The 72,089-nt window shown below is 39.9% G+C and overlaps 4 protein-coding genes across 5 annotated transcripts in view; 1 reads left to right on the top strand and 3 right to left on the bottom strand.

The window, feature by feature from the left end:
- The window catches only part of LOC121854996, a 19,017-nt gene extending 13,312 nt beyond the window's left edge, over positions 1-5,705 (top strand). The window contains exons 2-4 of the mRNA XM_042349817.1: positions 3,449-3,558; positions 4,012-4,163; positions 4,361-5,705. Coding sequence (XP_042205751.1) covers positions 3,481-3,558; positions 4,012-4,163; positions 4,361-5,474 — 1,344 coding nt within the window. The 5' untranslated portion in view covers positions 3,449-3,480 and the 3' untranslated portion in view covers positions 5,475-5,705. The remainder of the gene's footprint in view (positions 1-3,448; positions 3,559-4,011; positions 4,164-4,360) is intronic.
- An 8,585-nt stretch (positions 5,706-14,290) lies between these two features.
- On the bottom strand, positions 14,291-18,943 carry LOC121854997 (chlorophyllase-2-like). Its single transcript, XM_042349820.1, has 6 exons — positions 18,851-18,943; positions 18,182-18,418; positions 17,308-17,497; positions 16,176-16,361; positions 15,263-15,508; positions 14,291-14,557 (listed from the first exon to the last, which is right to left on the bottom strand). Exons 1-6 carry the CDS (start codon positions 18,929-18,931, stop codon positions 14,364-14,366), a joined length of 1,134 nt encoding a protein of 377 aa, XP_042205754.1. The 5' UTR covers positions 18,932-18,943; the 3' UTR covers positions 14,291-14,363.
- Positions 18,944-26,031: 7,088 nt separating this feature from the next.
- On the bottom strand, positions 26,032-44,441 carry LOC121854993 (SAP domain-containing ribonucleoprotein-like). 2 transcript variants are annotated; one of them, XM_042349811.1, is made up of 8 exons: positions 44,337-44,441; positions 41,442-41,538; positions 40,072-40,226; positions 36,757-36,954; positions 33,924-34,064; positions 32,103-32,174; positions 30,224-30,315; positions 26,032-29,301 (listed from the first exon to the last, which is right to left on the bottom strand). In XM_042349811.1, the coding sequence occupies exons 1-8, from the start codon at positions 44,367-44,369 to the stop codon at positions 29,190-29,192; spliced, it is 900 nt and encodes a 299-aa protein (XP_042205745.1). In that variant the 5' UTR covers positions 44,370-44,441; the 3' UTR covers positions 26,032-29,189. The 2 variants fall into 2 exon arrangements, with proteins under 2 accessions (XP_042205745.1, XP_042205746.1); XM_042349812.1 differs by having other exon boundaries at positions 40,081-40,226.
- Positions 44,442-51,094: 6,653 nt separating this feature from the next.
- LOC121854994 (ETS homologous factor-like) lies at positions 51,095-64,899 on the bottom strand. Its single transcript, XM_042349813.1, has 6 exons — positions 64,677-64,899; positions 55,534-55,767; positions 54,081-54,317; positions 53,651-53,731; positions 52,973-53,183; positions 51,095-52,464 (listed from the first exon to the last, which is right to left on the bottom strand). Exons 2-6 carry the CDS (start codon positions 55,658-55,660, stop codon positions 52,356-52,358), a joined length of 765 nt encoding a protein of 254 aa, XP_042205747.1. The 5' UTR covers positions 55,661-55,767; positions 64,677-64,899; the 3' UTR covers positions 51,095-52,355.
- Between the last annotated feature and the right edge of the window lie 7,190 nt (positions 64,900-72,089).

Raw genomic sequence — 72,089 nt, 5'->3', positions numbered from 1 at the left:
TCAAACACAAGACGCTCCTTGGTGCTGGCGATACACACCTCTCCTCCTTCCCTCCTTCCATCCTTCTTCCTATCTCAAAAACAATTTTCTCCTTGCTTCCTTCACTCCCACTTATTTCCCCTTCCTCCAGTCTCCACAACATCCCCTCTCCCGGCTTCCTTCACATCCCCACCCCCTCTTTACTTCCCCTTCCCCCTGCTCCACCCGCCTTGTCTTCCACCCCATCCTCACCCCCTACTTCCCTTCCTCCTCCTCACCCCGTCCTCTTCCCTCCTCACCCCGTCCTCTTCCCTCCTCACCCCGTATTCTTCCCTCCTCATCCCGTCCTCTTCCCTCCCACCCCGTCCTCTTCCCTCCCACTCCCTCACCACTCGTTACCAGTGTCACGGACCACAGGAGTTTCCCAGACCAATTGCTACATTTCCTCGTCGCAGCTCAGGGCTGGCGGGTCCTGGGTGTGTGATACATGGCCGCCTGTACCACTTACGCACCATTCAACATCCAGACAACAAAATCACCGCCACACTTAAAAAAAAAAATCTTAATACTTTTCTTTTGTGTTTTTGTTAAGCCAAGATTGTTAGTACCGCCCCAAGCCAGTTACATCTTCAATAATTCAGTACGTAAATGAGAGAAAATTATCAGTTATTGTGTTGTGTCTGGTGAGGTGAGGTTTTGGGTGATGGATGTTACTGGAGGGAGAGGCGTTCACCGTATCCAAATGTACGTAAACCTGGTTGAGATAATCAAGAAAATGTCCAACAATTTGTGTGAACATTGACGTGTGAATGTCCGTCCTGTTGGTGATGGTGTTTGCTTGTTAGTGGTGGAGATGGTGATGATGATGATGGTGGTAGAGGTAGTAGTAGTGGAGATGGTGATAATGTGAATATTTTAATACCTTATCTATATTGTTTTGCTATGATTTAAATTCACTCGGACAGTATACATGTATGTATAGTACGTGTATTGTACCGCTAACCCTGCACACACACACACACACACACACACACACACACACACACACACACACACACACACACACACAAACCCATCCCTTTACTTTCCTTTCTCTTCCCATTACTCTAATACACTCTCCTGCTAAGCCCCTCCTACCATGCCCCTCCCACTATGCCTCTCCCACTCCGCCCCTCCTAAGTCCCTACCACCGCGCCCCTCCCACTATGCCTCTCCCACTCCGCCCCTCCTAAGTCCCTTCCACCACGCCCCTCCCACAACACCCTCAACTCCACAGCCCAGCAGAAGGGCACTAGCGAGATGGTGTACTGTACGTGATATTTTCAGGGGTGTTGGGCGTCAAGTAGGCGTAACTTACTGCTCGCGTCGCCGCCCATGTGAAAGGGGGTCGTGGGAACCTATCCTCCTTCACTCCTTCCTTCCTTCCTTCCTTCCCTCCCTCCTTCCCTCTCTCCCTAACCTTTATACTAAATCTCGCCCCTTTCCATTACGCCCATAGATCCACCCTACACCCACCCACCCACCCTCCCTCATCCCCATTACCCATCCGCACTCAACCCACCCCTGACTCACACACACACACACACACACACACACACACACACACACACACACACACACCATTGAAGTACTTTGCCACGCCCACCAGGACAGTTTGCACGCCCACCGGAGCATGTCGATGACCGCCCCCTTTATCTTCCACGCTCATCCAGGCTTATTCCCCGCCCAACAGACCCTTAGCATACTCCACTTCCACCGACATACACATAGAAGTACATAACACACAGACATAAGACCTCAGTAGATAAAACAACACTCACCCGACAGACCTATAAGACATATTAAAATGACAAAGACATCAGACACAGATAAACAGTAGATACAGAATTATACAAAGCGTCACAGTCCCACGTTACAGGTGTTATGGTGTAGTACTCTGTAATTTGCGTCCAGGTGACTACAGGTATAGACGGTACAGGTGATGAAGACCCTCCCCAAATTTCGGTATCAACAACCTTATGGGAGTGTTTGTGTATGTTTGGTGTGTATGAATACTCGTATATGTGTATGGATTTTAGTGTGTGTTGTGTGTATTTCCCACCAAAGAATAGATTAGTTTACACGATGGAAGGACACTCATGGCCGTGTCATTGACAGCTGTTTCATTTTATTTTTTTCGTTCTCATTTTTTTTAGGGATCGTTCGTGCATGACTGGAAGATACACTCAGATAATTAATTAATTACCTGTGATATTAGGCAGGTATACCTGTGAGAAAGACAGCCAGGTGCACCCACACGACCTGCTGTATAATGCTCCAGGTAATTAACTTTCGTGTGTCAAGGCCTCCCTACCTGTAATATTTTGGATAATAACCTAATTGAGCTTTTGGGGGGGTAAATCTTCTGCACCTGTAAGATGCTCTCTGATTTCTCATAATATCTTGACAACACTTTATCCGTTTTCCTTTAGCTGTGAAACTGTTCCTACCCATAGAAGAAAAGTACGAAAGGACACTTAAACACACACACACGACAATACCAGTTCTCTTCTTCTTCTACCTCCTCCTCCTCCTCCTCTACCACACTCCTCCTCTCCTACACCTCCTCATAACGACACAATAGGTTCCTCTATATAAAAACAACATACTCACGACAATAGACTTACATACGTCAATAATTACGACTCGTTAGGCAGATATTAAGGTCGTCGACATTGAAAGGGATGAAATATGTTTGTTTACTTAAATATCACTTATGCAACTCCTTCTTTTCCTTCTCCTCCTCCCCCCCCCCCCTAGACGCGGAAAGAGACATTTATACACTGAACATCGACAGTCACGCGCCTCAGAGATACATCAACAGACTTGTGGGAACTGAAATATTTACCGCAGACGATCTTTCACGTCGTCAAACTGGGGGGATGATTTAAACCCACCTAAATTATCCTTGTTGCGCGGAAGTAATTTTTACCTCATGGTGTGGTCTGATGCTGTGAGTGTGGGAAGACTGATGTTATGTTGAGTGTGGGAAGCCTGATGGTATGTTAAGAGTGTAGGAAGACTGGTAGTGTAGCCTGATGTTGTGTTGAGTGTGGGAAGACTGATGCTGTGTTGAGAGTGTGGGAAGACTGGTAGTGTAGCCTGATATTGTGTTGAGTGTGGGAAGACTGATGCTGTGTTGAGAGTGTGGGAATCACTATGGTTTCATTATTGCCAGATAAATTTATTTCTTACTTATCAACCATGTCATAATGAGATTCAAGACACAAGACACTTCAAAAATCCAAACACCAGATTAAATGTTACTAATTAATATGGGAACGTGATCTTCAATAGTGAGACAGAGGCATCGGGTGTTATTATTGAAGCGGCATCACTTTCTTATCCAATGTTTATTTTACGTCCAGTGTGTGTGTGTGTGTGTGTGTGTGTGTACGCAAAGTAATTTAAAATACGTAATCTCCCACAGGTGGTATAGGCTGTGGGCGTGGTGTGGGCACGATGAACCAGCTGTGTCGAGTGTGCGGGGAACCTGCCGCAGGTTTTCACTTCGGCGCCTTCACCTGTGAGGGTTGTAAGGTGAGTCTTAACCCTCTCTTCTGAGCCTCCTTCAGATAGCTACCTCTGTTAATTATCACCTCCGTTCCTCTCCCTCTTCTCCCCCAGTAGCTCTTCTCCCTCAATAACCTAACGTCTCTCCCCAGTAACTATTCTCCCCAGTAACTATCTTCCCCCAGTTACTCTTCTCCCCAAGTAACTATTCTCCCCAAGTAACTCTTCTCCCCCAGTAACTATTCTCCCCCAGTAACTATCCTCCCCAGTAACTATCCTCCCCAGTAACTATCCTCCCCCAGTAACTATCCTCCCCAGTAACTATATTTCCCCGGTAACTATCCTCTCCCAGTAACTATCTCCCCAGTAACTATCCTCCCCAGCAACTATCCTCCCCAGTAACTATCCTCCCGGGTAACTATCAACCATCCTCCCCAGTAACTATCCTCCCCCAGTAACTATTCTCCCCTTCTCCCCCAGTCGTTCTTCGGGCGGACGTACAACAACGTGTCGTCGCTGGGAGACTGTAAGAACGGCGGCCGCTGCGTCATCAACAAGAAGAACCGAACTTCCTGTAAAGCTTGTCGCCTCCGGAAGTGTCTGGTGGTGGGCATGTCCAAGTCCGGCTCCAGGTGGGTCTTGTAGTGTTAAATTTGTCCCTCTTGTGGTCCTGTTGTTGTAGTGTTAAATATGTCCCTTTTAAACAGTACCTGAGAAGGGATTAGAATAAATATGTTGCTTCAATATTGTAAACTGTTGTATATCAAACTTTCTGTGTTAAGTCATTTGTTACGTGAGGCTAACAACTAACACCACACTCCTACAACAGGTATGGTCGACGTTCCAACTGGTTCAAGATTCACTGTCTACTGGACGACCCTGGGTCTTCCCCGCCCGGAACCCCAACTGACCTGGGTAGTGAGGTGGGGTACTGGGGCCGCGGCGCCAGTGAGGACGAGAGTGATACCGTTGACGTGTGTGGCACCGACACACCTCACCACTCACCCCGTCGCACCTCACCGGCGCTCAGCAGTCCAGACTCTCACGCCTCCGACAACTCCGTGGAAGCTGCTCCTAGACCCCCTCCAGGCCTCGAGTATTTATCCCTGTATCAGAAATTTTCAGTACTTCCTTCTTCTGGTTTATATTCAGGGCCAGCTCTTAACCCTCTTCTGCTGACTCACCTCCCACTGTCAGTCTCACCCTATTCCAATCACCCCTTTGACCCGTACCTGCAACAAGCATTCCATGGTACACGGCCACACGTGTCAGCATACTACAGTCGTGGCTACAACACCAACAACACTCCCGCCTTCAGAAGCTTGCAAGTGACCCCTCCACAAAGCATCAACACAAACAAACCTTCCACAGCGACGCGACACTTCACCCTCCCAACCAAGCGCCTTGCAGAAGACCCTCTGGTACTCCCATCTATCAAAAGGATGCGACAATTGGCAGAAAATGAATCACAAATATTTTCCAAACCCACACTGTCTTCAACTACTGAACTGTCAACAGAATTCACTTCCCTAAGTAAAAGGATAACGTGTCGGGGCTCTGATGAGTACAAGACTTCTGGGGGCGAGACGCGACCCTCATCCAGTTGTGAAGAAGACAGAGAAGAAGACTCACCCATTGACCTGTCAGTGAAGGCAACTGTGTCTCGATCTCATCATACACGCTGGCTGGAGGAGGAGAGATCAGAGCCTGATAATTCAATCATCCTTGACCTGTCAATCAAGTCCAGAAGCGTAGATCATGTAGAGACAGTCAGGCGCCAGTCATTTATGCATGAGAAACCCCAAAATTTTCGAACGCAAAGTGACAGTAAATGTAGGATGACCATGTCTCCCCCAGGAGAATTTAGCTCCTCGGTGGACAGTCAGAACCCCAGCGGGAACACCACCATCACCAGCTCGCCACCTCCGCTCAGCTCCATCTAGTGACAACTTACAGAACTTCGCGTCCTGTGAGACACGCTGAGATCTCTCTTAGTTATAAGTCTTATTTATTGTTTGTTGACGATATTGATTACGAATATTTTGTAAATGATTATTTATGATTCTGTATATATATTTATGAACGTTTTCCGAATGTCCTCGATGGTTGAACGAGGACGGTTGTGTTGTTCCTCCAGTTTTATGCACAGTCCCCGGGGGTGTCAAATAAATATACGAACAAAACTTTTCAGCATTTTTTTCCTGTTTCTCATTATTTAAATTCTGACATCGAAAATCAGTAAAAAATTCAGACAAATAAAGCAAATATACAGCCATGAACATAATATCTCAACCTGCCATTAACTGACTATTTAATGTAAAAGTCTTAAATATACGTAATGTTAACCAGGTGTCCATATATCACAGGAAAACAGCGAACAATTTCATGTTATCTATTTTACTGTAATGTACTGAAATCTATAACTTCATAAAGACAAAATTTCTGACATTAATGTTGTTGTAATAAGTAACTAGAGGTTTTAAAGACATATTTACTCATGATCTTCAATTTCAGATCTAATTCACCTTCACTTGTTTACTGTAATTATGACTTGAGAGAAAGTTTGGGGCTTAAGTATAGTATCGACTTTGATTATTTACTTTCTTTACTTTCTGACTTAGTTTAATTTGTGAACCTGTAATGCATTGTTTTATCTTGCTAACCTAACCTAACCAAACCTGTAATGCAATATTTTGTCAAGCTCATCCTTAGTATTAGCATATATTTTTTGTCTAGCTACTGAGGTTGGTTAGGTTAGATTAAGTCAGGTTAGCAAGATAAAACAATGAATTACAGGTTAGGTTTGGTTAGGTTAGGTTAGCAAGGTAAAACAATGCATTACAGGTTCACAAATTAAACCAAGTCAAAGTGGAGAAGGTCGGGAAGTAAGTATAGACAAGCAACCGAAGCTGAATTTAATATTGTAAAGCAATTAACCTGCAGCCTGTATACGCCCCGGGAATATACAGAAGACTGAACACCTCTTACAGGGTGAACTTACTCTAAGAATTGCAAGTAAATATTAGAATACAACGTATATAAAGTTTTAAAAGGCGAAACGATTACAAATGACATAAACAAGATTAAAGGAATAGTCACAAGTCAACTATAACGTAAAAGTTAACGACCGCCTGTGTGAGAGTTAACCAGCTAGTTAACTTCTCATTAGAATAAAGTATAGTTATATCTTTAGAAATTCAGTTTTACTCCAAAGCCTGCGTTTACTTGGCCCCATCGCTTAAAAATTCGTGACGCTGATCATATCGTAATTGTAGCTCTCTCTCTCTCTCTCTCTCTCTCTCTCTCTCTGAACAACGGTGATAGTTGTCATGCTCGGGGCTGTAAGTGATACATATGAACCATACTTGATAACGAGAGGCGGCGGACGTCATCTGCAGTGGTGGAAGACATCAATGGAACGGTTGGTGGGACAGTGGTGGTATTGGGTAGAGGGCTCCAGGTACAAGCTGCCACAGGACACCCACCGACGGGGTTCTGGTGTCGCTCCTCAGTGTCCATAATCATACGGCTGGTGTCCTCCAGGTAGGGCAGGTACTGTCCACAGTCACCCTCCTCCGTGAACAGCGCTGAGGGACACAACACTGGTCCCATTAAAGTTATCCATGCATAATTTGACTAGATTCATAATGACTCAACATTATGGTATTCTTACAAAACTCTGGTAATATATTTTCTGAGATCCACGAGAGGTTCAGGATAGCAGTGACATGGAAGCTGAACTGTATAACTACCAGTAAGAGTGATCATACCTAGACCCAAAGAGCTGAGTTACAGTATGTAGAGTGTATAAAATATGCAAAATAGAATTAATACCATAAGCAATAAAGGAATGAATAAAAGAATAGCCAGAGAGAATAAACAAATAAAGTGTTGGTCTAACGAGGATGTTTGCCTCACTTGCTCTACCTTCAAGTACTTTTTAGCTCATATATTATTTTCTGTTACCTCTTCTTGGGAGATATTATAAAAAAATCACTGTGGATAATGATATCTAATCAATAATTATCCACAAGCAGTGAAGTCATTACCCCATATCTATTATTTTTATTGAAGATGAAAAAGAAACTCGAAGTATCAGATAAGCTGGACACAATATTTAGATTTATTTTATTGAGAAGTGGAAGCCTTAAATTTTGATATTACTAGAGTGTGAGAAAAGGATTTAAGAGGCGTAACTAAAACAAAGGAATGAATCGTCTTTCTCCCTGGCTCAGACCGTAAACGAAGGTGTTGTTTCTCGAGTCTCACTGTGAACTGGCTCAGTAATGTCAGTATGGAGTGATCAACTGTGTTTGGGTCTTTAACCTCTGTAGTAGGTAGTGAGCTATCAATTCCTCAATATACAGGTATATATTGTTTGGTCTAATGGGTATATCACCAAACTTTTTAGACATGAGTAACAACTAACTACTAGATATTATAGCTATTGTGTTCATAATTTCAAGTGACAAAGTATCGTTTAATGCGAGTTAACGTCTGAGTAGTTATATATATTCCTAGTTACTGTGCTGAAAAAGGACCTAGCCATTCTTTAAACAAATTTCGTGTTTTATTTTTTTTTTTTTTTTACATTTGCCATATCTTTTGTCAATTATCTATTTACATTTTGGTACTTGTACACTCAACTTATCTCACCTTTAACGAGGGTCACAATCTGGCCAGTCATGTATCGTCTTTAAGTTTCGAACTCAGCAGCTGTCGCGTTCGCATTGTAGCCAAAGAAGTCCAGGTTTTCCAGATCTTCCTGATAACAAGGATCGAGGAAGTCTCTGTGGCCAAACTTGGTAGCGTTGATGGACCAGCGCTGGGAGGTCGGGTCCAGGGCGTCGTAAAAGTGATTATTGCTGAGAAAGTCTGGTGAACAGGCGTACCCACTAAATCCTGGATAATGAAAATAAAACAGGCCGTAAGGTAAGCGTGGAACAGCAGGAAAAACTCGAAAGGTTCTGGACTATGGCTCTCAAAGGTTTATGTTTAATTTCCCTCCAAATTGGGGATGTGAAAGAGCATTTATCTGGCTCACTGTTATAGGTCGGACTTGCGGGGCTCATCCCTGTTGATTTAATAAACATAAGCAAGCTGTAGAAGACTGAGCTCTGTAAGTTCTAAAGTTCAATACATCAACATTCATTCAGAAAGGACGGAGCTACAGAAGGTGAGTGTGATGAACTACTGTATAACAAGAAACATCTGAATCTATTTTGTGTGATGTAATAGCATAAAATAAAGGCAATCTGACATCGGAGGGGAATTGGCAGATCTTCATAGAGTCATCCAAATATCATCCAGAAGACAATCTCTCATCATGGGAGATTTTAATCACTAGACGATAGACTGGGTGAATCTTACACACGAGCTGAGGGAAAAGAATTTCTTGTACTTCATTCAAGACTCAACTCTCACACATGACGGAACCCACAAGGGAAAACAACATTCTGGGTTTAGTTTTGACGAGTGAGGAAGCTACGAGGTCAATGTCTGGGAGGTACTAACTCCGCCCAGCGACCACTACATACAAAGATGGAATACAACCTTTATAAGCCAGGAGAGAATGGTTGAGGAGTGATGTTATTACTTCATCTAAGGGCCTTATCAGCTCATGAGTAACAAACTACAGAGCATTAACTAGGTGGAAGGGGGGGGGGGTATTGTTAGAGAGAAATCAGACACAAACGAATCATGGCAAGAATCGATGAAAATCCTTGAGAGAACAGTAGAGGTATGTATTCCCTTGAAATCAAAAGAGAGATGGGATGAGATAAGCTGAATGAAACAAACATAAATCCATTAAAGCCATCAAAAGAAAATACCATAAGTGGAAGAAATACCGAAGCACAACATCTCATGTAGACTATGTAGTAAATTGGATCAGTTAAGCGAAACTTCGAGATGAAATTCCCCCCAAAACATAAAGAAAGATTCCAAGGTTTTTTTTATGCATATACCAGAAGCAAAGTGAGAATGCATACCCCAGGAGATGAAAATTAATTAAGAGAGATAACAATTACTGACATCATCAAAAAGAAAACAGTTAACTTCAAAGAATTCAAAGCCTCTGAGTGGACGGAGCACAGACCAAGATGATAAAGGAGGTGGAAAACGAAATTTTCACTCCACTAAGATTCATATTCACGAAATCTCTAGATAAAGGAAATCACCAAGGGAATGGAAATGAGTGGGTGTCCATTAGGTTACTTATCGTCGGGTGTATGTACAGATCCCCAAACTGTGGCCCACTAAATCAAAGGAACTTAAGAGCCTTAATAGACAAAGCGGCGATGCTCAACCCTAGCCACCTCCTTATCATGGGGGACTTTAACTATGGCGTCATCGACTGGAGAAACGAATTCACCCCAAATGACTTCAATAACCCTGCTACTCTTTTTGTAGAAACTCTGAGAATTAATTTTCTGTTCCAACATGTTAGAGACTCGACACATTACAGAGGGGAGCAAATACCCAAACCACTTGACCTCATCATAACAAACGAGGAGGGTATGGTAGCCAAACTGGAACACCTTGCCCCAGTTGGCACCAGTCACCATATAGTGTTGTCATTCAGATTTAACTGTTACCTAGTTCAGGGTAAGGCCAGGCCAAGGTGCAAATATTACAAGGGAAATTACAACGGGATGAGGGAAGAGATGAGAGGTATCATCTGGCCTGACTCATTAAGGCACAAGAACGCAGACACTACCCTGAATATCATAACTAGTATAATGACCCATTTGATCGATAAATATATACCCAAGACCAAACCCAATGCCTCTAGGAAGACGTGGGTTGGGTCAAACGATGAGCAGGACAGGAGGATGTATGCAAGAGCCAAAAACTAAGCAAAGATAGAGTGTAGATGGGCTGAGAAGGAGTTCCAGAGGCTGGTTGCAAGCGAGGTCAAGTCAAACCCAAAGGCGTTTTACCGCTATGCAAAGTCGAAATTAAAAACGCGAGTAGGAGTATCAGACCTGAGGCTTGAAGATGGTAGTTACGCAGATTCTGACCAGGACAAAGCTGAGGCATTGAACAGCTTCTTTTCCTCGGTGTTCACATGAGAGGATGCAATTAACCTTCCTGCGTGTGAGGACAGACGGTTCGACACGGCACTGACCCACATTGTGTTCACAGAAGAGGGTATTAGAAATAAACTGTCCAGGCTAAAGGTCCATAAGAGTCCCGGCCCTGACATGGTGCATCCTAGAGTGCTAATTTAGAGAGTTGTGCAACGAGTTTGCCGAGCCCCTGAAGATCCTGTTTTGTAAATGCCTGGATGAACAAAAGGTCCCCAGTGAATGGAAAATGGCTTATGCGAGTCTTATCTTCAAGAAGGGCGATCGTCACTCCACGAACAACTATAGACCGGTGAGCCTGACCAGCATAATATGCAAAGTAATTGAGAGTATCGTCAGAGATGCCGCAATGGAAAATCTACTACGAAACAACCTTGTAAAAGATTGCCAACACGGTTTTATGCCGGGGCGCTCCTGCTTAACACAATTGCTCAAGGTATTGGATATTTGGACCCATATTCTGGAACGGGGTGGTAATATGGACAATATTTACCTAGATTTTGCCAAGGCTTTCGACAGTGTACCCCACGAAAGGCTGAAAATCAAACTGGAAGGGTACGGAATTCGGGGAAATGTCCTAGTGTGGATAGAAGACTTTCTACATGACCGCAAGCAGTGTGTGGTGATTAATGGCACGAAATCATCATCCGTACCTGTCACAAGTGGGGTACCACAGGACAGTGTATTGGGCCCGCTATTGTTTATTTGTTTCAAAAATGACATGCCTGACGTTGTACACGCCTCCATAAAAATGTTTGACGATGACGCCAAGTTATTTCGGGAAATCAAGAACCAAGCGGACTGTGAAGAGCTGCAGAAGGATCTCTGTGGGCTCCAAGAATGGTCGAAGAAATGGCTGCTGAGATTCAATGTCACGAAGTGTAAGAGAATGCACCTAGGGCGTACCAACGGTGAGGAGGCGTATTATATGTCCCAACGGGATGAAGAAACTGCACTATTTGAGACTGAATGTGAGATGGACCTAGGTGTGTATGTTGACAATGAGCTGAAGTTTTCGGGCCATTGCGAGAAGAAGGTAAATCAGGCAAATAAATTATTGGGTCTTATAAGAAGGTCGTTCAGATATCTAAACTGTCCGTTCCTCGTAACAATCTTCAAGAGTGAAGTGCTTTCCCATCTGGAGTACTGGCACCTCGTCTGGTCCCCGAGATATGCTAACGACTGTCAGTTGGTTGAAAATATTCAAAGGAGGGCCACCAGACTGGTGCCTGCAAAACGGCACCTCAGCTACCTTGAGAGATTGGAGCGCCTGAATTGCCTAGCTTATACTACAGACGGGCAAGGGGAGACCTAATTGAGGTGTATAAGCATCTCAAGGGGCACTACTCAGTGGAGTGTCCTTACTTGGAGCTGGCGGACGCTCTCCCCACAAAGAGTCACAGCTCAAGATTGAAGAAGCTGCAAGTCCAGAAAACTGTGAGGGCAAACTTTTTCGGAGTGAGGGTTGTGAACGCTTGGAACAATCTGCCAGAAAGTGTTGTAACGGCACCGCATGTGTGCTCTTTCAAGACAAGACTTGACCAACACTGGAGCGGGTTCAGGTACATTCAGGAGCCAGTGCATGCCCAGTACTTGCCAACAGTGCGTAACAGAGACGTGACCGATCGCCCAAGCGACTAACGAGCCGATCAGTGGTGAAGAGGAAAAAATATTTTTTTTTTAGGTAAATAAGGTAAATCCAGTATTAAAAACTGGTTCTACTTAAGTTTATCCTAAATACAATACGTTTCTGTGTTTGCTCTTCTTGCCTCCATCCTCTCCCGAGTTTTGGGGGGAACTTTAGCAAGATGTTTTGTTCATACGTGAGTTACTTACGAAGGGTCCAAGGCCGGATTCAGGAGTGGGCAGCTGCCCAGGGGCCTTCACAATCTGGGAGCCTCCACATATTACATTTTATTTATTTGTTTATTCATTTGGATTAGTTTTATTTTTTCTTTAAAATTCATGTTTATCTATTCCATCACGTAAAACTATGTTCAGCAAGAAGCGTGATAGAAATTAGGCTAGCTACTCCTTGAAATTCATGAATACCTGGTTTTATGAACCGTATATTTTTAATATTTTTAGTATAACTGCATATGGCTTCAAAATTCTCCAAAGTAGTGTTCAATTTTCAAAATTTTCCCGGGGGGCTTACAGCGCCCCCCGGAACTCCCAGATGTTTAGGCTCGCTTCACTCGCCACCCCACCCTCTTGGGTAGTTATAATGAGGGGGGCCTCCACAAAGAGGCTGCCCATGGGCTTCCACAGGTCTAAATCCGGCACTGAAAGGGTCAGACTTGTAGTTCTTTATCTACTTACTGTACTTATAAATAAACGATATTACTGTGGTCAGGCTTGTGGTTCGACTACATATATACTCCATTTTTTTTAGAGGTCTATTATTGAATAAAAAACTAGTAAAATCCAATTTGGTTATGATTTTCGTAAAATTTATCTTTGAATACGCAATAATGTGCTGAGCAGTGTGGCAGGTGACCAGACGGATACGGCACCTCACTAACCCGCGGGATCCAAAGGTCATCCCCTTTAAAAGCAATTTATTCAGAAATGGTAAGAGATAAATTATTCTTGACAGTTTTATCGTCTAACAAAAAAGTATAACTAAATAAATCATAACATTAAAAAGCAAGTTTAGCAGTGGGAGAAAGTCGTTCAGGTTAAGGAGTAGACTCCAACTTATACATCAACGCAAAAAGTTAATCTCACCTCCAGGTAAACTGCTGTATGAAGGCTGCCCGTCTGTGTAGCTTAATTCCTTGATCATTCAAATTTCCAGAAGAAACGCAATTTTATTGTAATTTCTTTATTCATTGTTTGTATTTATATATATCTAAAGCTATTATAAATACTTTAATTAAATTCGTGTTTTCCACTTAAAACCTTGTAACTTTACGTTTATCATTAAGCTGCTGTGAGCAACAGGCTGCATAGAAGTAAAGCTTTTTTTTTTCAACCAAGTAAGCACCTCTTTGCTGGCACGTAATTCCTGACCACACACTTCTTGAAACATGCAGTAAAGTGCTCCAAAGACAACTCTCCTTCCCTCTGTTATCTGACCCAACAATATATCACCATTTTCCATCAGATCTTTATTTCTAATACGATTGACACTCAGAACTCAGAGCTTTATTTACATGATAACGTTCAGAGCTTTATTCATCAGATAAGGCTACCACTCAGAGCTTTATTCAGCTTTCTCAAATCTCAGCTTATCTTCCATCCAGTCAAAATAATCCACATATCCCATGTCTTTTGTAAACACAAAATCATAAATAATTACCTAAATAAGTGATCCTTTCCCGGATACATTTTGTTAGGTACGATGAATAATGAAAAACTGTGGTGAATATATTAATGTGGATAATAATGACAGCTGTGTATGGCGTGTGGACTGTGTCTTTAGGAGAATAATGGTACCAATAGTCAAGATGGCGACAGGAAGAGAGAGAGAGAGAGAGAGAGAGAGAGAGATCATCTACCAAAACACGGGGAACAAAAAGATCAAGTGTTCAGAGAGACTTCGTGTTAGCAATGAGTGACGTGGAAGAGATTTGGGGAACTAGAGACATCAAAGGAGAGGTTAATGACACTACAGTAACTACAGTATATTGTTAACGAGTTAGTGGAGGATATTTATGATCGGTGGATGACGTCTAGGAACTATCTATTACATCTACGTGGTGCTGGTTAACATCTCTGGTGAAACTGGTCTGGTGACTCTTACAGGTGTTGGACATCTAGTGTCGTCGTTGGTGGGACAGCGGTGGTATTGGGTAGAGGGCTCCAGGTACAAGCTGCCACAGGACACCCACCGACGGGGTTCTGGTGTCGCTCCTCAGTGTCCACAATCATACGGCTGGTGTCCTCCAGGTAGGGCAGGTACTGTCCACAGTCACCCTCCTCCGTGAACAGCGCTGAGGGACACAACACTACCTTATTAACACTCCTTGATTCGTTATTTTTTCTTATCATTAAAATCTAACCATGCCAGGTGTAAATATATTCATACTTGCTGTAAAAGTTAGTGTTGTGAACTGAAAAAATTTCTGTTATAGGGTACCGATCAAAAATAAATTCAGACTGACAAGTATTTACAAGAATGTAGGCAACTACTGAGAAGAAATAAAAGTTCATGTACGGGGTGTGAAAAAGTAACGGAGGAGAAAGATGTCCGTAAAGAACACGAATACCAGCCTGACGCCGAGACAACATCTTATACTGACAGTCACTAACCAGAACTACTTACCCAGACCCAAGAAACCTACTCTTTACTCCTGACGAAGCTGTACTGTTTGATGGTAGTGCCCAATCAATATTCAATAGGATTCATATAATTTGGATCAACAGTTTGTAATACAGTACTCAATTATTAAGTGGATATTTGAGTAACTGTTATAGGTATATCATATATTTGCTCTTGTTTACACTGTACCCAAATAGTTTGAAGCTTAGAAATGAGAATTCAGTTCTATACAGATGCCAAATTACTTAAAAATAAAAGACAACTGGACTTTTATTAATTCATACTGATGGAATTAAATGAAAAAAAATGAAATACAATAAGATCTGAATCCACATTACCTCAACATTTAGGAAGTTCTTCACTTAATTTGTCTCACCTTTAATGAAGGTCACAATCTGGCCAGCAATGTACCGTCTGTAAGCATCAAACTCATCATCTGTAGCATTCACGTTGTAGCCACAAAAGTCCAGCACTTCCAGGGACTCTTCATACAGAGGATCGAGGAATCCCCCGTGACCAAACTGGGTAGCATTGACGGACCAACGCTGGGAGGTCGGGTCCAGAGCGTCGTAGAAGCGATCATTACTGAGGGAATCTGGAGCACAGGGGAAGCCGCCTACACCTGAGAGTTAGAGGGAGAGTTAACTGTAACATATATGATCGAATAAGCCGATTTTCAACCAAAGAGTGTCAATGTCGACTGGTGTCTTCGGGGAAGGAATTGTGGGAAATGCATTACTTATGTCACATTATCTTGTCACATTATCACATTATGAAAGCAAAATCTGACTTCATGGATTTATTTCAGCTCTTATTATAATCGTGACTTTTACCCTCATACATGATAATGAGTGTCATGAAGGGGTCACACAGCCTTGGGCAATACACATTACTCTTTATTAGTTGCCCTGTATAGTCCCCTAGTCTGTGGTCTTGCTAAACATCACCAAGGACCACAAAGATTTAAAATGGGCCACTAAGTACTCCAAAGGACCAAAAGGAGCCACTTAAAGACCTCTAGCAATTCTGTATACAATGTCGATGTTTCCCGGGTTCCAAGCAAATGTACAACTAACGTTATTTTATGGATGATTCATTAGTGGTCCTTGGTTGCTCTTTAATGGTCCCTAGTGGTCTTTGTTGTCCCCATAGTGGTCCCTTGTGGTACTCTGTGGTCCTTAGTAGTGTTCAGTAGGATCCTTAGTTTGGAACTTGAGGGGTGAGGCACCGGTTCCCTTCCCCCCATATGAAAATATTGCCATCGATTTCAGAAGTATGATGTATTGTACCTGGAACATTGTCTAGCCCGGCAGCCAGGTGGAGCGTGGGGATGATGTAGTTGAGGGTCTGGCCAGGTGTGATGCAGAAGACAGTAAGACCATCCACTGGACTCATGAACACTTGACCTTTGAACTTACCACAGGTGCTCTTCAAGTATTCTACCTGTACGTGAGCACCTGCCGAGTGACCACCAACTGAAGAAAAAAAAGAGACGTTATGATTTCATAATTGTAGCTGCTGTGATTATCTTTCGTTATATTCTTTATATTGACTCAATATGATAAACCCAGATTCTACTAATTTGATGTTAACTACTTTAGTATGAAAATCATATTTAATATATCAAGTTTCCGTTATATGACAAAAAAAAATTTATCCCATAGTATAACAACTTTTATTCAGTAAATCTGGGGTAAATTTTATAACTTGCTAAGATGTTCACCCCAGAGGAGAATGCAACATGTCTCATCGAACCGTAAACGATTTTGTCCTGCCCTGCGCTCATGAGACTGAAGGTACTGAACATTTACTCTATATGTAAGAATTGAATGTGTTATTTTTCATAAAATACAATATGAGTCTTGTCAAAAAATTATTTACTGGCAACAAAAGGTGAAGAAGATAAGTTAAGAGTTAATGCTGCAAAGACGAAAGCATAGACACATTCAGCAGATACCAGATATGCGGTGTTATAGGCGAATGTTAAGAATAGTTACACTTACAGGAAAACAAAAGAAGTACTAAGGTTAGCAAAAACTTCATGAGAAATACTTGAAATATACAGAAAAATAAAAATGAGATACTTTAAACATATAATTAAGGATGGGGGGATAATAGCAGAAATTTTAATGGCCAAAGTTGAGGGTAGGGGGGCCAGGGGAAGGCAGAGACAAGGATGGAAGAATAGAATTAAAAACTGGATCCTCAGAAATACAAAATCTTGTAGGATTGGTAAAAACAGTCCAAAGATGTGTAGAGTGGAGGACTGTGGTCGCCAACCCATAGATGTAAAGACGGTACTCTGATTGATTAATTTATTATCTGCGAACTTAAACCGTGAGTGTCTGACTATCCAATTAGGTTAGGTTAGGTACATTACCTTATATTCCTCCCCAAGACTGAATCAAACCTAAGCCTCACCAACAAGATTATCCAGGTCCAGGTGAACTGTGTCATTGATACCGCTGTTGTGTAGTTTCTTCTCCAGGTGATTCTCAGCCCAGTTCATGACGGAGACGAACAGGGACATCCTCACGTCGGGGTCAATAGACGCTGTGATCTTCCATGGAACCACCACAGCCACCCCGTGTGAGGCTATGTGATCCATCGTCTGCAACAACAAAGGCTGAGAATATCTGAGGTGTAAATTCTTCCTTGGTTAGGATGCTCTTGTGGACTTCTGAATGAAAGAATAATAACGGGTGATCAACAATCGGACTTTTTCACTCGCAACTTTTATAATAATTGTGAAATCAATATCAGACGCAGAAAGGATAAAGTGAGTGAGTGAGTGAGTGAGTGTGTCTTTCATATATCGCAAGTAAAAGATATATCCAAATTTCATCCACATTCCCGAGACTGACTCATAAAGGTTCAATAAATAACTTCTATAATTATCAAATAAAAAACAAACCTTTAAATGATACAGAAGAAAATACATTTACTCGGGTACAGACGTTGGCCTAAATCATTACAAAAACATTAAGTACATTCTGACATGAGATAAGTGTTGACGGTAGTTTCCCAGGGTGGTGGGATACCAGCTGTTTTTTGGTCACATGGTATTAATAAGATGTTAAAAAAAGGTGTCAGTAAATCATAATGTTTGACGATAAATGAGATGCGTAAGAAGAACTGATTTACTGTATAATTAAGTAAACACCTTCATATGTCTACACCTTTAAGTATGAGAGATGATTATTATTTACTGTACAATATTGTAAACTATATATACCTATCACCTGTGTATGTACCCCCACCTGTCTGTGTTCCGCTGTATGTATCTCTGACTCACCTGAGCATAAGCCACCCCAGGAATGACTCCATCAAAGCCGTCGAGGAAATAATAAACCTTGTAGGTGCCGGCGTCAGTAGGCAACCACACATCAAGGTTCTCCTGGAGGCCCAAGGTGTAGAGTGATTGGATGTGCACCGAGGCTGTGTTGTGACTCCCGCGCTCATAGGGTTTGAAGTCCTCCTGGGCACCACACCTACACACAGTCACGAACAACAGCGGCACAAGAACACTTTCCTGAGGTACAGCGAAGGATGAATGGTTGAGAGAGAGAGAGAGAGAGAGAGAGAGATGTTTGTCTCCTAATTTCGCATGACGTAAAACCCATGTGATAAATGTCAACAAAAAACAATATGTGGCCAATGTTTAAAGATAACCAGACTAAGTTTATACCCAAAGCTCTTCAAACATTGTCGTAAACTTACTGTGGGTTATGTTCGAGATTTTTATGTATTTAAGGAATTTTCATTCTTCCTCTAAATACTTTCATTCTTACAATTGCAATGAGGTTAAGGTTGAAAATACATTAATTATCAACTGTAAGTCTTACGCAAGAACACAACAGGATTTTAATTACAGTTTACACCTAAGATAGTTTAAGGTTTAAATCCAGATGACTAAGGGTTATCGTAAATACATTGAATGTCATCCTTCTCCTCTGTATCTTACGAGTATCATGGTGTATAAGTGGAGGTGGTGTAGGATAGGTTGAGCAACGTTATCCTTCTCGTCTGCTTGCCCGACTGACATCCAACTCACTGCGACACTTCTTATATAGCTACACCAACACCCGAGTTCTGAGGCCTTATGAAATTACTGCATTAATCTAGTTTCTTAATATATTTTATGAAATTTGTTTATATAGACATTACTAAGGACTTGTGTTAATACAATATAATCAAGCTTTGGTGTCATTCAAGCCCATTATTTTCCAGCTTGATGGGAATAGGTAATTTGAGTGAAGAAAAAAAACTTGACCGTGATTTTTACCGACGTACAAAATTTTACTAAAGGAACTTCCGGATATGTTTATTAAGGATTCAGCTAAAAAAAATACAAATTCAAGTTAATGGTGTTAATAAATGACCCATGAAATAATTATATTAGTCATTATGATTTCGCTAAACAATTGATTCATGTTATTAGGAATGCGTATTGTATGTGTGGTTTTCTGGTAATTAAATGAACAAACGGAAACAAAAATAATAATAATTACAATGAAACGTCTATTTAAGGAACTACAGTATATGGGAGAATGCAGGCGGTTATACCGAGGTTTCTTGTATGTGGAACCTCCATATAACGGACTATACCCGTTAAGTACATTGGCAACCCTGAGCCTGGCCGCACTGTTTATAAGCTTTGTGGTCAACTCGACTCTCACCCTCTCTCACTACATCCTCACCTGCCCTATGACCTCCTCCTACAGGTCCCTGGCACTTGACATTATTAGGGACCTGCCACTCTTTGCTACAAACAGATGAAATGTACCGGGAATTCTCCCCCACACACTCATCATTCTGTCACTTTATGTAACTTGCTGACAAAACCCATGACCCTTCAGACCTTTTCGCCCTTAATGCATGAGTCATAAAGGCAAGCATGAACTCCTCATGCTTCCCAGTTGGGCACTGTAAACGCTTCTGCGCTTCACCTTGCACAGTATGTAAGGGGGTGCCCAATAAACTAGCCCCCTCGTGGGCAATCTAAAAAAAAATCTAAATCGATACCCGTTAGATTGATGTCGTTAAATGTAGGTTTTACTATATACACAAAAAGTCACATTCATGCTGACTTGCAAACTAGCTTCAGATAACACACACACACTTACTTGCTTAAGGCGGTCCATCGAGACTGATGACGTTACTCCAGTTGATTACTGAGTATATGAGACTAACGCCCGTATTGTTATTCGCCTTCTTCCGTGGACGGGGGTCGTCGTGTTTACAACCAGTTAAAAAAAATATTAGTCACGAAGGAACACCACACTGCAACGCTCGACAGGGAGGTATGGCGGTAAAATGAACCAATTCCAATATTATAAGTTAGTTTTACCGCCACACACACCTCTCTGTCGAACGCTGCAGTGCCGTGTCTTTCGTGAATCTTTTTTTTTTAAACTCTGGTTTCATCCCTACAACAGATACATATGGTGGTCGGTCAATCCAACCCCTGCCAACTCAATCCCTACCTACTCCGGAAGTATGTACCCAAAATAAATTATGAGGGGGGGGGGGTCTAAAAAAAATAAAAACCACTGATCTAGAGGCTGCCAGTTTTATCCACCTATTACTTTATCCCGTGGCCGAAAGGTTTGATAACTAATGTAAGGAGTGGTTAGGATGACTAGATAGTTGCAACTAGATAAGGATGAAAAGAGCAAAAGACTGCACTATGGAAGGATTTAGACGGAGGAAGGAGTGCGCAGTTCCTACAGCCACACACATGGTAAAGTCCTCCAGGTTAAGTAACAGGGGAGACTCCAGATAACCATAAGAACATGGGTGCAGGGCCTGCCAGGACTCCAGTCTCTTGAAACCTGCCTGACACGGGTCCCCCCTGCGGCTTTGACTAGGGTGAGCTCCCAAAGCCTTTTATTTTTGTCCTCCTGGACTAACCCACAAGGCAGTGGGGCAAGGGATGGTAGGCGCCAGGGCGTGTCCACACGTCGGTGGGCCCCTGCGCCGTACCTCTGGGGTCCTCTGCTACTCCGAGATCCCCTGCTGGTCTAGCCTGGGGCCGCAAGGCACCCAGTTACCGTGAGCTGCCACGAGGAGGCACAGCAGGAGTCTTGGTGATGGAGAGGCTGTGTACTGGCAGGGGAAGACTTACGCAGGGCTGCTCCCCCCGTTCACCACGAGGGCTAGCCAGCGGCGGTAGCTGAAAGCAAGAGGTACAAGCAGAGCCTGAGCCTTAACACTAACATGTTGCTACTACACTAGACGCATCACATCACCCTGTGGGAAACCCCACTAACTCACACACACACGCACCCACCCACCCACACCCGAACGCACGCGCACTGACGCACGCACGCTTTTCTATAAAAGTGTGTAAGCCCAAGGAACTTTTCTCACGGCACTCGGAAGTTGATTAGGCTTACATACCAGGACACACTTAATCAAGACCGCTTTCCCTTACTGGTTATGGAATCCACATCTTGTTGGGACACTCCAAGATGATACGGTTAAATACTTCTCATCACAAAAGCCTGATAATGGTAACCAAATCTCTCCCGTATCCCCTTGTCCTCCCCTCAATACTTTTAAAACTGCACATCAGCAAAGCCTATGACTGCAAATCTTATAGAGGGATGAAGAGTCACATGGAATTGAAACTTGTTGAAGATTTCCTGTTCAGATTATTTCAGGGATGACAGCGATTTGTTGGGTTGTATTAATTTTTTTTTTTCGTTATTAATGGTTTTATATAGGTAGAAAGGGAGAAGGTATGAAGAACTAGGGAGAAATAGAAGAGAAAGTGGATGAAGGAGGGAGTGAAGAAAGACAGGGGGCGGTGATAAGGAAATACATATACATAACAAAGGAACGAGAGAATTCAGACGGATGAGATATGCAGATGATAAAGCATGGGAGAGAAACAGACACATAATATGGAAGAACGAGACATACATAGAACATAAGACAAATTAAATAAGTGTGTGTGTGTGTGAATGAATGAGTAAATACATTTGAAACAGTGACTTGCTGGCCAACCATAACAGCAACCAAACCTAACGTAATCAGCCATGGGAGAATCTTGTAGAGGTAAGTGTGAATCTTAACAGCTGTGCCATACCTAGTACCTGTAACTGTATGTATCCACGACTGTATGTACTATACGTCTATACAGATACATCTAACATCATAACCATAAGAGTATAGTGCTCGTAATATTTTAATTTGGGTAAACAAAACACATGACACAGTTGCCATGTTGTTTACTGAGTACAATAGGGAGATTATGGAAAGAAAATAAGGATTGTTTTAGTATGTGAAAAAATATAGGTAGTAGAATGCAGCACTATGGCGGGGCTATGAACGAATGGAGCACTATAGAGGGGCTATGAACGAATGCAGCACTATAGAGGGGCTATGAACGAATGCAGCACAATAGAGGGGCTATGAACGAATGCAGCACTATAGAGGGGCTATGAACGAATGCAGCACAATAGAGGGGCTATGAACGAATGCAGCACTATAGAGGGGCTATGAACGAATGCAGCACAATAGAGGGGCTATGAACGAATGCAGCACAATAGAGGGGGCTATGAACGAATGCAACACTATGGCGGGGCTATGGATGAATGCAGCACTATGGCAGGACTATGGATGAATGCAGCACTGGCGGGGCCATGGACGAATGCAGCACTATGGCAGGGCTATGGACGAATGCAGCACCAGGGAGGGGCATTAGATGAATGCAGCACTATGGCGGGACAATGGACGAATGCAGCACTATGGCGGGGCTATGGGCGAAAACAGCGCTTGTATAATATATATATATATATATATATATATATATATATATATATATATATATATATATATATATATATATATATATATATATATATATATATATATATACATACATATATATATATATATATACTGTACAGGTAAACCCCGATAAACGATGGGATTAGGTTCCTGAATACCCATCGCTAAAGTGAAATATCGTAGATAGGGAGCATTATAACACGGGGTTCAATGAGTTACATTCCCAGCCAGTCCTCAAACACACATGTATCACTTACAAAAAAATTCCTACACTTATAAAATCAATAGAAAACAATAAAACAACACTCACCACATCATGAAGACTAAGCCTGGTCATCACATACCCCATTCTAGTCTAAGAGGACTTTTGTAGGTGAAGTGGAGATGTCAATCTGACTCCCACACAGCCTCTGGGGAGTCTCATGTCACTTCCCAATGTCAAGCCTTGCCTCAGAGACACGGTTGTCTTGGATGCCTTTGCCTTCCCGGGCTTTTTCAAGGTTACACTGCTCACTTTCAGTCACAAAACAGCAAAAGCACTTGTCACATAAACAGAGTAAATGATGATAACATAAAAACAATGACAGTGGCCGTCACTGCTCTTTATTTTCACAACAACGGAGCCAAAGCACTTTACAGTCGCAAAACAACAGTATATATCACTTCTCAGACATCATAACAAATTGAAAACAGTTTAATGCTGTCCTCTCACTATAAGGAAGAAAACACCAATGATAAGTACGATGTACACTCGCAACAAAAAGTATCGGTGTATACTGTAGTGTAAACAATTTGAGACCAGTGACGATAGGTATTGAGAAAGGCGAGTTGTTGTTCCTTGCGTATGTTGGCAGCCCTGTAATCCTGCCGAGCTGCGACCGTTGATGTATGGAGATATATTTCATCCGTTTCATTCCACACGTTTCGAATCTCACAAATATCAATATAGAAGCACCCACATATTGATCCGTTTCATAATGTCGTTGTATACTGAACATTGTGTAATCTAAATGTAATACTTTACGGGCCCTTTGATCATAATTTCCGGTAGGTAGTGGCTTATTTACCAATTGTTCAACCCCCCCGTCATCTGTAGCACTAGTTTCCAGGTATCGCCGAATCCATTGTGCAGCGGTGTTCCTGTGGACACCAACCCGCCAGCTAATATCTGTGACGCCGAACCCTTCGTTATGAAGGGCAATAATAGCTCCTCGTGTCCCTCTGAGGTTTCCATGTCGTCTGGCATGTGTAAATCTCTACTGCTTCATATTGCCTCTGTTTTATACCCACGTTCACCGAGACCGAACCCTCGCTCATCATTCAGTCGACACAAAGCAACAATCCGAAAAGAGGAAACAAACACACTGATTGTCAGCCATATGGCAACACCTAGTGGATGGGGGTTATGAGGATACACTTACCAACCATCCCGACATATCAGTGTAGTATACGTATTGTTTCGGAAGTCGTCGATCTCACCCTGCACCGATACTTTTTGGTGCGAGTGTACAATACAGGTATTTTTTAGTGAAGGAACGCAGGCAACTTAGACTTTGACAAGTATTATCCGTGGCCATTGAACCTATTTCCCATAAGCCTTTAATCTTGCCAACTACGGGTTTTTTCAGCAGCCTACCCCCCCCCCCCTCGTGGTTGGTGAGGAACTACGTACTGTATTCACTTCCTTGACCCCTCATCCCTCTTGCAGCAAACATCAGCTATCAACACAACTTTATTATAGGTTCATTATTACGGTAGACCCTCGATTCTATGGAATAATGGGGGGGGGCGGTCCACTAATGCCATTTATCAGTGGATTCCAAATAAAGGAAAAACAAAGAAAAAATAACAAACACAATAACAGGTAAAGACATTAAAGATATAATAAACATTGTAAAAGGATGTAAATAAAGGAGTACCTGTATAGAGTAATTTCACTTACCTTTTATGTCTGATAGAGGAGTTTATTTTGCCATGATTGTATTGCATAGTAGTGACTTGGAATAACCTATTCTGAGTCAGTGAAGCTCTGACCCTTCACTTGCATTAACTTTATACAGTACAGTATAACCATAACAGTAATACTATGGTGTGCTCAGGATACGTTTAGCGTATAGTGGGTGGAAGGGAGGGAAGTGGGAGGCAGTGGTTAACATACGGGTCTGCTCTAGCTGAAGCTAATCCATCTGTGCATCACTGAAATTATGATTTAGATGGTGATAATAGAGGGAGATTGTGGTAAGTGGTGAGGTGGTGTTGCATCTATTGGTTTCTTTAGTAACACTGCACCACTGCTATGTTATTGAACAGCTGATTATAAGCATAAATAAGCAACATTGTATCCATTCAACATTACTTTACATAATAGTATTTTAAAATATGGAGTGAGAAACCAGAAAGGTGAGGGTGATTAGAGAGATGGAGTGGAAAGGAGTGGTAACACGCACCATGTGTTAACAAGCACTGCTCAACAGCTGATCTTTAACCCACCACACACGTGTGATGTCTGTAATGCGAGAGACTTTTCCCTGAAATTCTTGAAATGTTAAAAAAAGGGTTATTGAAGAGTTCCATGACCAAATATTACAGCTAACAGAGATTAATGTATACAGTATTCTCATATGATCAACCTCTTATGGTGTGTCACTCATCATAAATAATATAATATCTTTAATATTAAAACCAAATACAATACTGTATACAGTATATAATTTGTAATCTGACCTGAAAATAAGAGGATACGTTGCATCAAAAGTGACACCTCAGTCCCTCCTCAAATCTGCCCCCTCCACAATGTAGTAAGTAAATGGAAAATTTCTTTAAGACAGAAACTATTTATTATGATGGGAAATAGATTACAACACGGCATCAAGATCAAATTACATACTGTACTGTATATAAAGAGGAATGAAAATCTGAGTCGTAACAACGATGTCAGTACTTGTCCCAGTCTATATACTTCCCAAACACAGGTGTCCTCAGAGTCATATTTGTTCCAGTAATCATAAAGATCAGGGCTATGGGCATGGGGGCATCAATGTGGTGAGGGTGAAAACAAACATCCCCAAGTACATGTTGGTGACGCACTTCTACCAATTATACTATGGATACAAAATTTACAGTACGAAACAATCTTATCAACGAAAACAGTTATCAACAACCAGACTTATATCCGATTTTCTAGAAACAGTCCAGATAAGAAGCCCCCCCCCCCCAGATTTGCTTTTACGTACCGGACTAGTGTCTGCCCCAATTAGTCTGGTGTATCGAGCTTCTAACTGTACACTGAAAGGAAAAGTTCTCTTCAACATTCAGGCATGATGATTTTGTCTTAAATTATAGAGGATATAACTACTCTTAACATTTATTGCAAGTTTGAAATTCATATCTTAAAAATTTTTAATACTCAACCTCAACAGAAATTATATTGTTACAAGTTAGTTCAAGTCTTATGAAATACTAATAATTAGCCTCAACAGTAAAATAAATGGTTACAAATTAATATCTATAAATACAGTACAGGGATATACCCTTTTTTATATAGCATTAGTTAATGTATTTGCCGGCAAATGTTCATTGATTTTACTTTTACTGTACCACACTAGAAAATGTTGTTTCAGATAAATTTGTGCAATGCATTTTGATAACAAAGTGGCTTCTTATATAAACATACTGCAAGTCCACACAATCTATAATTTTATTTTTATCAAACAATTTAAATTCATATACTCTTAAGTTACTTCAGCAGCCTTTGGAGGAGAGATTGCATAGCAAGTTAAATTTTATTTAAAACAATAGCTGCTCATAAAAATTTAATCAATTACATGTTTATTATTGAAGAAAAAAAAAACATGCCAAATAAGGAAAACCAAATAAACACAGTTTACAACAACTTCATCAATGATCAAGAATAAATACTATACACACACACACATCAATGGGCCGTTAGGGTGGCTCAGCTTCCAAGTTTTGATATCGACATCTCTGAGTGAAAAATATTCAGGTGTGTACAAGTTGATTCACTATTGATCGGAGATGGCAAGAGGGTTCCTCAAACACACTTCAAATGGCCATATCCTTACTTATATTAATTGACATAAGGAAACCCACTGTATATGGGTAAACTTTCACTGTTCTGATCAGGTCCAATCTAACATTGCTCTCATCAAATGCCCAACACCACTATGGCTATTTCAAACATGATATCAAAGTTGACCTATAATGATCAATCTTAGTTTATTAGTCATTGACTACAGTTCATAAAGTAAAACATAATTATTTTTCATGTCTTATAAACTCAACCTTCAGAGATCAAACCATTTATATTGTCATTTTGAAATGGGTGGAATTATCTTGTAACACACCAAGACAAACCACTATAAAGGTGGAAACTTTCCTACAACAATTAACAAAATAAGCTATGACCAACTTTACTAAGCTTGAAAAATACTACAGCCAGACTGCATGGAATCCATTTTCTACATGTATACTCTTTTGAGAGTGTGCGTGCATTTCTAAATATGCACATCCCACTAAGATATTTATCTATCAAAATGAAAAATCTGAGCCACTCCAGTGGGTATTTTTTTTTGGGGGATATGTGAAATATTATTGCCTAAGAAAATAAAACCAATCCAAAAACTTTAGAATAAAAATTATCAACTAATGTTCTAACATTAGGAATTTTTGGTATTAAGTAAAAAGTTTAATAAAAATATTATTTAACAAGACGGCTTATATAGGTACAGTGACTAATCCTGAAATATAAAAGATGTATTTCTACATAAGATGTAAAAGAAAAAACCATATCGTAAATTAAATATACCTGAAAAGATAACTATGCAATATGTTTAAGATGAGAATTTTGTGTTTCTTTTTATCTAATTATCGGCTATTCTATTAACTGTTTCTATGAAAATCCATCAAGTAGTTGCTTATACAGACAATTTAAATTCCACAATTAAATTTTTCTTCACACAAGTATTACAAATATTTGATGACAAACAAAAATTTACAGGTACATTACTTTATTATGTGACTGATTTATGCACACATAAGCTCTACAAAGAAGTGTAAAACTACAAGGGTCATGCAAAAAGTAACGAGACAAATTAATGTAACTGCAGAAGTAACGATTTATTATTAGTCATCACATACCTCTTTTTCCACATACTCTCCCTCTACAGCTATGCATTTGTCCCATCTTTCTACGAGTTTTCTTATTCCAGTGGTGAAAAATTCTTTTGGTTGACTCCGTAACCAATTTGGGATTTCTTTCCTCACCTTGTCATTATTTGAAAAATTCTCTCCAAGTAAAGTTATTTTGAGTGGACCAAACATGTGGTAGTCTGATGGTGCAAGATCTGGACTGTATGCGGCAAAATCTCCCAACCCAGTATTGTAATCATTTCCCGAGTATGCTTTGCACTGTGGGTGTTGAAACTTCGACGGGTCGTCCGGTACGATCTTCATCTACAATACTTGTTTGACCATTATTGAATTGTTCAACCCACTTGTAAATGTTCGCTCAATTGATGCAATAGCTTCTGTATAGAAGTGACATTTTGTGATGAATTTCGCTTGGTTTTATCCCTTCCGAATTTAAAAAACGAATAACAGATCGTCATTCTTCCAAAGTTGAAAATACAAGCGGAGCGCTCATCGTTAATGCAACACTTACACTAGACTAATTGAATGAACTGACTAAACAAACAGATGATGTAGCTTATGCATGTCTAAACATGTCATGACATGATCGCTGCACTTGCCCACCCCTTTGCCGTCTACATTTAAAAGTTTCGTTACTTATTGAATGACCTTTGTACAGTACAATCATTAAATAGTCAAAAACAAATACGAAATTGGAAATATAAGTGAAGTTGCTTTATGCCCTTAAAATAAACAACTAACATATCTTTTAGACTTTACAAAAAATTCATTCATTCTTTTTTAATGAAGTGCTTCTTTGTACTACATATATTTGATGTCTTTTCATAATAACATTACACTTGAAAAAGTTGACCTTTACACAATACTCTAATTTGGAAAAATTCACATACTATACTGTACACACACACACACACACACACAATAAAAAATAAAAATAAAAACTATATGCCCACTTGGGTCCGGTGTTTGGAAATGAACACAATGTACAATAGTTCCGGTTCAGCTGGTATTTCTGATTGTGAGTTACACCTGATAATAACAATGATAACCGAACCGAAACTGCTGTAGCTTGTATTCATTACCGAACACATCGGACCCAGGTGGGCAGTTAGTTTTTTTTGGTGTGTGTACATGTAAGACATCTGGTGGTGGTGCTTATACTGATTGCACGCCAATGCAGCAAAATATTGTGATATACATCAACATCTTGCACACAAGTGAACATTTCCATCTGAATTATCAATAAAACTAGAAATTGACTTGTCTTGGTGATTTACATTTATTACTTTAATGTATATCAATAATTTTTGCCATATTTACTAGGCATGTATTTGACTTCATTGTGCACCAAATCTTTCAGCTCGCTTTTTCTTCAATGCATCCTCATCTTTGTTTCCCGCATCTCCAAAACGTGCTATCCTTGCAGTTGCAGCCGAATCTAAACTGGTTCTGCAATTGAAATAAATACGATTACTTACAGTATGAAGACACCAATAAGCCAGTTCTGTAACATATGAACACGGTCAGAACCAGAAATTCATACATTTAGAGGAATCAGCAAATATTTAGTCAGTTAATGGTATTGCATGAAAGAAGTGCACTTCATCCCTTGCCAAAAATTCAACATTTAAACTTAATAATGGAAAAAAAATAAATATAAAAATTCAATACAAAATACACGAAGAAATTAATTTTGGAAAAAAAAAATCACTGCAAACAATAAATAATTTTTTTATAACCTCAGCTAAAGTTCAGACAAAAAGTTGGTCACTCTTACGCTAATACAATAAACCCTCACTAATTCAAAATTCAAACAATCTGAATACAGCTACTCCTCGACTTACGACCTGGATTTGGGTCCCTATTCCAGGTCGTAAGTCGAAATGGTCGTAAGTCGGAAATGCTTAAATTTCACCTACATTAATCTGTATGTTCACTGTATGTTCCTTTACCTTTATCTATTGAAGGCTTTTGTTAAACCACCAATGTATGTAATAAGTTATTTATGCCCAATGTATATTTTCAGCCTTCGGGCTGCAGAACTTTTCATTAAACCGTTAATTATTATTATTATTATATATACAATACAGGTAAAAGATATAATTGTCCTAGGGGAAAACACATAAAGGGAATATACATTTCTTTGTACACAAGCCTCCGTCGTTATTGGAGGTTTTCCTGTATTGTAAATATGTGTGTGTGTGTGTGTGTGTAATAATAATAATAAACGGTTTATTAATAGAGTTGCAGCCGGTGGCTGAAAATATACAGACTTACATTTGATTTAGACATAATGATATAATATGCATTGAATACATTTACAGGGCTGTACAGTACATAAATCAGGAGTTGTTCTTATATCACTACTTACATCAAGGTCTTTTCAGTTGCTGTCTTATTCTCTGCTGCTTGAGCTGCATTAAATCTCTCTTGCCTCAACTTTAGTTTCTCCAATTCAGACACCTGTGTAAAATAACAAACATAACAATCATTCATATTTTTTTTTACACGCAGTATTCTGAAAAGATTAATAGACCTAGACAATGTCAGAGGGATGGGATTAAGGAAGTACAGAAGGGTCGTGTTATAGTACAGCTTGATAGTGTTCTTTATACAGTATGGTCAATATACACCCCAAAATATTATACATGTAGTTTGGTACAGTTGCATTATAGTACGGTGATATCCAGCAGTGGAGCTGCCCTAATGATGTGATGCCGCTGAGTCTGGTATGTTTGTCTGCGTCTCTACCCCACGTGTTTCTTCGACACAGTCTTGTCAAGTCAACATCTCAAGTCATGATATGAGATTGTTGATGCAATAATGTTGTTGCCATGAACAACATCATGGATTAGCCTATCCAGTCACTGTCTCCTCTCTCTAACTACCCTCCCTCCAACAGTTTATGATGTTGAACAACAATGATTAAAATGCAAATAGAGAAAATCAGTAAAATTCATAAAATTATCCAAATTAAATCATCAATAACGAGTAGGAAAAACAATACAAAACTCCACTCGTTCCCCCACCTCCCAATCCCTCCTCACCACTTGTCTCCCCACCTCCCAATCCCTCCTCACCACTTGTCTCCCCACCTCCCAATCCCTCCTCACCACTTGTCTCCCCACCTCCCAATCCCTCCTCACCACTTGTCTCCCACTTTCGTCATCTATAAACATCTACTCTTGGAGGTGAATATTTAGATCACCCCAAAAAATTATTTCTTCATCTGACAAAGTATCCTGTTAAACTAGATTCTGTTTCAGATAAACAGGTCAGGGATCAATGGATACGGTGCTCCTTGGTTATGAACACGATGGTTCCTAGGTCATTTGTTAACTAGATCTATTATTTCAATGGGATACTGTTGATGTGGTGGTTTCCTTGCAGAAAAGTACATACAATCTAGGCAAATGCAATTTGGTTCTTTGCAATTGTATGCAAACTATTATGATTGATGATATTCGATGTGGACTTAAGTAGGTAGAGGAGGAAAGAAGAAGAAGTGGGGTGAGAAAGAATAAACTTTTTAATACTTAGAATGTCCTTCACAGCAATATATAGAACCTCTAGGACAGTTTCATAATCCTCTCTCCTTTTTGGAGAGGAACACTGAGGGGAATCATCTTTCTCACCCATGCTAGATGCAGTAATTTCACCAATAAAATTTTAAGTTCACTAGCTGTAACTAAAGAAATAATTTTAATGTAAAAATATTCAGGAGACCAACAACCTCAATACTTCCTCCACTGTAAACAAAGTTAAACAGAGAAGCTTTGGCAGGTGAGTCAAGCGGCTGATGGGCGTACAAACACTAGTTCCCTGAACTAAATATATTATCAATAAGTAAACTAAATTTTAGAATGACTAATAGTTTTAATATAAAAAATGCAAAAATATTAAAGAACACAACCTTCTTGATATTTACTCCACTGGAAACGAATGTAAACATAGAACCGAATACTGTAGTGGCGGACTAGCTGACCAGCTGATGCACACAAAACGTGTTTCTCGTAAGGCTTTCGTTAATCGAAGTTTTGTTTGTTAATCGAACTGAAAATCTTTATGGGAGCTATTTCGTTAACCAAAATTTTGTTAATTGGACCTGTCGTTAACCGAGGGACCACTGTAATCTTACTTTCTCAAAAGAGTTGGCGCTGCTGTTCCACCCCTTTTAGTAAAGCATGCACAAAAGTCAGAGAACTGTTTCAATGGTTTAGTTAGAAATATACACTGGTTGGAATGCTTACCTTGACCAGTGACTTTGAAGTCACTTCTCCAAACCTTTCAGCACGAGCTTTCAGCTTTTCCACATCTGTTCCCTGTATCAAGTACATGTAACAATTAATACATTTGTAATAAAAGAAAACTAACATAAGGGATTCATAAAACTCTGCAGATGTGTATTCACAAGCAAAGAATAATTCACAATGTGGACAGTATGATCACTGGGTTATGCATATTTTAAATACTGGTATGTTTTTAAAAAAGTGACAAGAGTGTTTCATGAACTTATTCACCTCATGAAACATAATAGAAACATAAAAAAAATATACAATTACAATATCCCTGACAAAGCACATAAACTATTATTCATGAACCCGCTGCTCAGATACTTACTAAATGTTTAGCGGTTTTTACCACCCAAAAAGTCATTATTCACATGACATACTCGGGTATACGTATATAGTAGTACAGTAATCTTTGATTATTCAAGTACTGTACAGGTAAATCCCGATATTTGATCAAAATTCGTTCCCCTTAAGAAATAATGTAATTACAACTGATGTGTTCTCGACCCCCAGACTTACAGTACTGTAGTACAAATACTGTATTACTGTAAACAAACTATTCATATGGTACTCACCAAACATCTTATGTATCCACCTTCACTTATTTTCTGATATGTACAGTAACTGACTTTATCTCATAACTATGGCTTCAATGACCTCTCTTTTTAGCACTATCAACACTATCTCACTTTCTCTTATTACTGGCCATGATGAATACAGTGGGTGACTTAGATTTATGGAAGAAATTTTGCAATATAAAAGTCAATATACACTGCCACTGTACACAACTACTCCTGGACACACTGAAAAAGACGCCACGGACATATACAGATGCGCCTGGTACCTTGACTGTGTAACACACAGTTGAATTGGTGAGTTCACCCAGTCAAAACTAAGGCAATAGGTAGTAATTTGGTTAAAATAAGCTAATTGGACAAACTTCGAACAGATAAATCTCGGAACATGCCTGTATTTAGTATTCACATCTCTGACAATTCGTGAGAGGCGAGACAATGCTAAATATACATATACAGTATAGTCTCAATTTACGCGGATTTGGTTTACGTGTTTGGTCATTTTCGAGGCACCTTGCCAGACCGACAATTTTTATTTACACGGTTCATTCCATCATTTACGCGGGGAGCGGCGCGGGCAGGGTGCACACAAGGTTGCCCAGTCAACAAAACATTACCGAGTTCTTTACCCGCCACCCACCACAGCCAGCCCAAGTCAGTGATAGTCAGGATATGGACTTTGAGGGGTTTGACAAAGAGGCCCTGCAAGCCTCTGTGGTGGACAGTGATACAATACAAGTGATACAGGTGAGGGCCAATAATCTGCCCTCTGCCTCGGAACCAACCCCACATCCCCGTGTGCCCAGCCATCTTTTCTACTAACGTAATTGTTAAAGAACCTAATATTATTGATATTTCTCTTAAATATTAATTGTGTGTGCATACCATCATAAAACTAAGATGTTCTTTTTACTACAACGTACGTATTGTGTCGGAAAAAGTGTAGTTTGGGGGTCGGCCTGGTCTCTATTTCAATTAATCCCATATGTTCTGTTATTTCGTTTATGCGTTTCTCGTTTTACGAGGACCTCCACGGGTTCAACTGACCGCGTAAATGGAGAATATACATATATAGTGATATCCCCATTAGCCGGAACAATTGGTGCAGAGCACTTCCAGGAATGAGAGATTTCTGGGTAACGGAAATACATATACTGTATACTGCTTGTACTACATCAGAAAATACAAAAAAAAGATTCCTCACCCCTGTCTCCATTGAGAGCTTGGCTGGTTTCTTGTTGATTGTTGCACCATTTGTGGCCTGCCCAAAACGTGATGCACGGGATAACTTCTTTGCTTCCTCTGTCATTGGAATGCCAAATCTCTCGGCTCTTACTTCAATTGGCTGTTTGTGAAATATAAAGTACAGTACGTATAAGATGTTAATATTTTAAATTAAATCTATTTACTATTCACTTAATTAATAAAATACTGTATGCACTGTTCAGTGCATATTTTTGATAAATAAATATATCAGGTAAAGGTTCTGTTCAGTGTGCATAAAGCACTTCATTAGTTTTACAGGGTAAGCATGCAAATAGAGAAAGGAACATACACAGCACACAGATGTGTATCATCAAGGTAGCAGAGCATGGTTCAACAGAGAAGTGTGACAGTTTTAAATTTAAGAGTAACACAAAGTATTGTAGCTGGTATAGATATTAAGTGAAACACACTAAATTTCTCAAGCCCAAATGATGAGAGGCACCTACAGGTAGTTCTGCTATAACGCGATAATTGTGTTCTTGTAAAATATCGTGTTATAGAAAATTGCTTAATAGAAATAACAGGGTTTATGGAGAAAATAGGGTTAGGTGCAGATTACTCGAAATCGAAAAAATTTAGTAGTTAGCCTAACACAAAGGATAGCACAGTCTAAATAAATGTTACATTCATATCTAATAATGAAATCATACAGTAAATATAACACTTTACCTTGAAAAAATATGAATGTAACTTGATGGGGGAGAAGGGTGATTTTGAGGTTGATAAAATCGAGCTTCTCTTCAAGTGTTATATCCTTTCTTTTACAATCATCACCGGGAATTCTATCACCAGAACGCTTCTTGGAGATATTCTTCTTTACCATATTCACAGTTAATACCACAAAATTGGAGAAATAGTAAGCAAAAATCGCGTTATAGCAAACAAGCGTTCGCGTTATACAAATATTGTTCCTAATTCATAAATCGCGTTAGAGCAAATTCGCGTTATCAAAACACGCGTTATAGCAGAACTCACTGTACTGCCATCTCTGAGCCTTGCCATACATTCCCCCACTTACTCAAACTATTCTTCCTGCTAACCGGATTCTGGTCATGTTTTTCTGGGCTGAGGGTACAGTATGTGTGTCTGGTGCTGGACCCTAGTCTGGTTTGCAAGGGGATCTGGATTAAGCACGTCCAGGTTAAAGGGAGTTTACTGAATATCCAAGTGCCAGCAGAGGATTGTGGTGGTTCTCTCACTTACCAAGAAAATTTTAATATAATATAAAGTGTTCAGAGAAGTAACACTTGATGAGGTGAAGACATAAGATGGTCTTATCAAGCCAAATCTGACGATATTACAGTGAGTTCTGCTATAACGCGTGTTTTGACAACGCGAATTGGCTCTAACGCGATTTATGTATAACGCGAACGCTTGTTTGCTGTAACGCGATTTTTGCTTACTATTTCTCCAATTTTGTGGTATTAACTGTGAATATGGTAAAGAAGAATATCTCCAAGAAGCATTCTGGTGATCGCATTCCCGGTGATGATCGTAAAAGAAAGGCTATAACCCTTGAAGAGAAGCTCGATGTTATCTACCTCAAAATCACCCTTCTCCCCCATCAAGTTATATTCACATTTTTTCAAGGTAAAGTGTTACGTTTACTGTATGATTTCATTATTAGATATGAATGTAACATTTATTTAGACTGTACTATCCTTTGTGTTAGGCTAACTACTAAATTTTTTTCGATTTCGAGTAATAATCTGCACCTAACCCTATTTTCTCCATAAGCCCTGTTATTTCTATTATGCGAAATTCTATAACAAGATGTTTTACAAGAACACAACTATCGCGTTATAGCAGAACTGACTGTATAAGGAACAATTTTGATTCAATGGAAAACTACATTTATGAATTTGACAAATATACACTGGTTGAAGTTCCCATATCCAGCATTCTAACATACAGCGACTTCAACACAACAACAACACTGTTTTTGGAAATTCCTTTACCCAGCAAACCTCCAAAAGAACGGTGTGGTCAGTTGGTAGCGTGAACGAAAATTCTACTACCTGGTGAACCTCCCATCGAGCGGAAGCATCTCGGAGTTTTGCCAGTTGGCCACTAATGTTTTGGCGGCATGCCAATCGCTATATATGCCACTTTAAATACCATATGCAAATACCCGATGGAAATTAAATTTGACAGATAATTTTCCATTAGTTTGCATCTGTTAACATCACTGGTGGCATTGTTGCCAAGTTAGACAGGTCACTGTAGCCACATCCCCCTACCAGGCCAAGCCATGAGTTACACTATGGTTATTTTTCAACTCGTAACTTCAGGTAGATAAACTTGACTTTCTTCATTCTGTTTTTTACTCAGTTACATGCACACAAAATCCTTCATACAAACTGTGCAATAACTATCACAAGGCCAAAAACATACAGGGAATAAACAATTCTTTGTCCATCTTAGACAATATTGGAAATGGATGGACGAGCGCAGCCGCCCTCTTGGACAACCACAAGTCTTCCCCTAGATTCTAAAACCTTCCCAAAGATTCTTGAAGGTGTCCATGTCCCAACATATGTAAATGGTTTGGGTGGCCTCCCAGGTTGTGTACTGGGAGATAAAGTGGATGTGAAGTAGTATTATGCAAGGTTATAGTGGAGATGATGTGGATCAGTGGATATGTAGTCAAGGTCCATTAAGTCGCCTCCATCATCAGTCTCATAATTGAAAATGTGCACCATGAAGCTTGTTAGCGCTACTACTGTACTCTTATTAGAATTTTTTATTTTTTTTTGCATTAAACTACTCACACTTTTATCAGTAGCAGTATCAAGCTTAATGACTTTCTTGGGTGGTGTGTCGCTCTCCTCGTCCTTTTCCTCTTCCTGGGGAGCAGGTGGATCATTCTCTGTCACTGGCTCAACTATGGCAGGAGCTGCTGGTAAGGGTGGCTCAGACCGCTTAAGGCTGATTTTCTTCTTCTCTGGTTGTTCGAGAAGAGTTGCCTCCTGAAAATTTTAAGGCCTTTCAAATATCACTGAAGATTAGTTCCCTTCACAAAACTATGGTGAGCTGTGGACCTAACCATGACTAATTCTTCCATCATAGAAAAATAAACCTGCACATTGCCTGAAGGCTATACTAAAGTTTAGTTGCTATATATACTGTACTGAACATATATTGTAAACTATCTTCTATTATTATGAAAAAATAAAACAAATTTCCATCTCGTTTTCTGACTGGACAACCTGGGCAGCAACTCTAAAGCTTTAACTTTTTAATAATATTTCATACGACCAGCTCATTTTAATTTACAATAGAGAACGATAATTTTTTCAAGTTCAACAATGGATTTCTTTAATATAAAACAATATTCATATATTTTTAAATAGAGAAATCAAGGAATTTTGAGTTTACCTCATGGACAAAGGATACCCCTAAATGACTGCAATTCTTATGCTAATGATTTGGACTATCCCAAGACATTAAATTAGACCATCATTTCTAGTAAAAGTTGATATTTTATTTCTTCAAGACCAAGTTCTCAACAAGCAAAAATATGCAAAAGAGCACCGAGAAAAACATATTGGATCGTAAGTTTACCGACAACAGTTATTTCATAAACCTTACAACAGGATACAAAGCCCTCACTAATGGGAAATCCCTTAGAAGTTTTATATAAGTCCGCATCAAATCCACCTGTTTCAAGGAGACAGGATATTGATTGCATAATTGAGGCACCATGTAAAAAAAAACATAGTGCCATAAATGAATGTCCACATATGGTTTGAGGTGATATGGATTATTGCCATTACAAAAGAACCGTATTTGACTCAACAATCAGAAATTAAAAAAAAAAAAAATTCAAAATAGTTTTGTTTCAAGACTTAATACTTTAAAGGTTGACAAAGAAAGTTTGAATTCAGTCCTACCTGTCTTAGGAAGCCAATACAATCTGACTAGAATATGATTGGTTGGAGTTCTTTGTTGAAGTGAATAAAGAGCCTAGCTATCTGCTTCAGGACATGAGACCACCTTCAAACCAAACCAGAAAGAGTTACATAATACGATATATAGTATGTACAGTACAGTATATCCTGATGTCAAGAAACTTTATCTATCCAAAAAACTTTGCAGCATAAAGATTGCAGATATAGTTTATAATTGCAATTTTTAATCAGCAAATTAATATACGTCACTCAAGGTTTAGTAAAAGTAATCTAAGACATTTTTTCCTTGATTTATTGCCATAAATTGGCCTTATAGGAGGAGTGTGCTTTAATACCTTCATGACCCAAACAGGGAAAGCAAAACCACCTTGGTTTAGGCTACTGCTACAATTTTTTTAAAGATAAGCTGCAATACCTTATCTAACCGACTAATAATGACCTTATCAGACTGATATGAACTACTGCACAGTATATTCAATTAAAATTAACTGTCAGCTGTTGTACACTACTTGGTCACTGATGGAGTACACCATTTCACTGGGTGACTAAAATAAATATGTGATACTTTGCTAAATACATAACCTACCAAATTCACACATGAATTCTTCTATACATGACTGAATTTTCTTCAACTGAACTTAACTGAATTTCATTATATAGAATTTTCTCTGTTGACAGCTCTCTGTGTATGCAATACTGTTACTAAATAAATGCATATACCACAATGGTATGAGACTTTCTATAAAATAGTTGCACAGTAAACATAAAGTTTACAGAAAGCAGGGAATGAAAAATAAAAAGTCATGACCTTACAGATGCAAGTGTATAAAAAGAATGTACGTTAATGTTGGTTTTAACCTCAAAAACAATTTACCGTATATACTCGTGTGTAGTTCAAGTTTTTAAGACCAAATTTTTAGGCAAAAAATTGGGGGTCGACCTCTACATGGGTAATAGTTTTGTTAGGTTGAATCCGTGCATGATGGGTAGGGCGAGGAGCAACTTTTAGCTTCAGACATGAAAAATACTTACCATTTACTGCCAGTAAACAATAGAAATGTAAAATATGTACCAATTAGTAATGAAAAGCTGTGCAGTGCCTTCAGCAGATGAAGCTCACCAACTTACAAAAGGCTAAATTACCTTACAACGTGCTTTCAGTAGTCTATGTTGAAGTTCTTAGCACAGGGTAACTTATCATATCATATACGTTATCACAGTTCTCATTGATCTACAAAAAATACCGGTAATAAAAACCTTTTCGATATTTCACACTTAATATAATACCCGGTAATCCACCTCAACCTCGAATTGTTTACAACGATGCACGACACACCACCAGCTGTTGAGTATCAGCTAGACGGTACACTTGTTTTTCGAATCGTTTTCAGTTAAGAAACCGTTACATCACACGTATATTTTACCTTAACTGTGCCTGAATGAATATATTCTCAGATATTAATAGTAGTTTTGCTGAAACGTGATGTATTTCAATGTAAAATAGGATAAAATACATGACGAAAACAAAAGACTTTACCTAACCTTCCGATGTTCATGAGATATTATTCGTTTTTTTAATAGTTTTCGGTTAAAATACTGTTATCATTAGAATGATATTCAATTCATACTGTGCTTGATATAATGCATTCACGGAAATGTAAATTTTTTTCCTGAAATGACATACATATTACAGTGGAAAGTGGGATAAAACCATGACGAAAACAATCGACTTTCGCTTTCTTTCGTTGTTCAAAAGATGTTACCGTAATCGCTTTTCGAATGGTTTTCAGTTGAAAAAACTGTTGTCTTACAATAATATTCACTCCTAATTGACTTGAATAAATACTTGAATGGAAATATACAATACTTTTGCTGAAACTACCCGCGTTTCAGTGTAAAGTGTCGTAATAATGGTAACCAATTTGCCTTCGGCGCTCGGTGTTTCAGGCACGGCGACCCTCAGTTTATAGGAAGCAGTGTTTTTAGTGAAGATTTTGCTGTTCCATTACCTTCAAAAACTTGGGTCGACCTATAAACGAGGCATATCATAAATTAATGATTTCTTGGTCAAAAAATCAGGGTCGACCTATAAACGAGGTAGAATTATAGACGAGTATATACGGTATTTACTTCTATCAATTTTCTTTACATTATATTCATGAAATAAACACACACATCTCGAACCCTTATGGCGCCTCCTAAGGCAGCCTCCTCCTCTTGTGGAGTCAACTTAACCAACTCTGTTGAATCCATGTCGTCTCCACCTAGGATCTCCTCTTCGTCAAAGTCCTCGTCATCACCTTCAACGTTACTAATCGGAACATTTTCACCTGAAGGAAAGAATTTAATAATAAAGACTGTGACATTAATAATAATACTTTAATTTAAAAATCAATATCAATATAAAAATATACATAAGTGATGGTAATGGAACTTGAAAAGGCCATACCTGCTCTGCTCTTTGTCAGATAAAACTGAGGTGTGAGAGCAGATTTAAAGAAGTTTCAGTGACAGCCAATGAACAATATTTTTTTTTACTCTTTCAAGTTTTTCCCACAACATCTTAAGATCACACACATATTCTTTCCCTTTATCTACTGATATTCACACACTGGCAGAAAATAACTAACACCGCAAATATTTTAGGGGTACAGTATACAAAGCATCTGAGCATAAAACACTTTATTCAATTAGCTATGTATAAAAACCAACCATAGACCCAGTCCTTGAAATAGATGTCACTGCACAGTCATAAAAAATATACATACACAAAAAAAAAAAAAATAAATAAAGAAAGAAACATTTAGTGCCTCAGTGCATGTGTCCATATTCATTAATTGTTAACGATACATTCTGGGTTTGGTTACCTAGAGTACAAAACATAGAATATTTAAAGAAGGTAGGAACCTAATCAAGAAAGCCAGATGAAATTAGGGTGACTTGGAGGTACCGTCCACAATTTGAGACGGAACAGCCGAGTGGTGAGTACATAATATGCCTTTTGTTTACTGTACTGTAGTTATTTACTGTTATAAATTAATTTTCTCATATCTCGCCATTCTTCTATTATCAGAGACAACTCCAGGTAGAGAAAAAATTTTCAGACAATAGCTACATAAATTTATAACGTGGGCTTTTATGGGAAATTTATGTTTGTTTAACGTACAGGCTTTCAGGAACTTATCTTGTGTTCAGCAGATGTTGACTGTACAACACTTAAACTCAATATGAAAATTTAACAAAATAGAATCATTGATAGTGTCAGTGTGTACTCCACCACACCCCACACCATCCACTTTTATGGAAAAGACTAAGTTATATAATCTATTTGCACGTTTACTTCACACAGTACTTACATAAATTGAAAAAAAAAACTATGGAAGATCTAATGGGGAATGAATAGCCATGAATTAAGAGCTAAGCAGTAGCTAGTAACTTACCTATACCTGTGGTAATTAAATACACACTGTATTTATAAAAATGTTTCCATCATTTTACCATGATATAAAGTTCAATAATGTACAGTACTTTAAAAATATACTCACCACCTTCTAGTGCCTCCTGTAGTCTTTCCACAAGTTCATTCTTGTTTCCAGTTACTGATAGCCCCCGTGACTTAAGTTCCTTCTTCAGGTCAGCCACCTTCGGAGGCAAGTAAAATTTTTTTTAAACACCATTATGGCTTAAAGTAAACCGAAATTCAATCTAAAAAATTTACTGAAGAAGTAAACTCCCTTATGCCCAGTACCATAGGTACAATACAAAGCCATCCACTTAAGAATAAAATAAAGTACAGTACTACAGTAAAAAATTTAACGCACGGTTTTTCCCCAAGACCGCAGTTGTTCAAACACAGGTGTCATATGAAGCAGGTTAAGGTCATCTCGTACCCAAGACAACTCATACCCAAGATAAATTGTACTAAAAAAAACTCGTACTCATGCCAACTCGTAGCCAAGATAACTTGTACCCAACTCTCGAGATAACTCGTACCCAACTCACGCTTTGATTTTTTTCAGAAGGAAGCACAGGCTTTATGTAGTACTGCAGAATACAAAGTAACCAAAATTAGACAATGAAAAAGTTATGTTGATGACAACACTTCTCCAGAGTCTATATTATGCGGGCTGCAGGCTAGAATGGTTGCATAAAAAAATTTACACAATCTGTTGTTTTTTTGTTTTTTTATGGGGAATAGCCCACCCGGGCGCAGATCATCGACCCACATCGGGGCCTAGGGGGCAAAAAATAAGAAATTAAAAATAGAAAAGGAAAAGGTTATATTAATCTACACGCGAAGATGCTGGAAAACCAGCTTTTTATAAGTGAGACAGATTGTATGAGTGTGGAAACACAGAAGAAGGCAGAGCTTTCCACAGTTTGGCTGTGTGAGGAAAGAAGGAGGTACTATAACGGGTTATTCTAGTGTGACCCATCCACAGAGAAATGGTGGTCATCGCGGGCAAGATGTGTGTTACGAGCCCACGGCCTTGCCGGCGGTACACAGGATGCCAAATCCACCGAACATTGCCCGTTAAAGTACCTGTAAAAGAGTGAGAGTGAAGCAACATTGCTGCGAAGAGAAAGGGAAGAAAGATTGTAAACTAAAGGAGGAGAGCTAATAAGACGAAATGCCTTTGATTCCACCCTACCTAACAGTTGGACAGAAGAGCAACCCCAGATATGAGAGCAGTACTGCTTTAAAAACAGCTAATTCTTCTTAAGGAAATGAAACATTAAAGACTTACCATATTCAATGTTCTTTTTCCATTTCACAAAATAATGCTTTTATCTTCTATGGAGATATTTCCTAAAGTTGGTTTGGGGTGAACCAGATATGAGATTTTGCTATCCAGCCATATATCAGAAAAATAACCGGCCACATGATTAAAAATAACGGAAGTGTTATATTTTTTTAAGTTGTAGTTTAAATTTGAAGGCCAAAAGCATATGTTTAGTACCTAAATAACCTAAAATAAAGCAAATTAATTCAGGGATAGATAGGTTAATTAGGAGGGTTTGTTCGTTTGTCTTATTACAATAAATCATTGGTGGTAGGTGGTTGCTGGCATGAGGATACACCAGGTATGAAACACTGTCCCAGACAAAATTGCCATAAAACTTCGTTATTTGCTGATTTTTATTAATTTACTAGTATAAAACTATTTAAAATCATCTTTTCACAAATGCTCAAAAGTAATCTTTCATTTTTCAAGTGTATGGAACGGAAGCATTAACCTCCGAGACATACGTGTTAATTAAAATACTTCTCCTAAGATGGAAGTGCATTATTTTAGGTTAGGTTAGGTTAGGTTTAATAGTATTCACATGGAAAGTTCACTGGGAGGATTGCTTAGGATTTAGGATCTCTTCTTTGCCTCCAAGCGTATAAGCAATTAACCCTAAACGTGGAGGCGATGAGGACAACAGCACTAAATGTCCTCATAAGAAATAAAATGGAATAATAAAAGTAAAAAAAAAGTCAATTCATTAAAATACCACAAGGAATGAAGGTCTCAGTCTCCTTGTTTCTTCTGAAGTAAGTTCAAAGTTACAACAATAGATCAAGTAACAACAAATAGATTTAATGCACGGTATATAGGTACGGCAGCCATTTACGAAACGTTCCTGTCTATCGATACGGCAGCAGAATGTGAATGTGTTATGGGCAGATTATACGATGATAATTACTAAGATGGCCTTCTTTCTACCTAACCTAACCTCACCTCACCATACGATTAACAACACAGTCCATCCATCAATACGGCTGTCGTACCAACATCCACTACGTACTTTTAGCCCACTCGCTGCAATTCCCGCACTTTAATTTTATTGACTACCACCAGATGATTTTATTCAGCATAGGGAAAATTCCATCAGCCAGAGGGTTAGGTTAGGTTATATAAATAAATAACAAGAGTCATCCCTTCTTAACATTTACATCAGGAAGCAAAGTGTCCATAACCAAAGTCCCACAACACTACTACTGTATTGGTGTCCACGATGTACTAACAAAAGTGAACCAATCATAAAGAAGTGATTATAAACTTAAGCTTTACCTTTTGTGTATACTTCTTGTCCAGCTTAATGGCCCGGTGGTTGGGATTCAAATTCCTCGTCTGATAACTCTACCCTTGCCGCCTGCCTTATGATATTTTCCTAGGTACACTCTATATTAATCAAATACTAAGATTCCTAAGCCACAAGGTGAGCAAGTGTGAAACCTTTCTAAGCTTGGCAGTGAGCCATAACGTACTGAAAGCGGCAAATTGTTGCGGCTTCAAGCTGCTAGTAATTACTATCAATTTTCTTTAGTTAACAAGTACTGCTGGCTATTGCAGTGATTATCCAAATATCTCTGACTTTAGAATTACAATTACACTTATAAAAATCGAGAAACATCATCATCTAACATGTATTATGGACCATTTAAGCCTTACCTTCATTTTGGTTACTTGTGTAGCGTCATCCATGTTTGTTTCTAACAGGGAGACTGAATAGAAATTTTAACTCTTTTTGGATTTAATATTCTAATAAATATACTTGAGCTGAATAATCTGTTTTTATAAATATTTCTCAACAATAATGATCTTAAATAATTATTAATATAGACTGTTATATAAGGCTTGCGTTCTGCTCCATTTTTATTGTGTTCTGACTATATAAGAAATTACTTATCTAATCTAGGATGAACATAAACTTTTATAATGAATGGGAAGAAATAACCAGTGGTTCTTATTATCTTAGTCATATATGGATTTACCTGAATTATCTAATGGCCACCAAAAATAACACCAGATAAGCAAAGTTCATAAAGTAACAAAGAATGGACCAACCGCCGTTAGGACTAGTAAACTGAAAATGGTGAAATGATAAATATGAAATAACAAATAAATAAAAGAGGCGGCCATGCCAACGGAAGGCCATTGTGCCGGCTCATCCCTCCATTGTTCTTTATTAGTCTTGTCTGGGATTCTAATACTCGCACTAATCCAAGTGCGGCAAGCCTGCTATCCGAGTGCGACAGTCCTAATGCGCATTATGACAAGTAATCTTAAACATCTTTTTATCTCGTGTATTCGTAGCTTATCCGGCAAGTACTTTGGTACCATTGAAATCGTCTGAAATTGTACATTAAAATATATTAATGATTTTTAACACCTATGTAATGAAAACAAAAATATGATATTGTGGGGTACGAGATATTGGTTCACACTCGGGATGGGATGGAGAAAAGAAACTCACAATGTGCTCTCTGTATACATATTATATTGGATGTACAATGCAGCTTGGTGCTGGGAAGGCAGCATGGTTACAAGCGTTGAGTAGAGAGAGCTGGTTGGTGAGGGTGCTCAGAGGAGGGGCAGCTTGTGGGTCGCCATGGGCGCTGGCGGGAGCGGGAGCCGCCAGGCAGGAGCAGAGGAGGAGGTGTTGCTTGCTGGTGGCTGTATGTAGAAAGAGAGGTAGGTCACCACGAGGTGAGGTCTTATATAGCGGGGGTAGGCGTGGCTTAATAGTTGACCTCAGTCGTGTAAGGTGGCGCTGGTTGCTGACCTAGACCACGAGGGCAGGCTGGTGAAATCGTGGGGTCGGCTAGGCAGCGTTTGTAGGGGAAGAATCCACTACAATATAAAGAAACATAATGTTAATTTTTTGGCGCGTTACTTTCTACTTTTGGGCTGCTTCATCCAATGAACGTGTATATTAGTTTCGTTAATTTTATGGTAAATAACTGTGTACTTACTTTGAGAAAGACGTCAGAAAAATCAGACTTTTATTATTATTATTACTGACAATGACATACTGAATGAGCTGACGTCAGATGCATGCTTAGCACTATTGTCACGCGACTCACATTATACCAACATTAAGTGATATAATACATGCAAAGAAGTGAATACTCGCCAATTACGTTTGTGCAATAGGTAAAAGAATGACTCGCAGCTATGTCACGCCATGTGGCGTGAGGATTTTGTACCGCGCTGAAAATGGTCTGGGCATGCTTCGTTTGATCAGAATATCGTTGAAAGCTTGAGGTGTGCTGACATCACCCCTTCAAATAAGAGATTAAGTTAGGATAGGTTAGGTTAGTTTTTTATCGAACTGCGCATGACCAGAACATTTTCAACACGGTACAATTCTGTTCAGAAGTTCACAGAACATTGGCGGTGAAAGTGTAGTGGATTCCTCCCCGACAAACGCTGTTTGTCGCTGCCTAGCTGACCCTGCGAATTCCCCAGTGTATGCCTCGTGGTCTAGGTCAGCAACCAGCACCGCCTTACATGACGGAGGTCAACTATTAAGCCACGCCTACCTCCGCTATATAAGACCTCACCTCGTGGTGACCTACCTCTCTTTCTACCTACAGCCACCAGCAAGCAACACCTCCTCCTCTCCTCCTGCCTGGCGGCTCCCGCTCCCGCCAACGCCCATGGCGACCCACAAGCTGCCCCTCCTCTGAGCACCCTCACCAACCAGCTCTCTCTACTCAACGCTTGTAACCATGCTGCCTTCCCAGCACCAAGCTGCATTGTACATCCAATACATGTATACAGAGAGCACATTGTGAGTTTCCTTTCTCCATCCCATCCTGAGTGTGAACCAATATCACGTACCCCACAAAGGGTGCATAGTTTGTTGTACCCTTCCTGGACGACAGGTCACTACGCCGACCCTCCCACCAACACACGAAGAGGGACTGGCAACGTTGCAGTGTGATTCGAACGAATATTCATAAAAAAAAAGATTGGAAGGATATTAATGTGAACATCGGCCAACGTTACTGCTGATGGATGATGTAACACAGGTAAAAACTCGTATAGAAGATATAGGTAGAATATTTATAGTTGTAGGAATATAAAGTGAGGAAGTTTGGTAGTGTGGCCGGTTAGTTATTTACCGTTAATATATTCGTAGGGGGAATCTTCTCTAAACACCACTTTAAATATAACTATTTATTAATTAACTGAATGGCATGGACACATTAACAGATCAATATATCGAAGTTACTAGACACTCACTCTCGGACACAAACATAAAATGGATATACTTCCCACCGTAAATAACTCACCCCTGGATCCCTCTGACAAACGTGTGACCTGAGGGAGAGCCAGCAGGTGATGTTGAAGGGAGCTGTTTGTTGTTTGTTTGTTTCATAAATGACATGCCTGACGTTGTACACTCCTCCATACAAATGATTGCCGATGACGCCAATTTATTTTGGGAAATCAAGAATCAAGCGGACTGTGAAGAGTTGCAGAAGGACCTCTGTGGGCTCCAAGAATGGTCGAAGAAATGGCTGCTGAGATTCAATGTCACGAAGCGTAAGAGGATGCACCTGGGGCGTACCAACGGTAAGGAGGCGTATCATATGTCCCAATGGGATGAAGAAACTGCACTATTTGAGACTGAATGTGAGAAGGACCTAGGTGTATATGTTGACAATGAGCTGAAGTTCTCGGGCCATTGCGAGAAGAAGGTAAATCAGGCAAATAAATTATTGGGTCTTATAAGAAGGTCATTCAGATATCGAGATGGTCCATCCCTCATAACGATCTTCAAGAGTGAAGTGCTTCCCCATCTGGAGTACTGTCACCCCGTCTGGTCCCCGAGATATGCTAGGGATTGTCAGTTGGTTGAAAATGTCCAAAGGAGGGCCACCAGACTGGTGCCTGCACTTCGGTACCTCAGTTACCCTGAGAGATTGGAGTGCCTGAACTTGCCTAGCTTTACTACAGACGGGCAAGGGGTGATCTAATTGAGGTGTATAAGCATCTCAAGGGGTACTACTCAGTTGAGTGTCCTTACTTGGAGCTGGCGGCTATTTAATGCTTTGCTTATTTCCTCACTATCATCGATCACTTCCCCCCTCTCCGAATTTAAAGGCCCCAATTTGCCTTTGACCTTTGTCCTATATACCTGGAAAAATACCTTGGGATTCACCTTGGATTCCCTTGCTATCGTGATTTCGTAGTCCCTCTTTGCCTTCCGTACATTTTTATTAACATTCCTAGATAGATTATGGGATGGGAGGAAGTGATAGCAGGGGTGAGTTGCGTTTGTTTCACCAACTGAAGCTGGTTCGGCTCTCCCAGAGTCTTCCACAGTATCTAAAAGATTTTCACTATTTTCAAATACCATAGAGACCATGCATTCATTAATTGTTTAATATCTAATTTATATTAGCTGTCTATAAGACATTATATTAATATAAGTAATAAGCTGGGTTGTGTGTTCGTTTGTGCGTTGCCACGGTGACCCGTCGATCAGAAACCCCGCTGGATTCAACTCTCTCTCTGGCCAGGGTGGGCTAGAAATTAGGGCTTGTGACTGTACTCGGCAATATGCAGTCATATATAAATCGTTTTCTCTAATTACATGAACCAAATGGCATTGAATAGTGACTTGTAGTTTATGGAGTATAATTCATGTTACACGAGTGTATTAATATTGCAGGGAGGTTATAGCCAATTTTTAGTAGGGAAAGTTTTTATGTTTTTTAAGGTATCTTTTACTGATTGAACACAACTCAAAACTGATTATGCTGTTTGGTTTCGTGTGATTCTTTATGTAAGGTCTATAAGTATGTCCGTTTACGATCTCTGGTCAGGTCGGGTTTTTTTAATGATTATCTTGTTTATAACATGCTGACTAACAGAAAGGTGAAGGTGTTTTAGAATCACAATCTGAAACACCAATACAGTAAACTAGCATATGTGAGGATACTGAAACTTGCACACTTATTATACCATATACTGTATCTAAGTTTCTGTGCTTAGTTTTTTGTGTGTGTTTCAGATTGAATTATGATGACCCACAAGAAAAGACGAAATGTGTGTTATGGATGGCAGAATTAAAGTCACCTGTCCTGGTGCAACGAAAATTCCATACAACGTTTGGCAAGGAACCACCGACCTAAAGAGACCTTTATGCATGGATGAAGCAATTTGAGAAGACTGGCAGTGTTCTAAGGCAGCCTGGTGGAGGAACATATACATGCTTCCTTCCACAGAAGCCCATGGAAGTCCATCTGTCGTGCTATTACCGAATTGCAAATTCCACGTTCAACTGTGCACACAGCTGCAGTTTTAGGCATATAAGCTTTAACTGGTTCAGCAGCTCAGAGTGGATGATCATATCGAAAGGAGAAATTAGCAATGCACGTGCTCCGCTGTCTGGACAACAACATTGCCAAGGCTTCCTCCCAAAAGATGGGAATGCTGCACAGATGCAGTAGCTACTTCACTCCTGAGCAGTTGCTTCAAGTTTAGAAGGGATTCGTTCGTCCTTACTTGGAGTACTGCTCTCATATCTGGGATGGCTTTTCTTCGGTCCAACTGTTAGATAGGGTGGAATCAAAGGCATTTCGTCTTGTTAACTCTCCTCCTTTAGTCGACAATCTTTCTTCCCTTTCTCTTCGCCGCAATGTTGCTTCACTCTCTCTCTCTTTACAGGTACTTTAACGGGCAATGTTCGGTGGATTTGGCATCCTGTGTACCGCCAGCAAGGCCGTGGGCTCGTAACGCACGTCTTGCCCGCGGTGCCCACCATTTTTCTATGGATGTCGGTCACACTAGAATAACCCGTTATAGTACATCCTTCTTTCCTCACACAGCCAAACTGTGGAATGCTCTGCATTCTTCTGTGTTTCCATACTCATATGATGTCTCACTTCAAAAAGCTGGTTTTCCGGCATATTCGTGTAGATGAATGTAGTCTTTTTCTTTTCTAGTGTTAATTTCTTTTTGCTCTTATTCCCCCCCCCCTCCCCCCAGGCTTCATTGTGGGTCGATGATCTGTGCCCGGATGGGCTATTTCCTTAAAAAAAAAGAAAGAAAAAAAAAGCGAGTACCTGATTTTTTTTTACGGGAATTGGCTCACCCGGGCACAGGTCACTGACCCACATCGGGGCCTGCGGGGCGAAAATGTAATAATAACAATGATAATAATAAACAACAATAAAGAAATGCAAAAATGAAAAAAAATATCAAAAGTGAGAAACAATATATGTATGTTGTGTTGTGAATAGTAAGAGAAACAATTGAGACCCTGCAATTGTGTGTAAATGAGGCAGGAGGCAGAAGTCAGATCAGCAACCTGAGATTTGGTCACAATTTTTGTGATGCCATATGGCAGCAGGGTCTACCACTAGACAACACATTATACTTACAATATCTTCCCAAGCGGTAGTACCTCCATGTTTGGTAGCAACATTTCACACATGTGGGCACGTTGATAGTCACAACTGCCGTATCTGGGGAGCGGAGAATCCATGTCACCCATGAGGTCGACAAAGACAGTCCAAAAGTTAATGTTTGGTGCGTTCTTATGCGTGAGAGAATTGTCGGCCAATTTTTCTTTGCGGAAAAATCTGTGACAGGCCATGTGTACTTCGACTTTTTTCAGTTGTTTTTGGCACCACGGGTAGAGTCTTGCCACCCGAACCATATATTCCAGCAGGATGGGACTCCTCCCCACTGGTCCCGTGACGTCTGTTCCTTCCATGATTCCTGGGTGTGAGAGCCCTGGCTGGGTAGAGACGGACCCGTTTCCTGGCCACAGAGATCACTTGACCTTACCCCTGCACGATTTTTTTCTTTGAGGGTATGTGAAGTCCAAAGTGAACTACACAAAAGTGCAAGACATTGTTCATCTAGAAGAGCGCATCACAGCGGCGGTGGCCTCCGTAACCCTCGAGGTGTTAAAAATGGGTTGAGGGAAAGAATATCGTTGTGACTCAGTCTGTGCTACGAATGACACACAAATTGAATGTCTACCCTAAAGTACCCAAATGATATATACCCATATACCAAATGAAACTCAAACATATAGACTATGATCAGTGTGAATAGTCCTCTGTTTTCATTATTCAATACAAACATTATTAGAATTCAAAGTTGTTCCTTTTCAGTGTGGACACCCTGTACAGTATGTATGTTACTTTTTTTTTTTGCAAATACCTTACAAGCAGACAACCTAAACTAACCTAACCTCATGGTTAGATTAAGTGAGAGGTTAGATTTGGTTACTATGGCTCGTGTAGATTGATACACAGTTTAGTTTTGTTTTTGTTTTTTAACTTTGGTTAGCCTGTTTGTAAGTTATTTTGCCCTCCCCCTCCAAAAAAAAAAATAAATAAATAAATAAAACGCAACATACACACAGACATCAAGGTATATTTTGCCTACAGAGAATAATCTGTGTTTTTAGTTTTAATTTAATAAATACATGAACGAACTTATTACAGATATACAAAAAGAAAATTTCCATTAACAAAAGTATATAAATCAGAGCATTGTACTATGATGCATTGTTGATTGTCCGCCCCCTCATCTCACTCCTTCACACTGCCCTGGGTCAGTGCTCAGTTGACGACTGTTAGGAAAGACATTCTCTTGACATCCAGTACAGAACGAGTGAGACAATTGGAAAATTTGGTAAATGTGGAGCAGACGGCAAACACCAGAAGGAGCTGCTCGATGTCGTTCATTTTCTCAACACGTGTTCTTTGGATGATAGTAATAGAAACGATACGACAATAATAATAAAAAATAATCGAACCTGACCTAACCAAAGAAACCTACCTAACTTTCTAGAGCATATTAAACAAAGAATTTTCGTTGAAATTCGGTATTAATGAAAGTAATTTTCTTGAAATGGCATTGTGTAATTTTTCGTTTTATGTGGATGTGAGAGAATGCTCAGACCGAGCGGTTCGGTTGTTGCACTGAAACAAAGAGTGGTCGACAACACGTGCCGACGTGGTAGATTTTTCGGCTGAGTATTTGTTAAATAATTAATTTCTTTGCTTACAAAGCATGCAGAGACATTATTTTAGTGTCGTATGATCAGTTTTTCGCCGGATTTTACCAGCAATTTCCCTCATCCTTCATACCCTGCCCACTACAGGTGTATTTATGATAGTAGATAGAACAAATACAAAATTAAATACTTTACCAAAAGTTATCGTATCGTTTTATTTACTTACTATCATCCAAACAAAATATGTAGGGAAAATGAAGGAAATCGAACAATTCCTTCTGGTGTTAGCAGTCTGCTCTACTGTGACCGATTTTTTTCCTTTTTGGCCCATAAAGATTATTACCATACTTTTGTGTCCTAGAAGGTCAACGGTAATTAACTTGGCAACGATAGCATAAAAAAATTATATACAGTACACGTGCAGTAATTACATCCATACAAATAAAGATACATACAATGAAAAGGTGACAGGCAGCAGCCTTGTCTGACGCTTACACATGGCAGTGCAAATTACGGCTATAGATAACTTGATACCCGGCTGGTTTAATGTGTATTTTCGATATTTTGTGTCGCTTCACTATTTACGAATATTATGACACTGTACAACGTTAGTGTTTGTACATTAGAAATCATCTTAACCAATGCACTAAATGTACCAATGCACAGTGCACTAAAAACTAACATAATGAAGAACCATCTCAGAGTAACGGTGTCAGCTTCTTGTTGTTCTTGTGTGCCTTTTTCCCAAACTTGTAAACTAATCGTCTATTTCTAACAACATCTAAAGCTTCACTCGTGTAGTGGTATCTGGAAAAAGATTAAAATTATTAGTAAGCGATTGTTTATTTGTTAAGTTGTATACAATATCACACAGTATATAGAGTGTTACGACAAATAAGTATATATCAGAAAAAAGAGCGAAAAAATATAAAATATGGAATTATCAGAACTCCTACAGGTTACCTCAAAATGGTTTCTGTGTGACAGATATTAGATATATTTAATAAAGTAAACTAATTCCGTTACGCAGAAAAACTATAACCGAATTGCTTTTGAATTCTTGAAACCGATCTTCGAGAACTCCAACTGCCTTTTTTTTTTACTTAGTTTCTCAACAGTAATAAATAACTAAATATTTTCCAAATTTCATTAAAATAAATCATTTAAGTCCTTTCTTGTACAGTACATACTCCAGGTACCAATGTCCATCCCAGAAATTAGAAAAAAAAATCATATATCAGTATTTCATATAAGGTTCTTCAATACCCCTCATCCCGACAACAGTCAAATTGTTTCAGTAGACTTGAAGACCCACCTTAGAGCCCGACTCATCTTCTCGTAACTCATCTTTGGGTTTTCCTTTAGGTCACCCCAGAGACTGGCGGCCTTCTTGGGGTCTATGAAACGGAAGATGCCGTTCTTCTCATCCTCCCAGCGGACAACTGAGGGGCAGGTGGCTGGGTCCTGCAGCATGTCGTGGACGAACTCCCATATCTTGGGTATCTTCTTGGGTTGAAGCTGCTGTTCTACAGAAGGAAACATAACATATGAGTATCACTTTATAAACACTTGTTGAGACTGTTCAGTAAAGTGTTGCTCACACGGATCTGTACAAAGAATGGATCAAACACAGCGCAGGTGTTGCTATATTTTCTAAAGCTACTATGTATGTTTCAAAGGCCATCATGGTACTGCCACATATTTCGCTAGTGCAATGAACTGTCTTTCCCATCAGAGATTTAGTTTTGCATTGTAATCCGCCAGAATTGCGCTGTAAACAAAGACGATATACAGTACAAGTGACGTACAATTTTGTAACCATTATTCCGTTCACATAAGAATATCTGTTCTCCCTACTCATCAAAAGTCTTGTGAACTGATGAGAACAGTATACTGTACCCGCATTATCTAAACTCTAATACCTGTACTCTTGAATCTGGCAGCAATTAGATACAATAAAAGCATTGGCAGAATTATTACGGTACAAACTTACTAGGTTTGGGGGGTCTGCCTGGTCGACGTTTGGCAGGAGGTTGCTGCGGCTGTGGACCAGCAACTTCTTGGCTAAGACTACCTGCAAGACAACAGGGTTACCTTGATGTTACATTAATGATGATGTGGGAGAAGTGGAGGGTGATCGGCCAGAGCCCCACACCTAAGTGACACCAAACATAATGCACACCTTTTTATCGATGAAGTATATATAGGTTTAACTACCCCTATAGAAAACTTTTAAAGGTTTTCCCAACGTTTTTCTAACATTTCATTAGCTAAATATATAATTATCTGTCTTCATCGATATATATTTGATTCGTCAATAAATTGGCTATCAGCTTATTTTTGTCATATATCCATGAAATGAGCACTTTACATGAGCTCCCATATTCAGGCGACAAATATATTTTTCTTAAGTTTCCACTAACCAGTAATTTGGTCTGATGCCATTGTGTTGATCTGCACAACCGGTAACGGTGCCACAATAAACGGAGTGACCTTCCCGCATGGTGTTGGCAGAGAATGTGATATATTCAAGGGCCTGACGTCATCATCCGGATTAATAGATTCGATAACTGGTTCGTAGGGAGCTTCTACATCAGGCAGGTGCAGAGTCTCCAGGAAGTTGGAGATTACCCGCTGGTAACCGTCTTCCTGCTGTGCTCCTGTAATGCAGCAGTGACAAAGGTAATTAAACAAGGTAAACCGTTAAACCTAAAACAAAAAACAAAAGTAACATTTGCTTAACTTCAATGTTACAATATGGAAACAAATACATTTAAATGTTAAGATAAGGCTGTGACAAAAAAAAATAAAAAAACAAAGACAAAAAATCTAAGAAAAGAGAGTGGGAAAAAGTCAAGACAATTTTAACTGGTAAACATTTGAATGTATGAGTTGGTATATTTTTCCAGGGGTGATTCTCTGTGTATCATTGAATTCTAGTTGCCTTTTCACCTCGGTGTTGTCAGGGTTATGTCATACGAAAACTAACACCCCCTAGCTTGTAATATTATGTGTAGCTATTGGCAGGCCAGCGTTTATCGATTCATCTTGATAGTTATTGTCAAGGGAACATTGGTCACTGATGCAAAAAGATAATACACAGTACAGTCGGGGTCAAATGCTCGCTCCTGTCCAAAATGAAGCCGCATCGACCTCAAATGAAGCAGCATCGACCTCAAATGAAGCAGCATCGACCTAAAATGAAGCAGCAACGACTCCAAATGAAGCAGCAACGACTCCAAATGAAGCAGCAACGACCCCAAATGAAGCAGCAACGACCCCAAATGAAGCAGCAACGACCCCATATGAAGTAGAATCGACCCAAAACGTAGAATCGAAACCAAATGAAGCAGCCTCCGACCCAAAATGAACCGGGTTCAGGTACATTCAGGAGCCGGTGCATGCCCAGTATTTGCCAACAGTGCGTGACAGAGACGTGACCGATCGCCCGGGCGGCTAGCGACCCGATGAGTGGCGAAGAGGATAAAAGTAAAAGTAATAATGCTAAGTGACTCACAAGAACACACAGCTTGAGTTTGGCATTACTTCATCACACAGGAAGCATGATAAAAGAAATTGTCGCTGCTAAGATGATGCCAGCGGTCAAACTCACGGAAGAAAATCAAAGGTTAAATTCACAAGTCAAGGATATTAGTAATGGGCATCAGAATTGCGCGCGTGTGTGTGTGTGTGTGTGCGTGCGTGCGTGCGTGCGTGCGTGCGTGCGTGCGTGCGTGCGTGCGTGCGCGTGCGTGCATCAGAAATTTGTTCTTTAAAATATATATTACAAGCTTTTACCTTCAGAGAGAGAGAGAGAGAGAGAGAGAGAGAGAGAGAGAGAGAGAATAATGGATGGATGGACTGGACACAACTCACCGTGGTCATTACACATACGCCCACGCCGTGTTATCCTAGTGGGTGAAGCTTCAGGACTCAAACCATTTTCTATTTCCCACCAAGTCCTCTTGCCGCAGGCGGTGGGCTTCGGACTGGAGTATAACATATTGAACTAGACGCAGGTGTCGTGTTTAGGTGAGATGGCCTATCCTTTGGAAGACATAGATGGTGCACTGTAGTTAGCTGATGGTGCACTGTAGTCACTGTAGTTAGCTGGGGGTAAGATAAACAAAATATTAGCTGAGGGGAAGATAAAAATTATTATTATTATTTTTTTTTTATCGTTGATCAATAAGTTTACCTAGGGAATTTTTAAACTCCAGGTAACACAGTATTTTGTCACCCCAGGTAATAATTATCTGAGGTGTCAAATATTTTATCGTTTGGTCTTGGGTTAATTTTTTTTTTTACAAGTAAACTTAATGACCAGCGAGAGACAGGCTTTGTCAGACCCGCCAAACAACCCTCGCCCCCTCCCTCTACAAACCCTCTATCCCCTCCCCCCCCCCTAAACCCTAAAAACAAAAACAAACAAAAACACCGGTTTAACCTGTAACAAGACGAGCATAACCAGTCAATCTTGTGGTGATATGTTTTGGTTGAAGACGTAACGTATAGAAATAGTAACAGGTCAACTAGGCATTAATTAAACATATAAACAGTAAAAGGTCATCCAGGAATTAATTATATGTTAAAACTACATAAATACCATATAAATTAGTCATAAGTATTCATCGCTTTTCCATATTGTTCATTTATCAGTATTTGGCATCCTGTGTACCGCCGGCAAGGCCGTGGGCTCGTAACACACGTCTTGCCCGCGGTGCCCACAGTTTCTGTGTGGATGTCGGTCACACTAAAATATCCCGTTATAGTACATCCTTCTTTCCTCACACAGCCAAACTGTGGAATGCTCTGCCTTATGTTTCCACACTCTTACAATCTGTCTCACTTCAAAAGGCTGGTTTTCCGTCATCTTCGTAGTGTAGTTTAACATAAGTCTTTTTTCTCCTATTTTTAATTTCTTTTTGCTAACATATTTTTGCCCCACAGGCCTAGTTATGGGTCGATGACCTGTGCCCGGGTGGACTATTCCCCGTAAAAGAAAAAATTATAAACATATGAAAACTAAGACATCATGAAGTAACATTAATAACTTGATTAAGAAACAAAACAAGTGTTGACTTGAGCCTGGTCGTGTACCCAGATAATAAGACGAATCTTCCAATTTATTACACACGAGACTAGACAAGACCAACTAGGCCTGAAATATTATTAGTGCTTATGTATAATGAAAAATGATTCAGAAAAGTTAAGTTACGAGATATAATAAGACAGGCTTAGTCTAGAGACAAGTTAGGTGCTTAAATAATAAGACAAACTATATAGACACTTGATCAGATGTAAGATAAACCAAACTAGACTTGGTTATGACTCTAGGTATAACACACGGGTTGTAGTCACTTGAAACACACTATAGTATGTTAGCAAGATTTCCCTCGTCAGTATATAACTGACAATGACTGACCTCGTCAGCTTAAAAACAAAAGGATTTGAAACAAATGAAAAATCTTACTCTGAATCTCAGATAACATTCTATGAATTCCAACTGTAATTGTTCCAGTCTTACACAGAGTATTATAATAGGTGTCTGCTGCATCAAGTGTTCGAACAGCCTTATCTTATCTTATCAACTTTACCGGCCGCTTTTCACACATTTTGGATGCCGTTAAGCCGGCCGCAACTATATTTTTTTGGCTGCGTGCGGCCGGAAATATGAGGATTGCTGACCCCTGCTGACTATATTATAACCCGGGTCGTCTCTTAGACAAATTAGGAACGTAGATAATAAGTCATGAGTCACTGTAATAACGTCTGTTTACTTAACCTACTCGAGGACTATAGTTAGTTATAGGATAGATCCACTAACAACTCACGGCCGCCCCTTAGTCCCTTCGGACAACCATAAGACTAAACGGGTGGTTCACCAACAGTTTACGACGCCCGTAACAGAACTTACCGTACACCAAATGCTACTGTGTCCTCCGAGCCCCCGTAAGCTTCTGCAAGGCGGAAATAAGGTCACGTGACTCCTGTTTTCTATACTATAACACCCATACCAAAACACAGAGCTGGCAGACGTACTTCAAGCGCCACTCCGGAAGGAAAGAGTGTCCAGGGATCCTTTGGACCATCTACTGCTGCGGTACTACAGACTTCCACGAAGGGAAAAACTCTGGTTATGTGACCAACTGCAGCAAGATATTGGTCGAGTGACAAGGTCGCATGCGGTCCCAATGCATACGTCTGTGTTAATAGCTTCGAAGTCTTTCGCAAGTGGCAATTTCCAGAGTGTAGTTGATGATCTTACTAGTTTAAGACAATAAGCTGTGTCAAGAATTATAGATAAAGTGATATTTGCTCCAAAATAATAACAATAACCATCATTATTATTATAAAATCATCATTATTAACGAAAATATCATCAGAAAAATTCAGCCGCCTTTTCTTTGAAACTTGTCCCCCAATTGCACCACACCTCTCTCTCTGGCGGTAGCTTACTGAACTAATAATAATAATGGTTGCCCCTCGTGTAACGAGGATGGCCGGCCCTCGGGCCACCGAGGCGTGAATTTGTTTGTCGGGGTGTAGAAGCTGTCGCCAACACAACAACCACACCCTAAATTAACGAGTTGCATGACCCAGTGCCCGAGAAGACCGGACAACTCGCCAACTGCACTGGCTAACCATTACCCTGGAATACGATCCGTAAATCGATTAACGTCCAGGTTCCCAATTACTGCTGGGTAGACAGAGGCAAATGACGTAAAGAAACTTGCCCATAGTTTCACCCTGCCCCAGGGTCGAACTCGGGTCCACTCGTTTGCGAGGCGAGCATGCTGACCACTACACTATAGGTCTGAACTAAACGTCTAAAATTCCTTTCGGTCCCCATACGAACTGTTAGTGAACTGAATCTGAATTGAATCACGTATTGCCAGATAAACGCGGTCACCATAGTTTCTCGAGATAAGAAAATGGTTGCGGTCAAAGTTACGGTCAAGTAAGTCTGGCCGACAACACCATCGACTTGTACACGACGCCACTGAACTCGGCGGTAAGTTGTGTGTCAGGAATTAACTCTACTTCACACAACTAAACGTCATCTTCAATATTGTACTTCACGAACACTTGGTACTCACGACAGATGATACTTAGGTTGCAAAGAAGACATCACACTACGAGAAACTCTGGGCCGGTTCATGGCACCTGGTTCAGCAGTGTTGGTGAACTTGTGCTAATTATACTGTCCCTAAGGGGAGGCAGCCAGGTGTGAGAGGTAGAATCTAGTACCATACATCTGCGGGCAGACATGTAGATTAAAAGTACGTGACATTAGATTCCCACTTACAACACGAAAGTAAGTTTGAGCCTGACGACCCATAGTGGGGATAATGAACATTGAATACGAAGACCATTTTTGTTGTGGGGGGTGTAGAGTGACTGGCATTGCATTCGACACCCTTCACTCCCTCAACTGTAGAGGTCGGTGCTAATTCACAACCGTATTATTTTTATCATTAGACTTTATGCCAAACTCCATGATCTAGGTCAAGATGTAGTAGTACAGTCGAGGGCTTAATTATAATCTAAAATTCCAACAATTATCTTTTCACGATAGGCTTTAGGTACTTACTGTACATTGCTACAGTGGCACTCAAGTCATCATCAAAGACACCAACGAGGTCTTACAACACTCCCCGACCCACGATAATGTTGTTGACGTCATTGCTCATCCTATCACGTCGTACATACAGTAACTAACCAGAACCAGCAAGTCGTTTAAGTTTTAAAAGAGACATCAATCATACCGTGAACTTCTGGACTTACTTCACTGCAAGACTTCAGATCCTACCTTCTGTAGTACGGTGACCAGAACTGAACTGCACAATCCAAGTGTGGTCTCACAAGCACAAGATATAGTTTTAAGATAACATCGCTAGTCTTGTAACTAACACTCCTTTGTATGAAACCAAGTACTTTGTTAGCCTTGTTTCGAGCAAATACACATTGCTATCGTGGTTTAAGATTCCTACTTATCATTACCCCTAAACCTTTCTCACAGTCGTATTTCTTTTCATCAACGTTGTTCATTTGATGTCTGGTTTCCCATTTACATTTCCTGGACTAAGTACTTTACATTTTCCACATTAAATTGCATCTGCCATTTTTCAGACCACGAGAAAAGTTTGTTTACATCTTCCTGTAAATTTTCAGACTCCTCGTCAGATATAATAACACGTTCTATTTTAGCGTCGTCAGAAATTTTACTTATGTTGCGGTTCCGCCGTAAATTATCACAAGAGCTGTGAAATATAGCTTGGGTTTCTCACTAAAGTAATTCCATGATAAACAAAAGGGACGCGGTTTTTTATGACGTCAGTACACCTTCATGCACTTCTAGCCATAACCAAATAAGAACAACAGGACATCGCACGAGCTCCCACATTTTCCTTAACGTCTGTTTATAGAAGTACTTTTTTATAACAAAAGTATAAGACTTTTTTTAACTAATATACTCAAATAATAGAGTAAAAAACAGTGTAGGAAAAACAATATAAACTCAAAACTCTAAAATGATACCGTGGAAAAATCTTTACAGCTGGGTATGATGAATTTCAGAATGAGCATTATGGCTCTAGTCGTATCGGAAGGGTTGGTATGCCTGATTGTCAAGTGGATTTCTTAGTAATGTCGTAATGGTATTGTAGCTATTATTTTGCTATCTTTAGAATGTATTAAATAAATTGTAATATAACTTCTTCAAACCAAAACGCCACAGTTTGTTTTGTTTTAAACACATTTACAAACATTCAACTAAGGAGACACGGTACCATATACATGTATGAGCGTAGATAGCGTATAAAAGGAACCGCGGCTCCTTGACATATGTTATAACTGTATTTGTTTAACTGTAATGCAGACACACAGACTCTTGTTATATTTATAAACGCAGTACAAATTCAATGTTTACACAGTAGCGATCATGCGACCCTAAAACTAATAAACATGTTATTTACCTTTACATTTTTTTTCGAGCACAACAATAATATTACGAAACACTTCATGAACTCGACAGCAAAGGATGCCATCAGCTGAATCCAAAGTTGTTTTTAATTATTTCCACATATGAAACACAACCAGAGTCGATAATGTTGATTCCTGTCAGTGATGTTGGTATTCACTATGGAGAGCTCAGAAGCATTGTACGCAGGCATTATCACAATTCAAGGCGAGGACTTAAGCTTATATTAGTTATGATGTATTCAATGCACGTAATATACAGTAAGTCTTACAGGTAATGTCTGGCAACTTCCAATACACAATGCTCTCGTCTACTCAGTGGGTATATCCCGTCACGGCACTCTTACTACCACTAAACATATGCCACTGTGGGGTACGGGTTGTTTGGTTCACACTCAGGATGGGATGGAGAAAAGAAACTCACAATGTGCTCTCTGTATACATGTTGTATTGGATGTACAATGCAGCTTGGTGCTGGGAAGTGGCAGCGTGGTTACAAGCGTGATGTAGAGAGAGCTGGTTGGTGAGGGTGCTCAGAGGAGGACCAGCTTGTGGGTCGCCATGCTCGTCGGCAAGAGCGAGGACCGCAGGGCAGGAGTGGAGGATGAGGTGGTGCTTACTGGTTGGTGTAGGTAGAAAGAGAGAGGTAGGTCACCACGAGGTCAGGTCTTATATAGAGGAGGTAGGCGTGGAAGAACAAATACTGTCATGGAAGAACAAATGTCAATGTATACAGCCTTAACAACATCAACCTAGAGAAGTCGACTTGTGAAAGAGACCTAGGGGTACTTGTAAGCCCGGACCTACGGCCTAGAAAACAGTGCGTTAATGTTCGAAATAAGGCAAACAGAGTATTGGGTTTTATATCTAGAAGTGTAAGTAATAAGAGTGCAGAGGTCTTATTGCAACTATATCTTGCGCTAGTCAGGCCGCACCTCGATTATGCGGTTCAGTTCTGGTGCCCTTATTATAGAATGGATATCAATTCACTAGAGTCGGTGCAGCGAAGAATGACGAAAATGATTCCGGGACTTAGAAACCTTCCATATCAGATAGGTTAAAGAAACTAAACTTGCATTCCCTAGAAAGACGAAGAGTGCGGGGAGATATGATAGAAGTATTCAAGTGGGTGAAAGGAATCAATAAAGGTGATATAGATAAAGTTCTTATAATATCCGAGCAGGATAGGACTCGGAACAACGGATTCAAGTTGGATAAGTTTAGGTTTAGGAGGGAGATAGGAAGGAACTGGTTTACAAATAGGGTGGTGGACGAGTGGAACAAGCTTAGCAACTTTGTAGTAAGTGCTGGAACGCTGGAAAGTTTCAAAGGGAGGCTGGATAGATTCATGGATGATAGAGAGTGGTAGTAACTCTCGACAGGAGCTGCCATGCACAGGCCAACCGGCCTATTGCAGACTCCTTATTTTCTTATGTTCTTAATAGTTGACCTCCGTCATGTAAGGTGGCGCTGGTTGACCTAGACCACGAGGCATACACTGGGGAATTCGCGGGGTCGGCTACTCGGCGACAAGCGTTTGTGGGGGGAGGAATCCACTACACCACCATTGTTTCATACATTAACATAATAACAATGTTTTTTTTGTAACACGGGTGACAGTCAACATAATATTAATGTAGTTTTATTTATATATACAAATATGGATACAGAAAATGTGTGTCACCAGCCAATCCACATTCTCTATTATAAAGGGTAATTAATGCACCACAAGACGCATGATCAAAAATCTTAGTTCTGAACAATTCGTCCGGTGTCATATTTATATAACCTAACCTAACCTGACCTGACCTGACCTAACCTAACCTGACCTGACCTAACCTAAACCCTAAATATCTTGCAGACCGCACGCTATAGAAGCACCGCAACTTTTTTGCTGTGTACGTGAGACAAACAGGCGCCTTCTGGTGAATGAATCAATAAAAAGCTTGAAAATCTAATTGTTATCTAAGGAAACATACAAGAAATTTCTGTGTTTGATGCCACAATTTCCACACGATTCTGTTAGCAAACTCAGATGAGACGGAAGTACCGGAGAGTAGAATAATACTGTAAACACTTCCTGGGTCAACAAGGACACCAGCTGCCTACAGATGGTAAGGTCAGCTGTGTCTACAAGTCATAAAGCTGGCCATTAATCCGGGATGCGTGGGGAGTTAATTGGCGATACGTAAAAGTTGCCATCACACTCCAGAAATAACATCATAATGCTCTAGGTGTTTATGTAATGATAAATTTAACGTACCGGTTCCTCTTCTCTACCATCTCCTCTTCTCTACCATCTTCACCGCTAGCCACCATTACAACCCGAACCTTTAAATCAGGATTCTCGTCAAGGCTGAAAAATATATTTCCTTACTCCAACAAAATCTACTTCAATTGAATATAAAGATAAAAAAAACAGACCTACTTCCATAACTCTTTCAACGCTGTTTCTTTTGGAGAGATTTACCTTTCTTAATTATATAAATGATGGTGTATTTACTAACACAGAATCCGCGCCTAAAGACCTTAGTTGTTATAGCACATTATTACTTAACATCACACACACACACACATCGTAGTTCACGGGGAGGATGGGGGGGGGGTTTACTCTAGTTGCCCGAAGAAGGAAAACTGGTCCTTCAGCATAACCCTCTGGGGATCCTAGGTGCGTCCCTCTCGACCTCTGGGATAAGGAAATCCGTCATCTGTATTTATGTTATCTTAGTCGTTATTTAATGGGATGATAAACCAATAAAAACATTATATATATTTTAAGGGGGATTGGTCCTTATATTAAAGTGGATTAAAATACCTTCCCTAAGAGTATATCAAGATTGACTATCTAAAAGGTAAAGTTCCCAATGCTTCAACAATACTATTTATCTATCATAAACACGTAAAGGGTAACACAGTAATATATCATAAATATCAATGGTAGTCCGTGTTTTTGTCTAATTTAGCGCTTCAGAAGATAAATATGAAGTGACCAGAAAGTGAAAAGTTAGGAGTGGTAGCGGTTATTATTTGTAGTGTCAACGTAAAGTGCGTGTGTGTATGTGTGTGTGTGTGTGTGTGTGTGTGTGTGTGTGTGTGTGTGTGTGTGTGTGTGTGTGTGTGTGTGTGTGTGTGTGTGTGTGTGTGTGTGTGTTCTACTGTAAACACTAACAAACTGTTCTGCTCTGTTCTACGAGTGTGAAGGGATATCCTGTTGATAGGAATACAGGCGTCGGTCAGTCAGTACGCCTGTACCGTCAACCTGAATATGATTTATTTTTGTAAATATGATTCTCTTTCATCATCAGACATACAGTACCATTAACTACTACATCATATATAAGTAATTTGTCTACGGACACTATGAATTGCAGGCAATCCAATCAAAATATCAGAATGCTAATTATCGTTTTCCTTATTTGTATATATCTCGATTATCATTCAATTCCTGGATAATAATCGGCAATGAATCAGACAACTGCATTTACTCAGGGACCTTTCACTACACACGATATCCTTATCTACCCAATGCTTTTCCGATGGTCCACCATATAATGACATGACTAGAGAGGCCCCCCCACACGGCTCAGTCCTTTTGCCAATGTCAATTTATACAACACACTATCAGGAATTAAATGTGTTTTAATCTGTTAAGTGTGTTCACTGTTCTTTGTGACCGACACATTTTGTTAGGTAAAGTTACAATTGAACCCACAACAACTATCTATAACTACAGCGTCTGCGAGGATAGCATGACAATAAGACCAGCTACAACTACTTCAGAGATCCTTATCGATACAACATGAAGCACCGTAAGGAACAGTGTAAAGAAAACAGGTCACCAAGGCCAGAGAAAGATGTAATACAACCGCAAGTAAAATGTCGTGCTCTGCTGCCTACACATTCCAAAATTATCACACGATGGTTACATCACACAGATATCGCATTGCGTACATGCTAAGCCACTGTGAACTTGTCCGACAATTTCGATAATTAAATAACTATCACCTACCTATCTGTTACAGTGATGCGCTACTAACCTTCAGAAGGATCCCCCAAGTAAAAAGGGGTTGTCGTCAGGAAGGTGTCGCTGGGATCCGTCTACGGTACAGAACAAGCGGGTATTATCAAGGTCCAGTCCTATTTGTGATGTTGTTGAGGTGCCTGACAAACAGTAAGTGAGGGGACAGCAAAAGCTCACGTACATCGACTTGTCTCTGGCGTCTCACAAATGGTAACTCAAGGATATGTTTGTGTTCGGTTGTGCACCCTGCAGTGGTGGTGAAGATGCGGGTTAACTCGTGAGGAATTTCTACATTGTTTTTCTTTTCCTAGTCAGACACCCACGTTAAGAAAAAAAACAAGAACAAGAACAAAATCGTGGTTTAATAAATATCAACACACATTTTATATAACTCATTATAGAACGATTTTAAATTGAAGAGAAAAAAATATTTTAAGCTAAACGCGAATCAAGTAACTTGCAACAGCTGGACTTAAAGTATGACGTCATGATGGAGCGAGTTTAGCCCTTGTGTCCGGCGCCACAGGGCCCATGAAGAGTATAACAGGGACGAGTTGGTTCTGGGAAAAGCAAAATTTGAGGAAAACGCGAAGCTTATATACAGTTTGTGAAATACAGAAGATAATGATAAACATGGGTGGTGACACAATTATTCTCTGCACACACACACACACACAAAAATTATCACCGTAACCGAACGACCACATGGCGACTGGAAGTTCATGTTACCCACAATTCCTCCGTATGCCATCAATATCAACAGAACACTGAGATACACTTTAAAAAGTTGGCTATGTAACTCACGTGCATCAGGCGACGCGAGCGCAAACTGGACGCAATTGGTATGTTGTGACGCATCGCTATCCAGAGACGCATTACTTTCCACTGACATTAACATACAGATATTAATGATATCAAATTAAATATACAGCTGACACGCTCACATTTATAGTCTGGTCTTAAACAATCGTACGTTATTTTTTCCAACTTCGAAATGCTTGTGGAAACGTTTCCTCAATTCACTGGAGTCGGTGCAGCGAAGAATGGCGAAAAGATTCCGGGACTTAGAAGCCTTCCATATCAAGATAGATTAAAGAAACTAAACTTGCATTCCCTAGAAAGACGAAGAGTGCGGGGAGATATGATAGAAGTATTTAAGTGGGTGAAAGGAATTAATAAAGGAGATATAGATAAAGTTCTTATAATATCCGAGCAGGATAGGACTCGTAGCAACGGATTTAAGCTGGCTAAGTTTAGGTTTAGGAGGGAGATAGGAAGGAACTGGTTCACAAATAGGGTGGTGGACGAGTGGAACAAGCTTAGCAACTTTGTAGTAAGTGCTGGAACGCTGGAAAGTTTTAAAAGTAGGCTAGATAGATTCATGGATGATAGAGAGTGGTAGTAACTCTCGACAGGAGCTGCCATGCACAGGCCAACCGGCCTATTGCAGACTCCTTATTTTCTTATGTTCATATGACTTAAAGATAGCTTCCCAAATGACTGAAAAACGTTACTAGAGACCTAATATTAACCAGAAGAATTCTCTCCTCAGCTACGAACTAAATAATTAACGTACGAAACTAAATAATCTGGAAGGTGGCGCGACTGGCGCCAAGCCTCAAGTCAACCCCCACATGCAAGCTGCTGTTGTGATGCAGGGAGTCGGTGGCGGGCGGGCATGTGCTGATGTTTTAGTTCAAGCAGAGAGTGACAATTCCGTTCTCTCGACAGGATGTTGGTCCACCGAAGGGATGTTTCACCATCAACAGACACTTCACATCACTTACTCACTCACTGCTGTTTGTACAAGGGCTGGTGTAGTGTGCAAGAAGGGAACCCAATTCCTCTACTGTGTTAGGGAATCGAACCCGCCATGATCCTTTGTTTGAGAAAATATACAATATATATATTTATATATATATGTTTTTTTAATGCTCAAAATATACTAAGTGTTGTACCAAATACCCTGAGGAAAAATAGAGGATGAAAGCTGTTAGACAACCAAGGCACGTCGTGTGGGTGGGAGCAGGGTGATGGGGCCCACTGTAACCTTGCGCAAGACTACTCTCACATATCCGAACAGAAGTGTGCTAAGTTCTTACGTAGTACTTTTGAATTATAACAGAATTAACTACTACTAAAAACTATCAGGATTTTAGAAGTTTCAATTGTTTTTTTTATCTCGAAATAAGGCAGGTAATCTTCAGGTATACCTCTATAACCTTCATTCTCGTGTATGAAATTATATATAGACAATTTTTTTCGCTCACATTCGAAAATGATAGAAAAAAAATGGTTGTTGATTAATGTCAGTTGTTTTTGTTTATACAATATTCTTTTCAGCACTTTTAACAACATACAGATACCAATTGGTTCAGTGAATGAGGCGATATATAAAGTACTATATTAGAGCTGGCAAAAGGAATACAAAGTGACTATCCGAGCTGATCATTCAACAGTACTTAAGTATATATTAGTTCATAAGACCGTAAGAATCTTGTGAATTTTCAAGAAGATTGCTGTTGTTATCTCTTAGAAAAACATTAATTACAATATTTATAACAGTATTCGTAACGAAGATATACAACAATATTAATAACAATCCAGCGATAAGTACACATAATATTTGTCACAAATAATGATCATTCTCAACATTTTCTAAGTCGTTATTAGTACAATGATCAGAAACTTTGCTATGCCTGACAGACAGACAGACTTTGGGATATGTATAGCTCACAGAGACACAGAACACTGAAGCAAGACCCCCGCTGCTGCCGCTCATCACCAAGCTGGACAAACAGACAAACAGGTCCCAGCAACACAATAACCCGGGTCTCATTAACATACGATTATAATATATACAAGCAAGGTCACTATCACGTGTACAGCATACAGTGTCGCGGGCCTAATAATGAAATAAACAAGATCATTCGGATACTCGAGATAAACGTTAGGTTAGGTTTGAGAGACTACTGTACCAGCTGGCTGACTAAAGCACGCTGAAAGACAACTACTAGTGTCGATTACATTCTAGTACATTCTCTCATGACGTCGGGTGCAGGAAAAGTGTTCTACTCGTCTTTCAAGCAGTCCATTCATAATCAAATACTCTTTTAAAATAAAAACAAACAAAAATAAAAAGTGAGTGTTATCTTTGACTGCTTAGTGACCCAGAAGAAAACACCAAGAGAATTGTCACGGATTTCCTCAACACCTTACTTTCGAGGCAGCGATATACAGTACAGTGGTGCAGCCATGTCGTGACCCAAGCGTCGACGGCCACAAAAACAAATCAAGTTCCAACTTTCTTTCTCAGTGTGGGCGCGCAGAGCTTCAACCAGCGAAGCACACAGAAGCACAAATGAATAAGTTGGCAGCAGAACATACAAAATAGAACAGATCCTGTGAGTGACTCAGATTACTCTTAAACGGAGCGGACTTCTTAAGATGTCTCCTGAGGAAACTTAAGAATGGAGAATTTATATTTATATTGAGACTGAGATAACTTCTTCTTTCAATACGTAACCGAAACTACTAAATAAGGCGGCACACCTTCCACATCTACCACACTTACCGCACTTCATTATAACAAATAATGAAGGGTTACGTTACATGCAGGAGGTTGTGAAAGTATTCTATAAGATTCCGCATCGGCATCTGATTCCCCTAAAAACACACCGTAAATCTCATCCAACTATCATAACAGACGACTGTGTGATGATATAAATAGATTCTGAACTGACTGAGCTGCGGATGAAGGAAGGGGGTTAAATGGCATCTCAGAAGGGAGTAGGTCAGGTACCAATTATAATCATCATATATTAAAAAAACCGAATTGACTGTGGGTCTCCATAAGAGTATCTTTACTGAGGTTACAAAGATGTTCCGACACGGTAACTAAAGTTGTATCCATATATATATATATATATAGTGATAACCGCTGGCAAGGCAAGAACAATAAGGAGCGTATTATATGAGCAATGACAATGAAAGTAATTAAAAAGAGAGAAAGGAAACTGATCTGGGAGTAGTGGCTGAGAGTGAATTCAGAAGACATGAGTAATCCGAGGCGTTCATTCGCTTATTTACACCAGGAAAACTTTTGAACGGTTGAAAAAAAAATAAAGCCAAGTTCGTCCGCATGTACACTCACTACAAAAAGTATCGGTGCATACTGTAGTGTGAACAATTTGAGACCAGTGACGATAGGTATTAGGAAAGGCGAGTTGTTCCAGCCGTATGTTGGCAGCCCTGATTGTCAGCCATAAGGCAACACCCAGTGGAGGGGGGGGGGGATTATGAGGATACACTTACCAACCTTCCCGACTTATCACAGTGTATACGTATCGTTTGGGAACTCGTCGATTTCACCCTGCACCGATACTTTTTGGTGTGAGGTCATCACCACTAGGAAAGATACAACTCAAAATATTCAGAGACGGCCAATGGAAATGGTATCTGAAGAAACCTCCGTCCAGGGCGTGCCGTCGTCAATATGTCCATCAGGTGTATACCTGTGCGACACTACCCAGAGGCAGTCCCTCCTTCCTTTATTACATTACTTCCTCCTCGCTCCTTCCTCCATAAAGTTACTCCCCCTTTCTTCCTTCAAGTTTTAAAATCAATCACACACACACACACTGCACCACCCTCGTCATCGCCACCTCCTGCAGCCCCCCACCCAACTCGCGCAGGCCGCCACTACAACAAATTTCAGCCCATAAGAGCCCGCACCGATATATATAAGAACAACACCATCCCATCTATTGTTAAAATAATAAACAACTCCTGATTTATGTACTGTACAGCCCTGTAATTGTATTCAATGCATAATATATCATTAAGTCTAAATCAAATGTAAGTCTGTATATTTTCAGCCACCGGCTGCAATTCTATTAATAAACAGTTTATTATTATTACACACACACACACACACACACACACACACACACACACACACACACACACACACACACACACACACACACACACACACACACACACACACACACACACACACACACACACACACACACACACACACACACACACACACACACACACACACACACACACACACACACACACACACACACACACACACACACACACACACACACACACACACACACACACACACACACACACACACACATCTATAGGAGCCCACTATATCCGCTCGTCTGTGAAACCTTATTTATTTTTATAAGTTTTTCTTACATATACCATTTAGAAATGTCACTATTATTGTACAAGTTTTAATAGTTATGATTCTATTTTCTTATTATATCAATGTATATATACTGATTAGCATGGTGCTATGTATGTATGTATGTATGAGTGTATGTATGTAAATGAAGACGTAAGAATTAACAATAAATGGTCGACTTACACTGAGGCACAAAAGAAAAAAATTTAAAAAAGTAGAATAATTTACACCAGACACAAGTTTTTGGTCAAGATTTTCTATTTTTATTCTTTCTCGTAGGTGGTGTTCAGTTAATGTAGAGTCTGTGATTTTAAGACTAGGTATTTCTGTGTGCTACAACTACAATACATTCATTCATTATATTGTTACATCATAAAACATATTGTACTGGGTGTCTGGTCGACCATTATAATGTTTTCTGGTTTCATGAGAGAGCACAGATGTCAACAGGAATCATCACTCAACAGGGTGACGAAACTAGTCTACCCGGCCCGCCGCCACCTCCCTGACGACAACTGATAAACGAATGGCCTGAAACAATGAGCATCGTGGACCACAAACCCACACGAGAGATGGTGGGCAGTGCTTCTTCTATATACAGTACATATATTGAAAATGATCATAGTAAATTGTAAGATAGTTGATCCACACCAAAGCTGGTTAATTGGATTATAGAATGAAGTATAGGCTCATATAAGGCAATTGTTGCCATTATTCATTTACGCCCCTCTGCTGCTGTTAATCATTCGTGAGGCGATTGTTGCCATTTTTCGTTTTCGCCACACTGCTGCCGTTAATCACATGTAAGGTAATTGTTGCCATTTTTCGTTTTCGCCCCTCTGCTGCCGTTAATCACATGTAAGGCAATTGTTGCCATTTTTCGTTTTCGCCACACTGCTGCTGTTAATCACATGTAAGGCAATTGTTGCCATTTTTCGTTTTCGCCACACTGCTGCCGTTAATCACATGTAAGGCAATTGTTGCCATTTTTCGTTTTCGCCCCTCTGCTGCCGTTAATCACACGTAAGGCAATTGTTGCCATTTTTCGTTTTCGCCACACTGCTGCCGTTAATCACATGTAAGGCAATTGTTGCCATTTTTCGTTTTCGCCCCTCTGCTGCCGTTAATCACATGTAAGGCAATTGTTGCCGTTTTCACCCCTCTGCTGCACACGTTTGTTGCCATTTTTCGTTTTCGCCACACTGCTGCCGTTAATCACATGTAAGGCAATTGTTGCCATTTTTCGCTTTCGCCCCTCTGCTGCCGTTAATCACATGTAAGGCAATTGTTGCCATTTTTCGCTTTCGCCACACTGCTGCCGTTAATCACATGTAAGGCAATTGTTGCCATTTTTCGCTTTCGCCACACTGCTACCGATAATCACATGTAAGGCACACACTGTCATTGAGAAATTCTAGGATTTGAGGGGAGAGAGTGTACTAACCGCTTGTGTAAGAGGTCGCTTCCCTGCTGAATAAAATCGTCTGGCGTTAACCAAATACAATCGTCTGGCGTTAACCAAATAAAATTTTAAAAGTAGCGCCATCGTAGTGAAGGGATTATAAACGCCTGTACTAATTCGAGATATACACATGGCGAGGGGCAGATGCTAGACGGGGTAACAGCGTCGAGACAAAAAAACTATGTCACCGTTTGTTTACAGTCAACAATGCATCGTGGGGAAAATCCGGGGTCGTTTTAGTTAACTATAGCGGAGGTGCGTGTTATTTTGTGAGTGATGTTAGAGGCAACATTATCCATATGTTATTTCACTAAAAGGTGAACCTCGTTTATGATGCACCAAAAGGCAGGGGTCACCCACCACAAGTGATATAAGCTGAGTGTTACCTGTTTTTTTTTCTTCAGTAAATTACTTTCTTTTGTGTAATTAATCTCTTGTATATATGCTAACTTGGATCTTTGGTATGTCTACTTTATAAGGGTGTATCAAAAGTCCGCTCAGGCCTTCCACCTTGGTAATCCCCACAATCCCTTCAGTTTCAAAGAACTTCATTAGGACTAGGAGGTTTAATTTCTTAGGGCAGGTCTGCTTGACTGGGCGTATCCGAGACACCTTGGAGTCTTCGTAACCGGTCATGGTACTGTGTGGTGAGTGTGTTTGTAGTGACCAGGACGACCATACTACACACTCGCTAACCTCAAGATGATTACACATGAAGTACTGATGTATTACTCCGCATCGCCCTTCTCTCTCATTCT

This window comes from Homarus americanus, unplaced genomic scaffold (genome assembly GCF_018991925.1).
Source record: "Homarus americanus isolate GMGI-L3 unplaced genomic scaffold, GMGI_Hamer_2.0 scaffold33275, whole genome shotgun sequence".
Classification (NCBI taxonomy): Eukaryota; Metazoa; Arthropoda; class Malacostraca; order Decapoda; family Nephropidae; genus Homarus; species Homarus americanus.
Note: the sequence above shows the minus strand (reverse complement) of the source record. Positions and strands in the feature narration are given on the sequence as shown.

Bases quoted from the DNA above. Each gene is read 5' to 3' on its own strand.
- LOC121854997 (XM_042349820.1), bottom strand. From the start codon at position 18,931: ATGTCAGTCGGGCAAGCAGACGAGAAGGATAACGTTGCTCAACCTATC. The intron at 17,498-18,181 runs GTGAGTCAGAGA...TTGTTGTTGCAG, and splicing joins CTGGGGTGGCTTATGCTCAG to ACGATGGATCACATAGCCTC. The intron at 15,509-16,175 runs GTACAATACATC...TCTAACTCTCAG, and splicing joins CGGGCTAGACAATGTTCCAG to GTGTAGGCGGCTTCCCCTGT.
- LOC121854993 (XM_042349811.1), bottom strand. From the start codon at position 44,369: ATGGATGACGCTACACAAGTAACCAAAATGAAG. The intron at 41,539-44,336 runs GTAAGGCTTAAA...TTGCCTCCGAAG, and splicing joins CACAAGTAACCAAAATGAAG to GTGGCTGACCTGAAGAAGGA. The intron at 30,316-32,102 runs GTAAGCATTCCA...TATTTTACACAG, and splicing joins CTTCAAAGTCACTGGTCAAG to GTGTCTGAATTGGAGAAACT.
- LOC121854994 (XM_042349813.1), bottom strand. From the start codon at position 55,660: ATGTTATACTCCAGTCCGAAGCCCACCGCCTGCGGCAAGAGGACTTGG. The intron at 53,732-54,080 runs GTTAGTGGAAAC...GTTGTCTTGCAG, and splicing joins GGCATCAGACCAAATTACTG to GTAGTCTTAGCCAAGAAGTT. The intron at 53,184-53,650 runs GTAAGTTTGTAC...TTCCTTCTGTAG, and splicing joins AGGCAGACCCCCCAAACCTA to AACAGCAGCTTCAACCCAAG.